The sequence below is a fragment of the Oncorhynchus tshawytscha genome, linkage group LG33 (assembly GCF_018296145.1).
Source record: "Oncorhynchus tshawytscha isolate Ot180627B linkage group LG33, Otsh_v2.0, whole genome shotgun sequence".
Classification (NCBI taxonomy): Eukaryota; Metazoa; Chordata; class Actinopteri; order Salmoniformes; family Salmonidae; genus Oncorhynchus; species Oncorhynchus tshawytscha.
In genome coordinates, this window is record NC_056461.1 from 29,096,555 (window position 1) to 29,168,643 (window position 72,089).

Consider the following 72,089-nt stretch of genomic DNA (forward strand, 5'->3'; position numbering starts at 1 on the left):
ATGAAACCAAGATTGAAATCTTTGGCCTGAATGCCAAGTGTCACGCCTGGAGGAAACCTGGCACCATCCCTACGGTGAAGCATGGTGATGGCAGCATCATGCTGTGGGGATGTTTGTCAGAGGCAGGGACTGGGAGACTAGTCAGGATTGAGGGAAAGATGAATGGAGAAAAGTACAGAGAGATCCTTGATGAAAACTGCTCCAGAACGCTCAGGACCACAGACTGGGGTGAAGGTTCACCTTCCAACAGGACAACAACCCTAAGCACACAGCCAAGATAATGCAGGAGTGTCTTCGGGACAAGTCTCTGAATGTCCTTGAGTGGCGCAGCCATAGCCCGGACTTGAACCCAATCGAACATCTTTGGAGAGATCTGAAAATAGCTGTGCAGTGACGCTCCCCATCGAACCTGACAGAGCTTGAGAGGATCTGCAGAGAAGAATTGGAGAAACTCCCCAAATACAGGTGAGCCAACCTGGTAGCGTCATACACAAGAAGACTCGAGGCTGTAATCACTGCCAAAGGTGCTTCAATAAAGTTCTGAGTAAAGGGTCTGAATCAGTTAAAATGAAAACAACATTTGCAAACATTTCTACAAACCTATTTTTGCTTTGTCATTATGGAGTATTGTGTGTATATGATGAGGGGGAAAAAACTACTTAATCCATTTTAGAATACGGCTGTAACGTAACAAAATGTGGTCAAGGGGTATGAATATTTTCCGATTGCACTGTAAGTGAGGGATGGGAAACGTATTGTTATCAAGCACAATTAAAAAGGCAAATACACTTCCTGTCATCGGTCTACTGTAAAAGCATCTGTTTGACTCCTGACCCCTACTAGTCTGAACCAGCTTCCTGTCCCACACGCTCAGGAGGAGCCTACTGGAATCTGGTTTCATCAAAGCTGTTTCCCACAGACATGAAGGACGTGGAAACATCACATGAATGGGTTGGGGAACTCCATTTCATCTAGTGGCGGCATTGAGTCTTAACTGCTTGGTTTAGGTCAATCAGACGTTGACTAACAAAGTGACAGTTACATTAAACTTACCCCCTCAGAGGGAGTGTTCCATTTGACAATTGTAAAGATAAATAAGATAACCTTGAACTCATTTGCATGTGACAACTGCATTCATATGCTGCTGTGTTTTATGGCTGGTATACTGTATATAATTGAACGTTTCAGAAAGCATTACAATAGTGGTGATCCTCACTACCAAGGCAGGAAAAAGTGTCAGATGCTGCATGCTAGATCAACCAATAAAAACAATAAGATTGTCATAATGTTGACCTGTGCCATTGAACTCTAGCTTCTCTTTGCAGCCCATCATGGGCAGTGAGACATTGGGCTAAGAAGGGGGTGACTGACGAGGATAATGGAATAGTGAGACCCTAAGTAACCAAAAAGCTTTAGTGGAGCTTTAGGGCTCATTAAACCAGACTATAATCCCCCAGACGGACGCTGTCCACATATGGCTCTATGACATCATTCCTCCACACCGCTATACATACATACACACACGCCCTATAAAGTGCTATAATGCACAAACACATCATGGAAAGATGATGAGCAAGGGATTCATAACACAGGATCCTAATCTTATAAAACATGAGTGTACTGGTATCGATGCCTTGATTCACTGGGATATACTTTATGACAAGGAAATGTGGAATGTCTGGCTGGTTTTATTCATTTATTTATTTAACCAGGTAGACCAGTTGAGAACAAGTTTTAATTTACAACTGCAACCTGGCCAAAATAAAGCAAAGCAGTGCGACAAAAAAAAACACAGAGTTACACATGGGATATATCAAAGTACAGTCAATAACACAATACAAAAATCTGTATACAGTGTGTGCAAATGAAGTAAGGAGGTAAGGTAATAAATAGGACAATAGTGGCGAAGTAATTACAATTTAGCAATTTACACTGGAGTGATATATGTGCAGATGAGGATGTGCAAGTGGAAATACTGGTGTGCAATAGAGCAGAAAAACAAAAACAAATATGGGGATGAGGTAGGTGGTTGATTGGATGGGCTATTTACAGATGGGCTGTGTACAGTCTTTTATCGATGGCGGTTATGATATTGTTTAGGACCTTGAGCGTGGCTGAGGTGCACCCGTGACCAGCTCGGAAACCAGATTGCATAGCAGAGAAGGTACGGTGGGATTTGAAATGGTCGGTGATCTGTTTGTTAACTTGGCTTTCGAAGACTTTAGAAAGGCAGGGCAGGATGGATATAGGTCTGTAACAGTCTGTCTCCCCCTTTGAAGAGGTTGGATGACCGCGGCCGCTTTCCAATCTTTAGGAATCTCAGACAATACGAAAGAGGTTGAACAGACTAGTAATAGGGGTTGCAACAATGGCAGATCATTTTAGGAAGAGAGTGTCCAGATTGTCTAGCCCAGCTGATTTGTAGAGATCCAGATTTTGCAGCTCTTTCAGAACATCTGCTGTCTGGATTTGGGTGAAGGAGAAGTGGGGTGCTGTGGGGGGTGCAGAGTTGTTGGCCAGGGTTGGGGTAGCCAGGTGGAAAGCATGGCCAGCCGTAGAGAAATGCTTGCTGAAATTCTCGATTATCGTGGATTTATCAGTGGTGAGAGTGTTTCCTAGTCTCAGTGCATTGGGCAGCTGGGAGGAGGTATTTTTGAAAAAAGCTAGCCTTTGCTTTCCTAACTAACTGTGTGTATTGGTTCCTGACTTCCCTGAAAAGTTGCATATCATTGGCGACCATTCGAAGCTAGTGCAGTACGCCACAGGGTGTTTTTGTGCTGGTCAAGGGCAGTCAAGTCTGGAGTGAACAAAGGGCTATATCTGTTCTTAGGTCTACATTTTTTTAAAGGGGGCATGCTTATTTAAGATGGTGAGGAAAGAACTTTTAAAGAAAAACCAGGCATCCCCTACTGACGGGATGAGGTCAATATTCTTCCAGGATACCCGAGCCAGGTCGATTAGAAAGGCCTGCCCACAGAAGTGTTTTAGGGAGCGTTTGACAGTGATGAGGGGAGGTTGTTTGACCACGGACCCATAACGGATGCAGGCAATGAGGCAGTGATCGCTGAGATCCTGGTTGAAAACAGCAGAGGTGCATTTAGAGGGCAAGTTGGTCAGGATGATATCTATGAGGGTGCCCATGTTTATGGATTTGGGGTTGTACCTGGTAGGTTCCTTGATCATTTGTGTGAGATTGAGGGCATCTAGCTTAGATTGTAGGACGGCAGGGGTGTTAAGCATATCCCAATTTAGATCACTTGGCAGTACGAACTCTGACGATAGATGGGGGGCAATCAATTCAAACATGGTGTCCAGGGTACAGCTGGGAGCTGAGGGGGTCTATAACAAGCAGCAACAGTGAGGGACTTATTTCTGAAGAGATGGATCTTTGAAAGTAGAAGCTCGAACCGTTTGGGCATAGACCTGGATAGTATGACAGAACTCTGCAGGCTATCTCTACAGTAGATTGCAATTCTGCCCCCTTTAGCTGTTCTGTCTTGACGGAAAATGTTGTAATTGGGGATGGACATTTCTGCATTTTTGGTGGCCTTCCTAAGCCAGGATTCAGACACGGCTAGGACATCAGGGTTGGCGGGGTGTGCTAAAGCAGTGAATAAAGGAAACTTAGGGAGGAGGCTTCTGATGTTAACATGGATGAACCCAAGGCTTTTACGGTTGCAGAAGTCAACAAATGAGAGCGCCTGGGGACACACAGGGCCTGGGTTAACCTCTACCTCACTAGAGGAACAGAGGAGGAGTAGGATGAGGGTACAGCTAAAGGCTATAAGTACAGGTTGTCTAGTGATTTGGGAACAGAGAATAAAAGGAGCAAATTTCTGGGCATGGTAGGATAGATTCAGGGCATAGTGTATAGACAAGGGTATGGTAGGGTGCGAGTACAGTGGGGGTAAACCTAAGCATTGAGTGACGATGAGAGAGGTTGCATCTCTGGAAGTGCCATTTAAGCTAAGTGCGGTCTCCACATGTGTGGGGTTGGGACAAGGGGGCTATCTAAGGCATGTTGAGCAGGACTAGGGGCTCCGCAGTAAAATTAAACAATGAGAGCTGCCCTAAACAACAATATACAAGGCATATTGACATTAGAGAAAGGCATAAAGCAATCACAGGTGTTGATTGGGAGAGCTAAGACAACAACGGGTGAGACAACATGGCGATGAATGGGCAGAGAGGGTCAGTTAGCTACAGACAGGGCCTGGGTTCGAGGCTGGAGCCGACAGGTAAATAAAATGAAGTACTGTGTTAATGAACCGTCCAGCAGGCATCCGCTGTGTAGCCGAGTGATCATAGGATCCAATGAGAAGCAATAGATGAAACAGGGAGGCGCTCGGTAGTTGAACGGATAGTGGTTACAGTGACCTACACTGTTACAGTATGTCCTGTAAGTTGGGTTGGTTCTAGAGGAATGTCTGGGTCGTTTCTTGTCCTCCACAGATCAGCTCTGATGCTATTCACTGTTCTCCAATTACACTCCCTGTAATCTGGGCCCCTGTCTGAATGTCCCTGAGAAACAGAGGAGACAGGTGGAGAGCAGAAGGACATGCATTGTTTACCCCAGTAATCAGGAGAAAGGCCAAAAGGAGACAAGAGAAACCATGCAATAGCTTCCAATGACTGGTATTCTCTGATTGTTAGACACAATGATGGTGGCTCTGAGGGCAGCTTATCAATGCCAAACACAGAGGAAAGAGAAAGAAACGTACTCCATCATCTGATCTGAAATTCATATCATCTTGTCTTCTGGCTGTCTGTGGAAGTGAGGATCCCTCTCTCCTTTCCCTTGGGGTAGAGTAAATATATATTCTCCTTCATCTCAACGGTGAACTGTTGGGACTCCCGAGTGGTGGTGTTCTAAGACACTGCATCTCAGCACAAGAGGTGTCACTGCAGTACCTGGTTTGAATCCAGGCTGCATCACATCCGACTGTGATTGGGTGTCCCATAGGGCGGTGCACAATTCGGCCGGGGTAGGCCGTTATTGTAAATAATAAAAAATAATAAACGGAAGAAGCAATCTACAGAGGCCCTAAAATGTATTATGTTAAGTTAAGTTTCAGTGCATCTATGGCAGGGAGACAGAAACATGAAAGTCCCCAAAAAATGTTTGGTACAGTATGTTTAGATGCAAATTATGTTGAAGAGAATAACCTGGCCTCAGGGCAATTAGTAGGATGTCGGACAGAGTGTGAAACAGCCTTTTCTGGTAATTATGACTGTCTAGATAAAAGCATCACAGTGAGGAACACGGCTATCCTTATTGTTTGGCCGTTGCACATTTTACAGGCCCTGCACATCCATTAACGGGTGATGGGAAATAGTTGGGGCGAGGCGTGTTGTGGGAATCTACCGTCTTTGAGATGCAAATACCGCTCAGAGCTGAAAGACCCAGAGAAACAGGTGTTCAAGGAAGTGCGTTAATGTGCGTATGTGAGGGTGGTTGGATGATTGGGGGAGTATACAGAGATCACATTACCCTCTATCCAGTCATCTTCTGTTCTGCCATCAGTATCTTTTGCACCAAATGTTTTACTATATTGAACGAGAAACAGACATAACTGATTAGTCCAAGAATATCACATTTTATTCATGTAAATGCGAGTGGCTTGGTTCATACACAGCTGGTAGATACAAGGAGATGTAGTCTAATAACAAAACTAAAATGGAGAGTGCCTTTACTATCTCTTCATCTTCACTCATGGCCATGTGGAAAGCTGATAGCTATATTCTTCTGGTTCCTCCTAAGTATAACCTAAAATGAGACCAACATAATGCCTAATTTGTTAGCATTTAGGTTCCAAACATTGACAATTCTTCTTACAGATGAAGTTCCAGCAACAGAGAATCTCCCAAATGTGCTTAATCTATAACTGTTTGCCCATACGTACCACGTTCCCCAAAAATCCATGCACACTTAAAGTGGTTGTAGAAATATGACCCAGGATCAAGACCCAGGATCATTAGCACATTTGAGTAGGATTAGACCCATGCTAGGATTTCCTGTTTAACAAAGCTCAATGTACACACCAGTATTTAAAGAGCTGAGATACCCTTCTGCACATTTCACCTTCTATTGTTGGTCAAATGTGTCAGAACTCAGGTGGATATAGATTTCCCACTAATATATACATATATATATATATATATATATATATATATATACACATATATATATATATATATATATATATATATATATATATATATATATATATATATATGTATATGTATATATATATATATATATATATGTATATATATATATATATATATATATATATATGTATATGTATATGTATATATATATATATATGTATATATATGTATATATATGTATATATATATACATATATATACATATATATATATATATATATTCGGAAAGTATTCAGACGCCTTGACTTTTTCCACATTTTGTTACGTTTCAGCCTTATTTTAAAATGGATTAAAATAGTTTCCCCCTCATCAATCTACACACAATAAATACCCCATAATGACAAAGAAAAAGTGATAAAAAAACTTGAAAAACTGAAATATCACATTTACATAAATAAGACCCTGACAGATCCTCTCAAGCTCTGTCAGGTTGGATGGGGAGCGTCGCTGCACAGCTATTTTCAGGTCTCTCCAGAGATGTTCGATCAGGTTCAAGTCCGGGCTCTGGCTGGGCCACTCAAGGACTTTGAGACTTGTCCCAAAGCCACTCTTGGCTGTGTGCTTAGGGTCATTGTCCTGTTGGAAGGTGAACCTTCGCCCAGTCTGAGGTCCTGAGCAGGTTTTCATCAAAGATATCTCTGTACTTTGCTCTGTTCATCTTTCTCTCGATCCTGACTAGTCACCCAGTCCCTGCTGCTGAAAAACATCCCCACAGCATGACACTGCCATCACCATGCTTCACCGTAGGGTTGGTGCCAGGTTTCCTCCAGACATGACGCTTCAACCGAATGGCTTGGACTTTTCTCTGACATGAACTGTCAACCGTGGGACCTTTATATAGACAGGTGTGTGCCTTTCCAAATTATATCCAATCAATTGAATTTACCACAGGTATACTCTACTCAAGTTGTAGAAACATCTCATGGATGATTAATGGAAACAGGATGCACTTGAGCTCAAATTCACGTCTCATAGCAAAGGGTCTGAATAATTGTGAATAAAGGTATGTTTTTTATTTTTAATACATTTGCAAAAAAATTGAAAAACCTGTTTTCGCTTTGTCGTTATGGAGTATTCTGTGTGAACTGATGAGAAAAAAAAACCATAATTGAATCAATTTTAGAATAAGGCTGTAACATAACAAAATGTGGAAAAATGGAAGTGCTCATAATACTTTCCAAATGCACAGTACACTAAACAAAAATATAAATGCAACTAGCGACAATTAGAAAGATTTTACTGACAGTACATAAGGAAATAAATGTATTCATTAGGCCCTAATCTATTGATTTAACATGACTGTGCAGGGGTGCAGCCATGGGTGGGATTAGGCCCACCCGCTTGGCAGCCAGTCCCAGCCAACCATTATTAGCTTTTCCCTACACAGGGGCTTTATTAGATAAAATACCCCCTCCCCCCGAGGATCCCGCAGATGAAGCCAGACGTGGAGGTCTTGGTTACACATGGTCTGTGGTTGAGGCCAGTTGGACATAGTGCCATATTCTCCAAAATGACATTGGATGCAGCTTATGGTAGAGAAATGAACATTCAATTCTATGGCAACAGCACTGGGGGACATTCCTGCAGTCAGCATGCCAATTGTACGCTCCCTCAAAACTTGACAATAGTGGCATTGTGTTGTGACAAAACTGCACATTTTAAAAGTGGCCTTTTATTGTCCCCAGCACAAGGTGTACCTGTGTAATGATCATGCGGTTTAATCAACTTCTTAATATGCCACTGTCAGGTGGACGGATTATTTTGGCAAAGGAAAAATGCTCACTAAAAGGGATGTTAGCAAATTTGTGCAAAAGAATTTGAGAGACATAAGCATTTTGTGCATATGGAAAATTTCTGGGATTTTTTATTTCAGCTCATGAAACCAACACTTTACATGCTGTGTTTACATTTTTGTTCAGTGTATATACACACACACACGGACAATTTTAGAGAAGACAAACTAAATGTTATTGTTCATTCTATTCTTAAAGGGATTGACCAGGGACAAAGTGCTTCATCTTAGACAAATATAAAATCTATAGTATATTACATTTTATACTACGCTATGTGCAAGTGTGAAAATCTACAGCAATTTTTATGGAAATCATCCTTTTACCATACAAAAATGTACAATAATTTTTTTACCCAGTTCTTCCCTTCAGAAACGTCAATTTCAGCAGGTGTAATCTTATCTACAGGAAAATATTTGACCGTGACACACATTTATGTGAAACATAGATGATTGTATACAAAGAAATTGTGCAGAGTTAATAAACAGCTATACACAAGTAGCTTATACTTCTCATCAAAACGGCTAAATGAAATCGACATGGCTGAGTATGATAGGAGTGGTCTATCGACTGGCATTCTACCATGTTTCTCCCACTGCATGACCACACACTCTGTTCTCTGGAGCTCAGGAAAGAATCAAAAACACACTCAGGAATAATTCAGACAACATGGCTCTTACAACACATACTATATGTCAAAACATCAAGCTTTGGTCTAGTGACAGGAATTGTCCAGCAAATGTTAATTTCCTTCATTTAAAACTGACGATGATATAGAGATGATTAATTTTCCCTCAACCAGTCAATCGAGTTCTTTCATTGGTCAGGGCAGGAAAATGCCCCACAGAGCCCTCTAGTGTTCATCAACATCCACTACAAACAGAGAGAAAGGATGCGCCAATGAGTGAATGACAATAGCATTCATCTTTATACAGTATGTTGGCAACCTATGGGAGTCAAAATATTCTGCTGGGATTACAATTTAATTGACATTCCCTGTGACTGAGAACTAAATCTAACAATGCTGGATTGGTGTGTGTTGGCAATGTAGTGTCTCATACTACAGTATATATTAGGTGGAATACGTAAATAGGCAGTGGTCCAGCCTCCAGATCTCTTGGCTAAGCAGACTTCATAGTTATGTCATCTGATATGGACTCAGTCTAAGACTTCTTCAGTGAGAAAAGATTGAGATAATGAACTGATATGATTACACAGCCTGCCACTGAGCTCAATCTACCCTCAGCCCAAGTGCATGTATACCCGTATGGCCAACTAAACGAAGGTTAGTGCTGCACTCTCCCAACTGATTGAATTGTCATCTCGCATATGTGTGAGGACAAACAACTACTACTTGGTCTATGCCAGAAGCTTCCAATTGTTTTAGTGTTTTGCTATGGATGTAAATGGCTATAATGGAAAGGGTCAGTCAAGAGGTGTGGGACCTGATCGTCAGGGCAGAGGTGGGGATGGGTCAGAGGGTAAAGGTATACTAGGGATATGGAGTCAGTGAGCAGTAAACAAGTGTTGACATCTACCCGCTACAGGTAGGTGTCATGGCTATCCGTACCCGCTACAGGTAGGTGTCATGGCTATCCATACCCGCTACAGGTAGGTGTCATGGCTATCCATACCCGCTACAGGTAGGTGTCATACTCTGTGCTGCTCAGGCTCTGATTGGAGCCTAGCAGGGCTGTGTCTTTGAGGAGGGGGGAGGGCTCGCTGGGTTCAAGGTAGGCTGCCACTTGGGTCGGAGAGCTGTTTTTCTTCCCATTCTTCTGCTCTTTGGTATTTTTCCTTTCCTTGTCCTCCCCATTGCTCTTGGTTGCCAGGGGCGACTCAACTATGATGGTGGGGTTCTGTCTCAAGTCTTGGCGACTGGGCGGCTCGGCAGCCATGATGGCCTTGGCGCCGTGCATTCTGGGAAGGGACTTGCAGTGCAACTCACCCCGGGTCTCCTTCCAGCGCCGCACTGATGCCAGGTGCTCCTTCTCAATGTCCAGCTCTGACACCGGCAGCTCTAGAATCTGGGACAGAGCATAAGGAGTAGTGGTTAACCAGTGGTCTTAGCAGAAATCATGACTGTAATAGTGTTTTATTAAAGTATCACTAGGTGGCAGCAGGGTTTTTTTTTTTTCAGTTTACACCACAACCCTTAGCATGCAATGTGGCCATGACAGTCTCGTCATTCTTAGCTATTCTTAAAGTGACTAAAAAAACATGACACTGAGCATTCTCCAGTAATTGATGTTTCTGTTCTACAAGTATGGCTGTGGGTGGTTGTACCTCCCGCACTAGAAACCCCTCCTGCATGTAGCGTGTATCTATGGTCTTTAGCAGCTCCATAGTCTCATACTGGCCCTGACACGTCTTCAGCTTGTCCTGGGAGCCCAGCATGCACTTCAACACCACCAGGCCCACCCGGAAGATGATCTTCACTCCTGGACGAACACACACCAGACAGCAGTGGTGTAATGTGCTTAAGTAAAAATACTTTTTAAAAAACTACTGAAGTAGTTTTAGGGTATCTGTACTTTACAATTTATATTGACGACAACTTTTACTTCACTACATTCCTGACACTCAAAAGTACTCGTTACATGTTGAATGCTTAGCAGGACAAGAAAATGGTCTAATTCACATACTTATCAAGAGAACATCCCTGGTCATTCCTACCGCGGACTCACTAAACACATGCTTAGTCTATGGGCATGTGATGAAAGAAATAAAAGCTTAAATAAATAAAATTCTCTACTATTATTCTGACATTTCACATTCTTAAAATAAAGTCCTTGATCCTAACTGACCTAAGACAGGGAATTTTTACTAGGATTAAATGTTAGGAATTGTGAAAACCTGAGTAACACTCCTGAGACAGGTGTGTGTGTTCCTTTGCATGTTTCAATGTGTCTGATGTACACTACCGTTCAAAAGATTGGGGTCACTTAGAAATGTCCTTGTTTTTGAAAGAAAAGCTATTTTTTTTGTCCATTAAAACAATAAATTGATCAGTTTGGGGTCACTTAGAAATGTCCTTGTTTTTGAAATAAAAACACTTATTTTTTTGTCCATCTTAAAATAACATCAAATTGATCAGAAATACAGTGTAGAAATTGTTAATGTTGTAAGTTACTATTGTAGCTGGAAACGGCAGATGGCAATTTCTCACATGGAATAGCCTTCATTTCTTAGAACAACAATAGACTGACAAGTTTCAGAAGAAAGTTATTTGTTTCTGGCCATTTTGAGCCTGTAATCTAACCCACAAATGCTGATGCTCCAGATACTCAACTAGTCTAAAGATGGCCAGTTTTATTACTTCTGTAAATCAGAACAGTTTTAAGCTGAGCTAACATAATTGCAAAAGGGTCTTTTAATGATGAATTAGCCTTTTAAAATGATAAACTTGGATTAGCTAACACAATGTGCCATTGGAACACAGGAGTGATGGTTGCTGATAGATGTAGATATTCCATAAAAAAATCTGCCGTTTCCAGCTACAATAGTCATTTATAACATTAACAATGTCTACACTGTATTTCTGATCAATTTGATGTTATTTTAAGATGGACAAAAAAAGAAGTGTTTTTATTTCAAAAACAAGGACATTTCTAAGTGACCCCAAACTTTTGAACGGTAGGGTATGTAATGATGAGTATGCCGTAATGTGTATGTTTCTGTCTGTCAAAAGAGCATGCCTCTCAGAGTGCACTCATGTGGACACAATTTAATGTGTGTATGTTTACTGTGTGGAATGTCTCTCTCACCCTCACAGAGGAACATGTCCCAGACGCGCAGCACGGAGACCCAGGGCAGGGTTCTGGAGAAGGCACACATGAACCACTCCGTCATGTACAGGATGGGGTCCAGCTTGTGCTTCTTCAGGTGGCGGTGAGCCAGAGGAGACACCCGCTTCAGCAGAGTAAACAGGATCTCTCCATCCAGTTGGATCGCCTCCTACAGGAGCACACAGGAACAACAGTCAGAAAGGAGAATCGACTCCTTCCTCTGTTAAATCTAATAGTTGCATTATCTGGACCACATTGTCTGGTCACCCACTCACTCAGGGTATTATGTCATTAGCATGTCACAGACAACAAGCTACAGGTATGCAATGACAGCAGCCATGCCAGCTAGAGAGCTGGCCCAATAATATGTACTGCAAGCCTGCATTTCAACATGATTGTCACTTAAAATTGTACAGCTTTTCTTTTCCGAGACACGGGTGTTCCTGACAATGATAAACATGCTGAATGAATGTTTCATTTGGTTTTAGTGACAGGTAAGTTCTTTGAGTTAACCCAATTAACTGTATCCCGTATGCCTGATCTTTAAACCCTAGTAAAAGACCTCACCCTGTCACAGCAAACAGTCAGCAAATTCTCTAAAGCACATGATCTGGGGTCATTGTATTTTTGTGTCTATGTGTTCTTTTACAGTATAAGTATGAGTGAAGGAGAGAGAATGTGTATGTAGTTTGAAGTAACGTGCATCTTACCAGCCCTGCACTGTAGTATCCGGGAAGGTACTTCTCACAGATCTGGACCAGACCCCAGAATGCATCCTGTCAATAAAGCAAAAACATAAATTAAACATGCAACATTATCAGAAAACATTGTGGTGTGAGTAACAGTATGTGTGTGTCTGTGCAGGCTCACCTCCGCAGGCATGTGCATTAGCAGCACAGCAGCAATGGGAGCCTGGGCCTGGCAGTAACCCTCCTCTGGCCGGTGCAGAGTATAGGCCTTCAGGACACGGTAGAGGTCCTGCTGCCTAAATACATAGTAAGCACAATTCAGTTTCTGAAAAATACTGAGACAAAGGCACAAGTAACACCAACAGAAACAAGACAAACAACGTCCCATTCACATTGCTTACCCATGGCCTCCTCTTGCCACAAACATCTCATGGAAGGGGAACTGTCTGTGGAGGTCCCTCTCTATCACATCCACCCACTTAGGGTCTCCTGCCTGGCTGTCCAGCTCCTTAAAAACAAACACAGCTTTTTACATGCTACACTATGTGTAAAAGTATAAGTGTGTGTGTGTGTGTGTGTGTGTGAGACAAACTGGTATTAACGGTGGACGGTAGTGAGTAACCTCAAATTTGCCCTTGTGCTGCTCCCTCTTCACCTTTCCTCCAGACAGGTAGAGCCACGCCCGGCCTCTCAGAGAGGGGGGTATGCCCTTCTGACAGCGCAGCTTCATCTGGGGATAGGGAGTTAGTGCTACGGTTACAGCCACTCATTATCATGCACGGTCAGATCAGTTTAAAAATCACAGGAATTCCATCAGTGTAATATATTAAAATATCAAGCAAGGGGGACAGGTTGTTCGAGTATGTGTTCAATGACTTTCCTTCTACAGTTCATGACCTAAGGACTTTTCTCCAGGCTGGTTTGTGTACACTGTGTGTTTAATAATAAATGAGCTGTTACACATTGCAAAACAGGTGGGCTGTGGTGACTGGAATGTGACCTGACAGGTACATACTGTAGTATCCAAAGCAGTCACTCAACAGGAGTAAAAGGGGTGACACGACAGCTTGCAAGGCTACCTTAACATGCTTCTAGAAAAGACCAACACAGGAATTTGCTGTTATTGTCAGCAATGGGATTTGTGTAGATCAGCCAGTGTTTGACTGACTTACCTTCTTGTGTCTCTTTGCCATCCACTTGTCCCAGTTGTTGAGCATGTCCAGCCATTTGGCCTCCCTCTGCCTCAGCACCTCAGGAGGGATGTTTTCAGCTCTGTGGGAGTCAGGAAGACAGACCGACCGACCCAGGGTCACACTACAGACACATACATCTGTCTCTCTAAACAAACACTCGGGATTTTATTACTTTAGACATGAAAAGAAAGGAGGTAGTCAAATGGGCAACCAGACTTTTTACATCGACCCCACACCCCTTTGTTTTACACTGCTGCTACTTGCTGTTAATTATCTATGCAGTCACTTTACCCCTACCTACATGTACAAATTAACCCGACTAACCTGTACCCCCACACACTGACACGATACCGGTACTCTCTGTATATTGCCTTGTTACTGTTATGTAATCTTGTGTTACTTTTTGATTGCATTTTTTTATATTTTGAGTAAATATTTTAACTATTTTTTTAACTGCTTTGTTGGCAAAGGGCTTGTTAGCGTTTCATGGTAAGGTTGTTGGTACCTGTTGTATTCGGCGAATGTGACAAATACAATTTGACTTGATTGTCAACACAGACAACAGTGAAACAAGAGGAGAGTGAGGGAGGGTGGGCCGGGGGCCAAACAGGAAGCGCCATCCATCACACAGGAAGTTGTCTTGGAGAAAAACAAAAATACAAGCTGCTTCCTGTTGCTTTTTAAAATCATTCGACCAGAGGAGCCTACATTGTTTCTTTCAGAAACAACCCTTTCGCTAGAAAACATGAGCCATATGATCATAGTGTCTGTTGAAACAAGAGCGGAAATTGAAGAAAATATAAAAAAGACAAGGACAATGGCTGCCATTGTAGCGCCTCTCCAGATGAAAACAAGAGACATAGGAGGAGAGCTGGGCTTGTGCTCCATCCCTTGGAAGAGAGAGAGCAGAGAATAGAGGCGAGGACAGTAGAGTCAAGGGCGGTTCAAAGGGGACCCTCAAGAGGCTGCGTGTGTTTCAGAAGGCCTCTGAGAAAGAGCATCTTTATTGCACCCAGCAACCTGGAACGACTGGTCAAATTAGCCAAGGGGGATGGAGGAAGGAGGGGTGAACTGTGTAGATGGCGCTGCAATGGCAGTCTTACGGGCTCCTGACCAATTCTGCTATTTTGTGTTTTTTTTGTAGGTAATGTTTCCACCATACCAAGCGGAAATGAAACCAGTCAGGGTGCTCTCGATGGTGCAGCTGTAGAACTTTGAGGATCTGGGACCCATGCCAAATCTTTTCAGTCTCCTGAGGTGGAAAAGGTGTTGTAGTGCCCTCTTCACAACGGTCTTGGTGTGTTTGGACCATGAGTTTGTTGGTGATGTGCACCAAGTCTGGAACCAACAGGACCCTGAACAGCTTCTACCCCAAGTAGTGATGGGAAGTTCAGCTCTTTTTACCAACCTTGATCTTTTTGGGTCGTTAGATCAAAATAATTAAATCATTCAACTACTGATTTTCAAATGAATTAAATTAATGTCTGTGACAGGGATGTCTTTGCCTATTGTGAAGTTGTATTTTTGTAGTTGAATTATCATTCTCTGTAGCCTTGGCGGGGCTGCGGCTAGTGGTTTCCTCATAATTGACTCAAGGGGCTTGTGGTCGGATTCCACAATGACTTGTCGTCCATATATGTACTGACGGAAATGTTTACATCCGAACAGAATGGCGTAGAGCTCCTTTTCGATTTGAGCGTAGTTGATTTCACAGTGAGAGATTTCGAAACGTAGCCGATGGGCTTTCCTTCTTGCAGTAGCATTGCACCTAGTCCATACTTCGACGCGTCCACTTGGAGTCTGAGCTCTTTGTCGGGGTCGTAGTAGGCAAGTATTGGTCCTGGTTCTCTCGTGATCAAGTCTTTCACATTCTGGAAAGCAATGTTGTGTTGCTTGTCCCAGAGAAACTCATTGGACTGCTTTAGCAGCTGACGCAGGGGTGCATTAGCATTGGAAAGGCTGGGTGCGAACTTGGCTAAGTAGTTGACCATGCCAAGCACCGTTTCCAGCTCTGCACGGTTCTTTGGTGGCTCCATTTCTTTTACGGCTAAGATCTTCTGTGGATCTGGCTTGATTCCAGTCGCTGTGAGAAGATGTCCGAAGTAGCTGACCTCTGTAGCGCCGACTGTGCTCTTCTCGGGGTTGAGCCGGACTCCTCTCTCGCAGGACCTTTGCAGCATCGCACTGAGGTTTCGGTCGTGCTCCTCTTTGGTTCGACCATAGACAAGGATGTCGTCCACAATTGCCACAACTCCGTCGGGGCCTTCGAACACTTCGGCGATCTTTCGCTGAAACTCGTCTTGGGCTGAGATAATCCCAAAAGGCGACGGAACCTGTAGCGTCTAAACAGTGTGTTGAATGTTGTGAGCTTAGATGACTCTGCTGTGAGCTTGATAGCCCAGTAGCCTGATCTAGCATCCATGACACTGAAGTAGTGTGCTCCCGCTAGCTTGTGTGTGATGCCATCTAGCATTGGTAAAGGGGGCATTTGATAGCCTTGTTAAAGTCTCTTGGGTCGAGACACACTCGGAGCTTGCCTGTGCGTGGTTTCGCCACCAAGACTAACGCGTTTACCCAGTCAGTCGGTTCTGTAACCTTGGTGACTATGTCAGATTGCTCCATGCTCTCCAACTCTTTCTTCAGCCGGGCACGGAGAGCAAGGGGAATCTCTCGTGGGTAAACCACGGGGTTGCGTCTGGTGGATGGTACATTCTCCTGGGAATAGTCCTATTCCTGAAAAAACATCAGCAAACTCCTCCAGTAAATTGTCTGTCTCATCTGGTGCTGTCACTGATAAAACTAGCTTGATGGGGTCCATGTCTAAACATGCTTCAAGACCAAGCACTGCAGGTGCTCTAGTGTCAACAACATAAAATTCCAACATCATGTCACTTTCCTTGTATTTGCATTTGAAAGTGCATGTGCCTTTTACTGGGAGCTGTTCACCACCATAACCTAGTCAGTCTGCACGTGGTGGGCTGTAGCTCGCACTCAGATGTCAAGCTGTGGTACTTATTCAGAGGAATAATGTTTACATGTGCACCAGTGTCTAGTTTGAACTTTAGCTCTGTGCCTTGTGTTCCGATCTCAATGTCAGCAAAGGCTTGCTCTGTCTCTGATATTTGACTTTGTGTCACTGAATCAATAAACAGTTCATCAGCGTTTGACCCTTTGATTGACATTTCATCTTCACTCACTGCGTGTACTGTTTTTGCACAGTAAGCTCTGCACACTTTTGCAAAGTGATTCCATTTACCACATTTAGTACACTGTTTGCCTTTAGCTGGGCATTTTCCTTGTTCGCCATGCATTTTGTATCCACATGTTTTGAGTCCGTGTTGCTCTGTTTTGAAGTTGTGTCTCTCTCCGTTCTAAAACGTGCTCTCTGTGCACCGGACTTGTGCTTTGATGTCTGCCTGACTGCGTGCACTGCTTGTTCACGTGATGCGCTCGTGCTGCCGCGCGAAATGGTTTTCATCAGAGCCTGTGCTAGCTCGTGAGATCTGGTAGATAGCTTTGTCCAGCGTTACCTCAGACCCAACATTCAAAAGTTTCTCATTCGCGGTGAGTATTCCAAATACAATACGGTCCCTGACCATCTCATCCTTGTTTGCATAAGCACAGTCGTTCACAAGCAGACGCAGCTCTGTCACAAACTGTTCAAAAGACTCGCTAGCTCCCTGTACTTTCTCATGGAATTTGTACCTAGCGAAAATTGTATTGGTCTTCAGCGCAACATAGGCTTCAAAACAATCGTAGTATGTTTTCAGTACCTTTGATTCAGCCACGGTAAGTGTCCATGTGTTGTAAATATCTCTCCCCTTTTCACCGATCCAGAGGAGCAGGTAGCTGCATTGTTCCTCTTCTCCTTTATCCTTCAGAGGACCCGTGAACATTAGCTCCACATGCTGTCTGTACTTACGCCAAGCATCGGGTACGTTTGTAGACTCCCACTCCATTCGAGGTGAAGGAATTCCAGAAAAATCCATCTTTTAAGACCTTTTACTCTGACCATGTCTTGTTTTGCACACTTTGTACAAAATAATAAAATGCAGTCCTACAGGATATTTCTTAATGTAGCTCTTTATTAGCTAGCTATAATTGGTATGTTCACCTATCGCCAACCAGGATCAAACAACCATGACCTAACCATTTCGGTGGTCTTAACCAATCATAGCACAGTATGATATGGCGGTAAAATGCATCCAATTACAATTCAGTATGTTTACACACATGAATATTACATCCCCTTTCTTTTAAAACAAAATAAAAATGTTTACATATTCTAAGCATTTCTTTTGAATACATGCTCTGTAGTTTGAACTCAAGGTAAGTAACCATTTATAGGTGGGGGGGGGGGAAATGAACTATATTCTGGTAATCTGACTAATTGAACATATGCGTGGTACTTAATGAATATGATGTCAGTTCGGTTGTCATCGGAGACATTCTCATCAATGATAAGATGACAAACTCTACAGTGGAAAATCTACACCTCCGAGTTATCGGACTAACATGGAATTGTTGTTCAATTTAAATGTTTGAATATGAAATTATTCGTGATGGGATGAAATGTGAGATTTGAGTTTTCATAAGACAGGGCTCTGCTCAATCAGTGGCCCGCCCCTGTGAAGGGACATGGGCTATAAAACTTTTCAAACACGCCCTCCTTCCTATATAAGCCCTCGACGACAATATAACCTCCTGTTCCGAGGACGACGGTCCGATGTCAGAATGGTTAAGATAATGACTACAGAACGAAGCCAACATCCACGTGAGCTTTGGTTGCGAATGGTATGAACTTTGAACTCTTATTCACTACAGAAGTAATACCTCCTAGCCATTGAGTTAGCGACAGCCGCTGCAAATGAGGGTTACCACACAACGACGTTACTACAACGTATTCAATTTACCAGCAGAGACATTCTTCAAAAGAACAAAGGACTCGGTTGGGCAACATGACCTTCCATCTACCACCAACCTACCGAAGCGCAGCTCAGAGTAAATATTTATTTCATTTTCCTTTTCCGAATGGGCGGTAATTTAGAATGCATAAGATACTGTATTTACGATAGCACAGCTTCGCCCTTTGTTCCTCAGTCTTCCCGCTCTTTCACTCAATCCCAGCCCCTTTTCTTTTGTGTAACAAGCTGTCATATCTGTTCTGCCCGCTAGAGACGTTTTCCTATGATGTAATTTGTAATCAAGTTATGATTTAATTATGTGTAATTAGTTAGGTATTTAGTGAATCAATAATTAAACCCAATTTTGTATTGCTGGTTCAACTTGTTAGCCAGGGTTCGTGCAGATAACCAAGAATTTACAACTTTCAGATGAGACTGAATTAAGATGACGATTAATATTGACTGCTATTGGTGTAAAATATTACTTGGTCTTTAAGAGTTTATTCGGAAGATAACAGCTCTATAAATATTATTTTATGGTGCCCGACTCTAGTTAATTACATTTACATGATTAGCTCAATCCGGTAATATTATTTATGGAGAAATTCTTTTATAGAATAGCATGTCATATCACTTAATCCGGCATAGCCAAAGACACAACACTAATCACTTTACCCCTAACTATATGTACATATCTACCTCAATTACCTCCTACCCCTGCACATCTACTCTGTACTGGTACTCCCTGTATATAGCCATGTTTGATTGTTATTCACTGTGTATTTATTCCTTGTGTCTCTATTTTTATATACTTTTTATCTTTATCTCTGCATTCTTGGAAAATGACTCTTAAGTAAGAATTTCACTGTTACACCTGTGGTTTACAAAGCATGTGACAAATAAAATTAGATTTGGAATTATACTGTGTCATTGTTCTCATTATATGTAGCCTCTCCTTTTTCCTCAGCGATGAATGAAAATAACTCCCTGTTCACCCACGACTGCATGGCCAGGCACGACTCCAACACCATCATTAAGTTTGCTGACGACAACAGTGGTAGGCCTGATCACTGACAAGACAGCCTTTAGGGAGGGTCAGAGACCTGGCCGGGTGGTGCCAGAATAACAACCTATCCCTCAACGTAACCAAGACTAAGGAGATGATTGTGGACTACAGGAAAAGGAGCACCGAGCACGTCCCCATTCTCATCGACAGGGCTGTAGTGGAGCAGGTTGAGAGCTTCAAATTCCTTGGTGTCCACATCAACAACAAATTAGAATGGTCCAAACACACCAAGACAGTCATGAAGAGGGCACGACAAAGACCATTCCCCCTCAGGAATCTAAAAAGATTTGGCATGGGTCCTGAGACCCCTCAAAAGGTTCTACAGCTGCAACATCGAGAGCATCCTGACCGGTTGCATCACTGCCTGGTACAGCAATTGCTCGGCCTCCGGACGCAAGGCACTTCAGAGGGTAGTGCGTACGGCCCAGTACATCACTGGGGCAAAGCTGCCTGCCAACCAGGACCTCTACACCAGGCGGTGTCAGAGGAAGGCCCTAAAAATTGTCAAAGACCCCAGCCACAGACTGTTCTCTCTACTACCGCATGGAAAGTGGAACCAGAGTGCCAAGTCTAGGACAAAAAGGCTTCTCAACAGTTTTCACCCCCAAGCCATAAGACTCCTGAACAGGTAACCAAATGGACTATTTGCATTGTGTGCCGCCCCCCCAAACCCCTCTTTTACGCTGCTGCTATTCTTTGTTTCTTATATGCAGTCACTTTAAGTATACATTCACGTACATACCACCTAAATTGGCCAAACCAGCCAGTGCTCCCACACATTGGCTAACCGGGCTATCTGCATCGTGTCCCACCACCCGCCAACCCCTCTTTTTACACTTCTGCTACTCTCTGTTCATCATATATGCATAGTCACTTTAATGATACCTACATGTACATACTACCTCAATAAGCCTGACTAACAGGTGTCTGTATATAGCCTTGCTACTCTTTTTTTCAAATGTCTTTTTATTTTATTTCTTTACACACACACCTTTTTTCCCCCGCACCATTGGTTAGAGCCTGTAAGTAAGCATTTCACTGTAAGGTGTACACCCGTTGTATTCGGTGCACGTGACAAATAAACTTGGATTTGTAATAAGTTGTGTGTTGTAGGCTACATAAATAAAATAAAACCTAAGGGGAGGCACAGACCTCAGACTTATCAAGCATACAAGGCAATAGAACATACACAGATCTATGAACACACATACCACTGTTCTGTCACAGTGGCAGCAACTGTGGTAGCCGTAGCATCATTAGTCAAAGAACAACATGCCCTTCCCCTGGAGCAAACCAAAACAGCCAGAAAAGCCTGGTGCAGAATGCACAACAAAAATACTTAACAATAATAATAAAAAGACAGTTTGGAGAGGCTAAAACTAACAAACTCTTCGCTTAAGATGCTCTGACAAGTCTGCTTTGTTTAGACTTTTTACATTCATTCTAGGGACTGCCTCGCAGTCATTAGTCTACATCCAACAAAATGGGCCGAACACTTAGGCCTGCATTCTCTTTCAAACTCCAGCAGGTCATATGACATGACAGACTCTAGGAGATAAAAACCCCAGATTGAAAGACAAGGGGTCACTCATGCCGTGCAAAGAGCAGTGCCTCACACAAGCACCTGCTTTACAAGGTAGACAAATACCAGGTAGTACAAAGGGCTGAGTGCAGCACAGACAGACAGTGATTGGCATTAGCCTGGCTGAATTAGTGCAGACTATCAGATTACAGTCATCCCGGGTCGAGGGTGACCTCAGGAAGCTCTAGGTAAACAGGGACAGGTGTAGTCCATATACTAGCATTTTGAGCAATCGCTCTCAAATACAAAATACCATACACAGTTCAGAGTGCTGGGATGTGGCAGCCTGTGAAGGACACAGAAAACAGGAAGCTCTGAGAACATTCCCCTAGTTCTGCCCACCACCCACTCCTACTCCTGGTGCTTGTCAACCACTCACAGGGGGCCTAAACACAAGAGAAATGCACATCACAATAGGTTGTATGTAGAGTCAGAAGATGTTTGTTTGGACCAAGTGGTGACACATCAGGCGGTATTCTGATTTGCAGGGAACCAGCGGCACGTTGAACTCAGTGGCTAAAAGCCATAGTAGTGTAGAAAAGAACATTTCTGTGTCCGAATACCCATACTTGTGTTCTAAATAGTAGGCTTCTTGGGCATGCAGGAATTTTAATCTGATCCTAAAGTCTTCTTAGACTCAACAACTCAATTATCAGCAGACAAATAATTATCAATAAACACAGAGACATTGTTAAAAGATTAATGCGGAGGAAAAACACCAGGAAAGGACGGCTTTCCCATAGAATTCATTTAACATTTTGGGACAAAGTAGCGCCCCTATTTACACAAATGACAATACACGTCACTCAATTCAGTGCTTCCTAGTTACATGTATTAAAACGAGGAAAATCTGGAGAGTCCTCTACTGATTACAGATCCATAACTTCAATAAATTGTGACAAAATAATAAAGCTCATAAGCAATGAGAACGGCAAAAGTATTACCCAGACTTGATACATATCAAAACAGGACATATTAAAAATAGACAAACAAATACAATAACATTTCATTTTAATAGAATATGCTAAAAACAAAAAGGTATAGATTTATCAATAATGGCTGGTGATGTCAAAAAGGGTTTCGACTCTATTGAATGGCCTTTTCTATTCGAAACATAGAACATTTTATATACATTTCAAAAATGTAGTATGCTTTAAAGGGTAACTCTCGACCCCAAATTTCAGCCTTTACCCAACCCCTTCAAGTAAAATAAAAAATGCATTCAGGTGAGAAGTTGTGGGTGGGGGGAGACTGCTCATAAATGTTAAGTTTAAGGGTGGGTAAACAGTTGTACCTGATCCCAACACTTTCTCACTAAATCATACCAGAAGTCCACTGGCACCCTCTGATAAATCAAATTATGTGCATCGTGAGCAAATTCAGCTTTGGACAGTAACCGCACATCTATTGCCACTTGTGGTAAAAGTTCAAATTCTTGAAAATGTGGACTCGCATGTATTGGGGAATTGTGTTTGGAAAATAAGTGCAATCATCACCTTGAAAATTAAGATTAGTGTCTCAAATCAATCCAACCCACATTTCAGTACACAGTAGCTATTTTTCCAATGGTCAAAGGAACTCAGACTGATCTTGGGCACTGTTAAAAACTTTTTTTTTCTTCAAAATACTACCAGGGTTACCCCTCTCGCAGGTATGACTTCACTTTTCATAATTAAAAGTGTTTGGGCACGGGATGAATACTGTAAATAATGGGATTACAACTCACAACTATTGAATTAGTGGACTGCGCCACCAGTCTGGAAAAACATAAAACAAGTAAACATGACCACCACTGTCATCCATTTCTTTTTACGATGGATGTAGCTACCACAGGAGGTTGGTGGCACCTTAATTGGGGAGAACGGGCTTGTGGTAATGACTGGAATAGAATCGGTGGATCGGTATCAAATACATCAAAAAGCATGGTTTCCATGTGTTTGATGCCATTCCATTTGCATCGTTCCGGACATTATTATGACCCGCTGTTCTTCCCTCAGCAGCCTTCACTGGTACCTACGACTATAAACATATAATCCTCATAGCCTTCAGATGTGCATGAAGTGGTAAGCAAGAACTGTGAATTTGGCCTTTTGAATTTTGCATCAAGCAAAATATATTGGCACAGTCCACTTACCAAGTCCATTGCCAAATAAAGCACACTGCTTTTATAGAAAGACTTGAGGTGGTACCACCCAGCACATCTAGAAGAGAGTGCATTTCATACTGAACCCATCCCTTGAGATGACATAAGTGTTCCTACATTACCATTTCAAATGGTTAAGAGTTGAAGCGCTAGGGGCAAAAAGAGCTAGGTTTACTACTAAAAGTTCAAAATATATCACTTTTGAAATGAACTGTCCAAATGATGCCCAGAATTTGTGTGTTTCACTATAACTAAGCCTAAAACATGTGGTTTTCTATGTTGTTTCTTTGCATGAAAGTTATTTAAAGGCCCAGCGCAGTCAAATACCTTTTTAATGTAAGAGCTGTTTTGAAAAGAACACCTGAAATTTCAGGCTTTTTTGGTGGGATGGAGCTTTGGCATACCCGATGACACCACCAGGCAGTAAAGGAGTTAATAGACCAATAAGAGAGTTCAAAATCAAATAAAATGTTATCGGTCACATGCACCGAACAGGTGTAGATATTACCATGTAATGCTTACTTACGAGCCGATTTCCAACAATGGAGCTTTAAAATGTAAGAAAAATATTTGCAAAGTAAAAAAAGATAATAGCAATACAATAAAAGGCTATACACAAGGAGTACAAAGACGAGTCAATGTGCAGGTGTACGAGGAAGTTGAAGTAATACAGTATTGTACATGTAGGTAGGGGTAAAAGTGACATGGCAATCAGGATATATACTAGAGTATAAGCAGTGTATCTGAGGAGTGTGAAAGTGTGTTTATGTGCAAGTCTCTGTGTGTGTGGCATCAATATGCATGTGTGTGAGCATATGTAGTCTGTCTGTTGGAGTGTCAGATCTAGGATCCAGGTGTTCAGTCTCAGGCTCCTTAGCGTAGTGATGAGCTTGAGGACCCTATGGTGGTGAACACTGAGCTGTAGTCAATGAACAGCATTGTCACATAAGTGTTCCTTTTGTCCAGATGGGAAAAGACAGTGTGGAGTGCAATAGAGATTGTGTCATCTGTAGATCTGTTGGGGCGGTATGCAAATTAGAGTGGGTCTAGGGTTTCTGGGGTGGTGTTGATGTGAGTTATGACCAGTCTTTCAAAGCATTTAATGGCTACAGATGTGAGTGCTACAGGGCTTTAGTCAATTAGACAGAATACCTTGGCGTTCTTGGGCACAGGGACTTTGATGGTTTGCTTGAAAGATGTAGGTGACATGTCAGTGTATGCTTTGAGTACACAACTGGTAATCCGTCTGGCCCCACGGCTTTGTAAATGTTGAACGGTTTAAAGGTCTTGCTCACATCGGCCACAGAGAGCGTGATTACAGAGTCATCCAGATCACATGGTACTCTCATGCATGCTTCAGTGTTGCTTGCCTCGACGCGAGCATAAAAGGCATTTAGCTTGTCTGGTAGGCTTGTGTCACTGGGCAGCTCACGGCTGGTTTTCCCTTTGTAGTCCGTAATAGTTTTCAAACCCTGCCACATCTGACGAGTGTCAGAGCTTCACTAAGAAGCTATTTTTGTTCATTTACATTTTTAAACAAAAATGTCTTTCAGCCACCAGTAAATATAAGTTTCAAAATAGTTTTCCCTCAATCAATCTTAAAAGAATATATGTTTTGTTGTTGAATGGAATGGACTACCTACATGTGTATTTATCCTACTGTATTTACCAAAACCATCCCGAGCCCACCTGGTCGTGCTGCTGATCCAGTTTCTGCCATTCTGCCTGCAGCTATGGAACCTTGACCTGTTCACTGGTCGTGCTACCCTGTCCCGGACCTGCTGTTTCGACCCTCTCTCTCCCCCTATGAAAAGCCAACTGACATTTACTACTGAGTTGCTGACCTGTTGCACCCTCTATAACCACTGTGATTAATATTTGACTCTGCTGGTCATCTTTGAACGTTAGAACATCCTGAAGAACCATCTGGCCTTAATGGCCATATACTCCTATAATCTCCACCCGGCACAGTCAGAAAAGGACTGGCCACGCCTCAGAGCCTGGTTCCTCTCTTGGTTTCTTCCTAGGTTCCACCCTTTCTAGGGAGTTTTTCCAGAGCCACCGTGCTTCTACATCTGCATTGCTTGCTATTTGGGTTTTTAGGATAGGTTTCTATATAAGCACTGGCAATTGCTGATGTAAAAACAGCTTTATAGATATATTTTTCTATTAAAATCAAATGCTCTATGAAATGTAACAGTAAGGTACTTAATTGTTACCCAGAAATTATTTGATATTGAGATGAAAACAGCTGCATATGGCCTTTCAATGCCAGGATGTTCTACTAACTTCGACTTTTCATAAAGTAGAATTCGCTGCACGCTACTGAGGTAGAGAATTGTCTTTTCACAAACATATTTGACAACAGTTGAAAATCCGATGAACAAGCTTGATTGCGCATTAGATGCCTTCTCAGTGTGGATGAGCATTATGTTCATATTTGTTCCTTACTACATTAGGCTGTTTTTACTAAACAGTACATTCTAGATAGTACACAGTGGGCAATGTCATTTTAGTAAGTAGTAGGCAAGAAAGATTTCAGTCATCGCCACTTAGAATTTTAATAAATCAAAAGCACTTTAAAATAGGAGGTCAGGCGATTGTTTTTCAACGCCGAAACCGATTATTGGCGGAAACAAAAAAAGCTGATACCGATTAATTGGCCAATTTTTTTGGTATTGATTGATATATTACAACAATACTGAAGGAACAATGAACACCTATTTTAACTTAATATGAATCAAATCTAAATTAGTCTCAAATAAAATATGCCCAATTTGGTTTAAATAATGCAAAAACACAGTGGAGAAGAAAGTAAAAGTGCAATATGTGCCATGTATAAAAGCTAAAGTTCCTTGCTCAGAACATATGAAAGCTGGTGGTTCAATATTCCCAGTTAAGAAGTTATGTTGTAGTTATTATAGGAATTATGGTGTGTCGACTATTTCTCTCTATACCATTTGTATTTCATATACCTTTGACTAACGGATGTTCTGATAGGCACTTTAGTATTGCCAGCATAATCTCAGGAGTTGATAGGCTTGAAATCATAAACAGCGCTGTAAATCAAGCATTGCTAAGAGCTGCTGGCAAACGCAGTAAAGTTTGAATGAATGCTTACGAGCCTGCTGCTGCCTACCACCGATCAGTCAGACTGCTCTATCAAATCATAGAGTTAATTATAATAAAACCCATAAATTGGAGCCTTTGGTCATTAATATGGTCAAATCCGTCAATTATAATTTCAAAAACAAAACATTTATTCTTTCAATGAAATACGGAACCCTTTCATATTTTATCAAACGGGTGACAACCCTAAGTCTAAATATTGCTGTTACACAACCTTCAATGTCATAATTACGTAAAATTCTGGCAAACTAGTTCGCAACGAGCCAGACGGCCCAAACTGTTGTATATACCCTGACTCTGCGTGTGTAACAGTATGGACTTTATGTCCGTCCCCTCGAACCAGGGACGCTCTGCACACAGACACTCACCCTCGTTACCCATCGCTCCACAAAAGCCACAGCCCTTGCAGAGCAAGGGGAACCACTACTTCAAGGTCTCAGAGCGACGTCACCGATTGAAACGCTACCAGCGCGCACCACCGCTAACTAGCTAGCCATTCCGCATCGGCTACACGTGCAATAAACGCAAGAGAAGTGACAATTTCCCTAGTTAATATTGCCTGCTAACATGAATTTATTTTAACTAAATATGCAGGTTTAAAAATATATATCTCTGTGTATTGATTTTAAGAAAGGCATTGATGTTTATAGTTTGGTACATTCGTGCAACGATTGTGCTTTTTTTTCGCGAATTAGCTTTTGTTAAATCATCACCCGTTTGGCGAAGTAGGCTGTGATTCGATGATAAATTAACAGGCACCACACAACAAGCTAGTTAACCTAGTAATATCATCAACCACGTGTAGTTAACTAGTGATTTTGTGAAGATTAATTGTTTAAGATAAGTTTAATGCTAGCTAGCAATTTACCTTGGCTCCTTGCTGAACTCGCATAACAAGTTGTCAGCCTACCACAGTTCTCGTGGAATGCAATGTAATCGGCGGCTAAAAATGACGATTACGGTTGTTATGAAAACTTGAAATTGGCCCTAATTAATCAGCGATTCTGATTAATCGGTTGACCTCTACTTTACAAGGCAGCAGTACCCAGCAGAACATAACACACATTGGTAAACAAAATGAGAAAGGGAAAATGCCATACAACACAAAGGCTGTCAAGTCTCCATGGAAGCAGATTATGTACAATATGTTACAAATTCCAATGTGTTGTGGCTAACGTTAGCTTGGCGGCTAACGCTAACTAGCTCTAGGAGCTAGGGGTTAAGGTTAAGATTAGGAGTTGGGTTAAAGGGTTTAGGTTAGGGAAAATCTTAGCTAAAAAGGTCAAGGTTATGGGATGGGTTCGCTAACATGCTAAGTTGTTGCAAAGTAGTAAATTGTTGTGAATTAGCTAAAATGCTAAAGTTGTCCGTGATGAGATTCGAACACGCAACCTTTGGGTTACTAGACGTTCGCGTTAAGTCTTAAATATGTAACCATACCAAAGATAATACATTTACGTTATGTTACGTCTAGTCTATGAGACCAAGTAACACTGAGCAAGAGGAAGAAATGTTTATGTTGGACTCCAGGGATAACAAATAACAGGCTACTGATTAAAATGTGGATTGCATATTAGAAAGTAAACAGTAAAGTGGTGTGTGAAGTCAGATGACAAGGGGTCAATCAAGTGACTAATCTGTAAGAAACTTCTTATGACAACGTCTTGACAATTTAGAACAGTCATGTCTGTCATCCACAGACGAACGAGCAAGCGACGTCATTTTTTTATGGAAAATTCTAAATAGATGGGTCATACTTACGATTGTTCTGAATATTGTTGTGCACCCCCAATAAATCCATATTTATCCGTCTGTCTCTCACTGGTATAGACATTTAGTTCCGAGTCCGAGCCGAAGAGGTTGCCTTCTCCATCTGTCAGTGCCAGACTTTCTGTCGTGCCCCGCAAACTTTTGCGGGACTCTGCTGACTTAAGTCCATTGCCTGGTTCTATTTTTGCCATTTAAACCACTAGCTCCCTCTAGCTTACTTCTTCAAATACAATTAGTCAACTAAACCTCCCATTATTTAATTGTAACTTTAGCTAGGTAGCTAGATTTTGGTTGTCCAACATCTTGTCATAAACTGACCATAGCATCGTCGCAGTTAAATCAGTAACCTTGCTAGCTAGCCTTAATCAAAGCAACTAGCTAGTTATCTCGAATAACTAGTACGCTAATAAACGTTAGCTCGCCAACCAGTTAACGAAAATAAAAACAGAAAGTCAGAATCAATGAATGGCAACTAGATAGCTAGCTGGCTATGTTAGCCAACCGCTAGCACTGCCAGTGAGAAGCATGCCACTAACGTTAGCTGTTTAACAACAACAGCACCGCAAGTCAAAATACAAAAACCGGTATACTTCTAATGACGGTTCAGCCCGATAAAACCATTGAAATCAAATGACAATCAATCTCTCACAGGACTGGCACGTCTAAAGAGTTTATGCACAGACAGAAATGATAACCCAGATATGTCACAGGTCTTCTTCTTCTTCGGTGGGGTTTATCAGCGGTTGGCATCCAACGTTATGGTGCATTACCGCCACCAACTGCTTGAGTGTGGCCCCAAGACAGGGAGATAATAAATCCTACCTGACAGCCCTGTTGCTTTAAAAAAAGACAACAACATATTTGAGACTATAGCTAAGGAAGTTCTACTCAATAAATGCTTTAAACTAATTCCCTGTATCTCCATCTTCCTCATACGAGATATCATCCTCTCTCTTTCCCTCTGATACTGCCCACACTGTAGCAACACATGCTCCACGGTCTCTGTTTCCTGGCAATAATAACACTTTCCTGTTGGATACTTTCCTATCACAATTTAAAGTCTTATTCAACCGGCTGTGTCCCACCCTTAATCTTGTAAAAATAGTCTCCTCTCTTCTGTACTTGAAATAAATGCCTGCCCTTAGTATCTCTACTCCACTGCTCCTGCCATCTCTGCACCATCACTGTCCATATCAGGCTTTAAGCCTCTGCCTTGCTCATTAAAACTACTAAATGCTTGTTTAGCCAGTACATCAACTGCCTCGTTCCCCTCCACCCCCACATGGGCTGGGACCCAATCAATCTTATCTGTATACCCATTTGTCTAATCCTGCCATGGGTTTGTTGTACCTCATAAAGCAGGTCTTGTCTGCTACGTGTGCTAAAGGACAGCAGACTCATCAACACTGCACATGAATCAGAGCAAATAACTACTCTCTCTGGTTTGACTTGGTAAAGTCAATTGATTGGACATTTTTTGGAACGGCACACACCTGTCTATATAAGGTCCCACAGTTGACAGTGCATGTCAGAGCGAAAATCAAGGCATGAGGTCGAGGGAATTGTCTCTAGAGTGATTGTGAATAATGATGCGCGAAGGAGATGGCCGCCGTTTTATGATCCCATAACCAATTGTGCTATTGTTTATGTTTTTTCAGGTTATTTGTAACTTATTTTGTACTTAATATTTCTGACACTGTGTCTTATGATCGAAAAGAGCTTCTTGATATCAGGAAAGCGATTACTCACCCCATACTGAAAGAATTCTTCTTCTTCAATGAGTCGGATGGGAAGGATTTACTCCAGACACCCGACTAGGCCCTCATCCCCGTCATTCACAGGAGGAAAAGATGGAGATATCGTGGGTGACGGTCCGGGTGCATTGTTAGGATCCGGCGTCTAGAGGGTAATCTACCTTCACCATCAATCCTATTAGCCAAAGTACAATCAATCGCTAATAAAAAAAGCACGTATATATCCTACCATCGGGACATTAAAAACTGTAATATCTTATGTTTCACAGAGTCGGGATTGAACGACAACATGATTTATATACAGCTGGAGGGTTTTAAGCTTTTTCAGCAGGATAGAACAGCGGCCTGTGGTAAGATAAGGGGTGGTGGCCTGTGTATATGTGTAAACAACCGCTGGTGCACGAAATCTAAAGAAGTCTCAAGGTTTTGCTCGCCTGAGGTAGGGTATCTCATGATAAGCTGTAGACCACACTATTTACCAAGAGAGTTTACATCTATATTTTTCGTAGCTGTCTATATACCACCGCAGACCGATGCTGGCACCAAGACCACACTCAATGAGCTGTATACGGCCATAAGCAAACAAGAAAACGCTCATCCAGAGGCGATGCTCCTAGTGGCCGGGGACTTTGATGCAGGGACACTTAAATCACTTTTACCTCATTTCTATCAGCATGTTAAATGTGCAACCAGAGGGAAAAAAACTCTGGACCACCTATACTCCACACACAGAGACGCATACAAAGCTCTCCCTCACCCTACATTTGGAAAATCTGACCATAATTCTATCCTCCTGATTCCTGCTTACAAGCAAAAACTAAAGCAGGAAGCACCAGTGACTCGGTCAATAAGAAAGTGGTCAGATGAAGCAGATGCTAAGCTACAGGACTGTTTTGCTAGCACAGACTGGAATATGTTCCGGGATTCTTCCGATGGCATTGAGGAGCAGACCACATAAGTCACTGGCTTCATCAATAACTGCATCGATGACGTCGTCCCTACAGTGACTGTGCGTACATTCCACAACCAAAAGCCATGGATTACAGGCAACATCCTCACTGAGCTTTCAAGGAGCGGGACTCTAACTCAGAAGCTTATAAGAAATCCCGCTATGCCCTCCGACGATCCATCCAACAGGCAAAGCATCAATACAGGACTAAGATCGAATGGAGTACACTGGCTCCGACGCTCGTCGGAGGTGGCAGGGCTTGCAAACTATTATAGACTACAAAGGGAAAAACAGCTACGAGCTGCCCAGCGACACGAACCTACCAGACGAGCTAAATTACTTCTACGCTCGCTTCGAGGCAAGTAACACTGAAACATGCATGAGAGCACCAGCTATTCCGGATGACTGTGTGATCACGCTCTCCGTAGCCCATATGAGTAAAACCTTTAAACATGCCAACATTCACAAGGCCGCAGGGCCAGACGGATTACCAGGATGTGTACTCCAAGCATGCACTGACCAACTGGCAAGTGTCTTCACTGACATTTTCAACCTGTCCCTGACTGTGTCTGTAATACCAACATGTTTCAAGCAGACCCCCATAGTCCCTGTGACGAAGAACACTAAGGTAATCTGCCTAAATAACTACCAACCCGTAGCACTCACATCTGTAGCCATGAAGTGCTTTGAAAGGCTGGTCATGGCTCACATCAACATCATTATCCCAGAAACCTTAGACCCATGCCAATTTGAATACCGTCTCAACAGAGCCAAAGATGATTCAATCTCTATTGCACTCAATACTACACATTCCCACCTGGACAAAAGGAACACCTATGTGAGAATGTTATTCATTCACTACAGCTAAGCTAAGGACCCTGGGACTAAACACCTCCCTCTGCAACTGGATCCTGGACTTCCTGACGAGCCGCTCCCAGGTGGTAAAGGTAGGGAACAACCCATCTGCCACGCTGATCCTCAACAGGGGCCCCTCAGGGATGCATGCTCAGTCCCCTCCTGTACTCCCTGTTCACTCATGACTGCATGGTCAGGCATGACTCCAACTCCATCATCAAGTTCACCGATGACACAACAGCCTGATCACGGACAACGATGAGACAGCCTGTGGGGAGGAGGTCAAAGACCTGGCCACGTTGTGCCAGGACAACAACCTCTCCCTCAACATATCAAGACAAAGGAGATGATTGTGGACTACAGGAAATGGAGGACCGAGCACGCCCCCATTCCCATCTACGGGGCAGGTTGTGGAACAGGTTGAGAGCTTCAAGTTCCTTGGTGTCCACATCATCAACAAACTATTATGGTCCAAACACACTAAGACAGTCGTGAAGGGGGAACGACAAAGCCTATTCCTCCTCAGGAGACTCAAAAGATTTGTCATGGGTCCTCAGATCCTCAAAAGGTTCTACATCTGCACCATCGAGAGCATCCTGTCTGGTTGCATCACTGCCTGGTATGGCAACTGCTCGGCCTCCGACCTCAAGGCACTACAGAGGGTAGTGCGTACGGCCCAGTACATCACTGGGGCCAAGTCGAGGTCCAAAAGGCTTCTTCTTGCCATATGACTCCTGAACAGCTAATCAAAGGGCTACCCAGACCAATCTTTTACTCTGCTGATACTCTCTGTTTATAATCTTTGCATAGTCACTTTAACTCCACCTACATGTATATATTACCACAATTACCTTAACTAACCGGTGCCCCTGCACATTGACTCTGTACCAGTACCTCTTGTATATAGCCTTGCTTGTTATTTTACTACTGCTGTTTAATGATTTGTTACTTTTATTTTCTATTTTCTACCTATCTATTTTTTACTTAACACTTTAAAAAAATCTTAACTTCTTAAGCATTGTTGGTCAAGGGCTTAAAGTAAGCATTGCAATGTAAGGTAGTTCGGCGTGTGTGACAAATACAATTTGATTTGATAGAGCTCCAAGACAGGATTGTGTCGAGGCACAGATGTGGGGAAGTGTACAAAACATTTCTGCAGCATTGAAGGTCCCCAAGAACACAGTGGCCTCCATCATTCTTAAATGGAAGAAGTTTGGAACCACCAAGACTCTTCCTAGAGCTGGCCGCCCGGCCGAACTGAGAAATCGAGGGAGAGGGGCCTTGGTCAGGGATGTAACCAAGAACCCGATGGTCACTCTGACAGAGCTCTAGAGTTCCTCTTTGGAGATGGGAGAACCTTCAAGAAGGACAACCATCTCTGCAGCACTCCACAGTAAGAGGCACATGGAGTTTGCCAAAAGGCACCTAAAGACTCTCAGATCATGAGAAACAAGATTCTCTGGGCTGATGAAACCAATATTGAACTCTTTGGCCTCAATTCCAAGCATCACATCTGGAGGAAACTTGGCACCTTCCCTACGGTGAAGCATGGTAGTGGCAGCATCATGCTGTGGGGATGTTTTTCAGCGGCAGGGACTGGGAGACTAGTCAGGATAGAGGAAAAGATAACGGAGCAAAGTCCAGAGAGGTCCTTGATAAAAACCTGCTCCAGAGCGTTCAGGATCTCAGACTGGGGTGACGGTTTACCTTCCAACAGGACAATGACCCTAAGCACACAGTCAAGTCAACGCAGGAGTGGCTTCGGGACGAGTCTCTGAATGTCCTTGAGTGGCCCAGCCAGACCCCGGACTTAAACACGATCGAACATCTCTGGAGAGACCTGAAATAGCTGTGCAGCAACGCTCTCCATCCAACCTGACAGAGCTTGAGAGGATCTACAGAGAAGAATTTGAGAAACTACCCAAACACAGGTGTGCCAAGTTTGTAGCCTCATACCCAAGAAGACTCGAGGGCTGCCAAAGGTGCTTCAACAAAGTACTGATGTGGACACCAAGGGTCTGAATACTTATGGAAATGTGATAATTCAGTTTAGTATTTGTTATAAATTAGCAAACATTTCTAAAAACCTGTTTTTGCCCTGTCATTATGGGGTATTGTGTGTAGATTGATGAGGGTAAAAAACAGTTTAATAAATGTTTGAATAAGCCTGTACCCTAACCAAATGTGGAATAAGTCACTTTTGGTTAGGGTACAATAAGTCACATTCCTGCACTACAAATGCTGACCCTGTGCATCCTGTCCTTGGATCTTTTGAACCATCTGTGTAAATGGCCACAAAATCCTGATACACAGTATCCATACATCTCTTAAACAAATCAGATGGATCAACACCCTTCCTATCTGTCTGTAGTCTCTCCAACACTTCTAGATCAACTACTGGAGGCGGTAGAAGCCATGGTGGATTCATAGGAATAGCTACCGTTGGACTAAACTCCCTTCCATACAGTCCCATCTTCTTCACCTAAGTATTACCCACCCACCCATAGCTTGTGTTCTGTCCTCGCTGATGTTCCCGGCATGCTTGTAAAATCCCTTTCGCAGGATGAGACACCCCATGTCCCTGTAGGTTGACCCAATATTTCATGCCAGCTGCTGTCTCTTAGTATGCAATGGCATATATCCCCCATCTGCACCTGTAGTTCAGCCACTGGGGAGGTCTGAAATGACCCACTACATATAATGAGTCCTTGTCCCTGTATGACATCTAGCCTTTCCAATGAGATGCGGGCTGCCGAACCATACACTATACTGCCATAGTCTATTACAGATTGGATCAATACAACATACATGGTCCTCAATGAGGAAGGCCCAGCTCCCCACTCCTTTCCCCGTCAGACAGAGCAACACATTTAGCACCTTCATACACTTTCCCACCACGCTCTCAATGTGTTCTGCCCAGGTCAGTCTGGTGTCAAAGTATACCCCAAGGATCCTGAAGGACCCCACCCTCTCCAAGTTTCTCCCATATAACCTCAAGCATACCTCATCTCCCACCTTCCTCCTGGGAAAGGACACTGTCTGAGAATTCTCGACAGAGAATCTAAATTCCCACATTAATGCCCACATGGTCCCATCTCTTAACACTTCAGCATTGACAACTTCCCCAATCAACTCTTTTATCACAGCCAGCAACCTTATAGGACTCATCGCCCCAACTCGCCTTCCTCCCTGAACTTCAGAATCACTTTATGCACCTCCTCACCTTGGTGCTCCCCTCGCAACTTATCTCGCACTTCCTCTGCACTCTCTACCCCCGAACTGCAGCTAGCGTTTGGAAACTATGTTTCTCTCCTCAAACTTAATTTTCTGTCTTCTCTCTGCCTTCCATAAAGCCCTTTCTCTCCTGCTCTCTTTTTCTCTTTCCTACTCCACCTTTTATTTGTACCGCTATGCTCCATACTTGATTCACTTTCTTCTCCATCACTATCTCCTACCATCTCATACCACAGCCTTGCCGAACCACCTCCACACCGAGTAAAGTTAGCTTGTTTGTTTATCAATGATTGATACTGGAGCTCTGATCAACCCAAGTCAACAATCATCGCCAGCAATTCACCTGTGTACCAGAAAGTGTCACAGGGCTATAAAGCTGAAGCATCCTTTTAGAACATCTTCTCACCACCAAATATGGTAGTCAGAAGAAGTCCAGTCGCAGATAGTGGGAGAGGATTGAACTAGGTGAAACTGGGCTGACATTCTGCTCATATTCTCATCGATGAAACATCTGATCTCAATACCTTTTTCTGTTCCAAAAACTAAAATCTGTTACAAACACAGTGTAGTAAGTTTACAGACTTAACGCGTTGCAAAAGTTTTTAAAAATGGCATTGTTTAGAAGGAGTGCAAGGTTGAATTGTTTAGCCGGACAGGCTAAACACTTGTCCTGAGGTTGTGCGATCTTCTGCACAGCTAGACTAAAACAAAGATCACCCGAAACGTGCCCATAAATCTCAACTGCTGCGTCAGCTGTTTTGTTCTTTAACTACCATGCTCTTAACTTATATTTGTTGCCACCTACCAATGCATTTAGCTAGCTACATGTCCCAAAGTACTGCTCCAAGAGATGGGCTAAAAGTAAAATACTATACTTAATTGAGTGCACTGGGGTAAATGGTTCCACAGAAATGTAATTATAACAAACTCATTGGATTACTCTCAATTGTGGTCTGGCTTCAATTCTTCCAAAATGACTGGTGCAGGTGGTAGGGGAAACTGTTTAGCCCAGGTTTGCCAAAGTATATGTCATCTCCCTTACGCAAAAAAAATGTAAATAATGCTGTGGTCATTTGGTTAATTGTTCAGCAGTCTTATGACTTGGGGGTAGAAGCTGTTAAGGAGCCTTTTGGTCCTAGACTTCGCACACCTGTACCGCTTGCTGTGCGGTAGCAGAGAAAACAGTCTGACTTGGGTGACTGGAGTCTTTGACAGGTGCGTCAATAGACTCTAAAGAATTTTTAAACCTCTTCTGTGCATGTGCAAATAGCTGACCTGATATCAACTAAAGCCCTCTTGGGCAAATATGGGATACTCCTTCAAGGTTAATTATTGCAAAAATGTATTTGATAATGCCTGATGGAATAAAATAATGAAAATTTGTTTTATTCATAAATAAAGCTAATAATAGATCAATAATATTAATAAATCACTCCTAGTGCTCATGGCTGTCTGGCTAGAACATCACTAATCATCCTGGACACTGTGCCAGTTTAGATTATACACATCTCACTTATGAGATTGGCTCTATTTTGAGAAGTCTGTCTTTAGTAGTGTGCAGGAGAGAAACCCCATGAGTACATGTCCATCTTGTGGTTTAAGGGCACTCCTTTCATGCTCAGCCTCCACTGGCAGCAATGTTCATTATGTGGGTGGATATGGAAATAGGTTTGGCATCTATATTCAATACATAGCCTGCAGATATGGGTTTTGGTGGTGACACACTAGTGTGTTCCAAGGTCACACAGGCTCATATGCCATATTGTCTGACACGTGTGGAAAAAGAGAGCGAGAGTGAGTGAAAGAGAGAGGAAGATAGAGATTAACTGAGAAAGAGAAGGACATGGTAGAAAATAGGATTACAAAAAAGGTCTGCGCAAGACAATGACAGAGAGGGGATAGTGGATGGTCATTCTTGCAATTATGTGACAAAATAAGAAACAAAAATAAAATTGTGACTAATCTGGACCAGTGGCTTTGGTAGGCCGTCTTCCACGTAAAGGGAGATCGTCACACAACTGAGGGTCAGGTTAGCTCTTACATTATGCCAAAATCCTTTGATGAATGCTTAGGAGGTATTCCAGGATATTGCAAGGGGTTGCCAGCATTCAACCCATTGGGGCTAGCAAGGGGGACCAGCATTTCGCCATGACAGTAAGGCAAACTCATTAAGCCCTTACCAATCAAGACAGGTCTAAAATAGCTCAGCCACATAGAGCTGACCTCACGAGTAGAGGTTAATCTGCAGGCTGGGCACTGTTTCACACTGCCAGTGACATTTGTTACAGGCAATGCCATCACATGGAATGCTGCAATCAACAGCAGTGCACAATCTCATGATTGTCTCATACTGGTAAACACAGGGAACGTGCGCCTGTATAAAAACTAGGTTTTGTGGGAAACTGGTTTTAGCATCTACTCATAAGGCATACTCACAAACATGTATTTTAGTACAAATACTAGATTCTTTATTTGAATATTTTACAACTTTGAAAACACATTTACAGAAACTAGTTCTGCATTATTACACTTAACACACATGTAGCTTTCATACTGAAACATTGCTTGCTAGAGAACAAAATAAATAAATAAATAAACTTGTCTTGACTGCAGAAGCGTCATCAAAAAACTGAGCATGGACAGAAAAAGCGGGACATAATTGAACACTGAGCAACATAGAAGTCGAAACGAGACTGGCTTGCACTACCAGACAAGGCCTCTTGATAGGACGGTAAAATATCCATTTGTTAAGGCGGAATCGGTCCTCACCATTATCAATAAACAGCACTACAACTAGCCCCGCAATTCCTGGTTCAGCACATGTAAGAGAAAAGTGTCCTTAAACCATAGAGAACTTCATCTCAAAATCAGATATTAAGCTAATTATTCATTAACACATAATGATCCCTCACTGTCAGAAAGAGTAAAAAAACAAGTTGTGTTGGGTTACTAAAATTGCATGTTTAAGTGTTTGAAAGACAACTTTTAAATAAAGGTGAGCAAATCAGTTAGACATTTGGAGGCGAGGCAAGCTGTGTGAGACATGAGCACATTTGCAGGTAAGCAAATTCCAATAGTATAAATAGCTTGGACAAAGACAGCTTGTCATGCAAAGACAGAATGCATAGGACAGATGAAATAAAGTCTACCGAAAAAATAGTTTAAACAAATTTAAATAGTATTTACTCCACAAATGTAACAATTGATGTTCTTTTCAATTATTTGTATGCTGAAATAAGCAAGATCAATAGTGACAACATTGGTCTCCATTACACTGTTAGCCTGACTGAAGGGTTTAGATAAGAAGCTGTACCCTGGTCATGCTTGTGAAGCTATGGCTTTCCATCTTTGGTTTCTTTAAGGATTCAAAAACCTGCATTGTTGTTTGTTTCTCATATACTACCCTTCACATAAATAGAGCCACACACACACGATCAAACCCGTTCTGGTCACATTGAATTTTAGGCACAACTAAAAAGACACCTAAGTGGTCTTCTGACTGTTTTGCACCAACAATTACGAGTGGCCATCGTTCTCCACAAGCAGAATGACTGTTTAACTGTCAAACTGATATGCTCTCTATTTTAAAATACATTTTATGTTACAGTATAGGTGCAGATATTTCTCCAAACCCAAATGAAAACATGAAAGAAAATAAGTTTTCCTCTTTGGTGCGCTGGCTTCATAACATTGGCGAACAATGCAGACAGGTGTGTGTATTCTGCTATTATGAAGAAGAAACAAAAGCATGCTAAGAACAGAACAGAATGATCAACTTCTAGCCTTCATGAAATAATGAAATTGCACACATACACATAAATACAGTACAGTATTAAACATTTAATTGACAAAATAAAAGCAGCAGGTAAATTGTTATTGGGAGACAGAACAAAAACAATTTTGAGATGACACCCACCACACCAAGACTGATTCTTGTTTAAAGTAAGATGGCATGATTCTCATTTGCCATCCATGGAGCAAAAATATAGCTTCACAAAAGAATCACAGGGTAAATCCATATGTTGGATGATATTTCAACTGTCACATCAATGGCTATCAAACTAATAACATTAAGTTATAAAAATAAAACTGTGTTTAATAATTCATACCTGACCTAGTGTTTCGGTTGAAAGCATTCCTAGATGCTACCATTAGCATTGCAAGTTAACACATATCAACAACAGACATTCAAACATGAACCTACACCCACTTTTTACACACAATCATTTCATGGCCCTGACACGCTACTACCGAGTCAAACATGATCATGGTATGAACACGTCAACATCGTGGAAGGGAGGGATTGAGAGTATTTACTTCAAGGTTCAACCCTTTATAGATTGTGAATGCTTGTGTACACATCTGGCACAACAGCAAAATAACCATCCTCAGTGACAAAGTGAAGACACTCTCTGCCTTGTTTACATGACACACAATATTTACAAACCCATGAGGATGTGCGCACCAGCAGAACAGTTCAGACTAGCCTATAGGTGGCACTCCGGAGAGATCTCTGCTAGTGGAGCTAGTACATTATACTGGCCAGCTACCCCTTTATCCTAATCCAAGACTCTGACGCGCTGATCTACATCCTTTCTGATCACAAGTCACTGTAACCTCTCTAAACCCCGCAACAACCCAGCCCCTCTCAATTCCACAGTCTTAGAATTCATCCACACACACAGACGACATGGAACAGATAGTCACACAGCTACAACACAGACAGACAATCAAAATGTATAGGCAACACAACCACATCTCCCCAACAACTCCAAAGCATGGCTTATTTGATTTATAACACCACTGCTTGTTTCAGGGCTACCGACCACAACTCCCTGTAAAAGCAAACTTGCCTACACTCAGGACTGCCATTCAGTCGTAGTCTGAATGTGGGGAACCAACATGCCGTTCTGCATCACGATCAACATGAGAAAGTCCTTACAGCCTGCCTCCTCACTACAGTCCCAAAACAAAACGGAAGAATAGAGATGGAGTCCAATTCTGTGGTGAGGAGTGTGTGTTCTATTTTGTGGCTGTGAGATAGAAAGGTCAGTGAAGGAATGGGGGGGCTCCCCAGTCTGTCCGACAGGAAGCAATGCATTTGAGAAGGAGCCAGGTGGAAGACTGAGAGGGAAGGAAGTGAACAGTTCCAATAAACATCACACACACTTAGTCTGTGTATTCTGCCACAATGGACAGCAGCACCGTGATGTCATCAGGCTTCCCCCCTGCAGGACACAAGACAAAAGAGAACGTATTAAATCGGCTTTCCAGAGGTCAAAGTCAACGTTGAATGGCCCAATCTTCAAACTGACAGTGGACATAAAATAGTGGTGCTGGAGGTGTTATTAGGGACGTAAAGGACTTCCCAAGAACCTGATACGTACCTCTTACATTCAGACCATTGTCACAGGCAAACTGAGCGAAAGGGGACATGTAGTTGGGGTCATAGGCCAGTTCATGGGCTTGCTTTGCAATGCTCTGTGCGGTCTGCTGGATACTGTCATAGTTGGTACTCTGAGAAATACAAACATTAGCATTAGGACCGGAGAAATGTGTGCAGGTATTTACTAAAGTGAATGTGTAGATATAAGAGTGTGTGCCAGCAGTTATGAGGTACTGTGATGTGTTACCTTGAGCTTTTTGAGCGCTTGCAGGATCATGTAGTCGGGCATGTTGTCGAAGAGGCCATCCGAGGCAGTCAGGATGATGTCACCCAGCTGGACGTCGAAGGAGGAGCTGTCAGCAGCCTCAGGGCTGGTGAAGAAAATAAACAGGACAGGACTGTCAGTGTGGACCAGCTAGAGTGCACTAGAAAGCTGCTACGAGACAGTAATAGTGCTCCTCACAAACAGAAATAGGATCAGGAGGAAGCAGGTCAAAAGTGACTGTGCGCCAGAGGGACAGCTGGGTAATAAGACACTCGATTCCGCCTGGAACACAGTGGAAACGTCACTGCTCCAGCCGCACCCCCCCTCCCAGCATGCTCACTTGCTTCTAGTAAGGTTATCAGGTATATTTCGTGGGAGCTGGCGGTACCCTCTGATTCCACCAAGACTGTCGTTTTACTATAACCGTCTCAGCTGACCTGGCCATCCTGGGACTTGGCGTCAATGAGGACAGTTTGATTCAACAGGCTGCCTGGAAAATTCTAACTCAATGACCTGAACATTTTATTTGACCGGATGAGACTATAACAACGCTTCGTCAGTCAGATACTGTATCTCCTCCTGAAATAACAGTTTCACCCTATTAAACCCCCTCCATGCCAGAAAGAGTGAATGTGAGTCGGTGTGTGTGAGTTTGCCGAGTTGTATGCATGGGAGCATGAATAGTGACAACGTGTAAGTGTGCGTGTTAATGCAAAGTGCGGACTGCAATATAAAACATGAAAGGTCTCCTTTAAAATTGAGAAAGATGGAGGAGCTCAAAAGTGCCTCTTCCGAGATTCTTGGAGAGAGAAAAAGAGCAAGCCCAGTGGAAAGGGGTCTGGCGACTAGGGCTGTGACTCATGGAATTTTGGATGACTGTTATTGGTCAGCCAAATGACCCTGGTCACCGTAATAACCGTTCAAATATAACATTTTAAAAAACACAAGTCAAATGTGGCTGTATTTTTGACACCCCTGGTTTAAAGACAGTTTTCTCAACAGAAATGTTCATTTGAGACACGGTGGAGGGTCAGAGAAGTGAGGGCAGTGGACTGACCTGTCACTGAGCACCACTCCCTCTGCCCCTGGGGGAGCGATGGACAGCTGAAAAGGGGTGTTGAAGTAGTGCTGCTGTTCGTCCGAGCGGTGCACCACTTCTCCCCCTCGTACCACCAAGAAACCAGAGTCACCTAGATTACACGTGTGCAGTTGATGGCTCCGTCGGTCCAAAACCACAATACAGGCTGTGCTGCTCCCTGGGGAAGAGAGGGGAGAAGAGAGAGAGGGAATATAAAAACATATGATGGTTGGCCATCACTTGATATCCTTTCTCCTTGTGAGCAAGGAGTACGTGAGATCATGTTGGATCAGTCAGCCTGGCATAGAGACTAAAAACAAATCATGTTCCCCCTGCTTCAGCTCCTAGACTGCCCCTGATCTTGAAGGGACAGTCAAACACAGACCTTTAGCTGCTCTCCACCTATCCCAAAATAAGAAGCGGGTCACTGTTGATAGACAAACATTGTGTGACTTGGTGGATAGTGGTGGCTCTGTGCAGGTAGCCTTGCCTGTGGTGTTGGGTCTCAGTTCAAATGTGTCCTCAGTCTGGCACATGCCAGTGCCTTAAAAAAACATGTGGACCCATGAGCAGTGTCTGTTACTGCTCCTTCCAATGACCTTTTAGGTGCTCTGTAAAGGGGTGAAATGGTCACGTGGAGGAGGATGAGGGAGTAGGGACTTGGCCAAATGTTTGTCCCAATGACTTCTGTGGAGCTGGACCTTGGTGGTTGCAGACTGAAGGACAGCACCATTTCAATTATATGACTATTACATCACTGTTATTTGGATATAATATGGCATATCACCACATTTTATTGTACTCAAGATTTTTTCAATTTTTATTATTGGTAGTGATGGGGGGAGGAATCCATACAGTCACATATCGCAATATAATTTTGGATGATATTATATTGATACTGACTCAAAGTATTGATTCGTAAAAAAAATATATACACATAAAAAACACATTCACCCCCCAGTCAAAAGTTTTAGAACACCTAGTAATTGAATGAGTATGTGTGTCTAACCTTTGACTGGTACTGTATGTGTGAGATATATATATATATATATATACACACACACACATACACACAGTGGGGAGAACAAGTATTTGATAACCTGCAAAATCAGCAGTGTTTTCTACTTACAAAGCATGTAGAGGTCTAATTTTTATCATATGTACACTTTAACTGTGAGAGACGGAATCTAAAACAAAAATCCAGAAAATCACATTGTATGATTTTTAAGTAATTAATTTGCATTTTATTGCATGACATAAGTATTTGATACATCAGAAAAGCAGAACTTAATATGTTGGTACAGAAACCTTGGTTTGCAATTACAGATATCATAGGTTTCCTGTAGTTCTTGACCAGGTTTGCACACACTGCAGCAGGGATTTTGGCCCACTCCTCCATACAGACCTTCTCCAGATCCTTCAGGTTTCGAGGCTGTCGCTGGGCAATACAGACTTTCAGCTCCCTCCAAAGATTTTCTATTGGGTTCAGGTCTAGAGACTGGCTAGGCCACTCCAGGACCTTGATATGCTTCTTGCGGAGCCACTCCTTAGTTGCCCTGGCTGTGTGTTTCAGGTCGTTGTCATGCTGGAAGACCCAGCCACGACCCATCTTCAATACTCTTACGGAAGGAGGTTGTTGGCCAAGATCTCACGATATATGGCCCCATCCACACTTCCCTCAATACGGTGCAGTCATCCGGTCCCCTTTGCATCCCAAAGCATTCCCAAAGAATGATGTTTCCACCTCCATGCTTCACGGTTGGGATGGTGTTCTTGGGGTTGTACTCATCCTTCTTCCTCCAAACACGGCGAGTGGAGTTTAGACCAAAAAGCTCTATTTTTGTCTCATCAGACCACATGACCTTCTCCCATTCCTCCCTCTGGATCATCCAGATGGTCATTGGCAAACTTCAGACGGGCCTGGACATGCGCTGGATTGGGCAGGGGGGCCTTGCATGCGCTGCAGGATTTTAATCCATGACAGCGTAGTGTGTTACTAATGGTTTTCTTTGAGACTGTGGTCCCAGCTCTCTTCAGGTCATTGACCAGGTCCTGCCGTGTAGTTCTGGGCTGATCCCTCACCTTCCTCGTGATCATTGACGCCCCACGAGGTGAGATCTTGCATAGAGCCCCAGACCAAGGGTGATTGACCGTCATCTTGAACTTCTTTCATTTTCTAATAATTGTGCCAACAGTTGTTGCCTTCTCACCAAGCTGCTTGCCTATTGTCCTGTAGCCCATCCCAGCCTTGTGCAGGTCTACAATTTAATCCTGATGTCCTTACACAGCTCTCTGGTCTTGGCCATTGTGGAGAGGTTGGAGTCTGTTTGATTGTGTGTGTGTGGACAGGTGTCTTTTATACAGGTAACGAGTTCAAACAGGTGAAGTTAATACAGGTAATGAGTGGAGAACAGGAGGGCTTCTTAAAAAGAAAAACGAACAGATCTGTGAGATCCGGAATTCTTACTGGTTGGTAGGTGATCAAATACTTATGTCATGCAATAAAATCCAAATTAATTACTTAAAAATCATACAATGTGATTTTCTGGATTTTTGTTTTAGATTCCGTCTCTCACAGTTGAAGTGTACCTATGATAAAAATTGTACCTATGATAAAAATTAGACCTCTACATGCCTTGTAAGTAGGAAAACCTGCAAAATCAGCAGTGTATCAAATACTCGTTCTCCCCACTGTGTGTGTGTGTGTGTGTAAAATAAAAACATATGCCTTTTGCTAGGTAGCATTAACTAGCGCTAATTGGCTGTACCTGTGCCAAAACTTCTCATCCTATAGCTTATTCTCAATCTTTTTAAAATTATGAGCCAACATGTTTTCAGCACTTATGTCCATGACTGATCAAAACTAATTTTCTCATATGCTCTCGTCTCTCTGCCGCAGACATATAGGTAACAATATATGTTTGGAACAACAAACCGCTATATAAAAAAAACAATTGAGATAAAAAAAGCAGTACATATAGAATGGTAAGAATGGCAGCACATTATCACTAAAGTATTGTGATAATACCGTGTTGTAAGATCCCTGGAAATTCCCAGCCCTAATGCTTAGGATGGAAGGCATTTCAGCTTTGTATCATTATATTTTTGGATGGATTGATGGAGTGCAGCCGAGTGGGCAGGGATACCCACAGGCAACAGATAAACACTCATGCAGCAGATACTGTATGACCCCCCCATGCATTATTGTGTCTGTGTGTCAGTGAGTGAGTGAGAGCGCGTGTTTGCTCACCTAGCAGGGGTACTTTGTTCTGTAGGAGCTCGTAGTAGCCTGACGTGAGGATCCCCACAGGGCTGCTGGGGGTGAAACGGCCCTCCTTCACCAGCCGCTCACACGTCCTCATCAGGGTGGCAGAGAACTGGGACGGGTCCACCCCGTAGTCCCTCCATCCACCTACACCATCTGCCACACCTGAGACACACAGAAGAGAAAAGTGTATAAGGATCAGAACAGTGAATGATTATCGTTGTCATATTCTACCATCAACGTTGCCAACCCCACGCAAAGGGGTTGGAGGGCAAACCCCACACAAAGGGGTTGGAGGGCTACCCCACCTTCACGCTCTCTTTCACACACCCTGGCTGTCTGGCTGGGCATTGCGGTTTGTCATTGTAAATTGCAGCTGTTCACTGTTCCGTCGCATGGCGACAAGAGACCAGACATCTCTGGTTACCACTGACCAGCCAAACTACTCATCAACTCACATCACTGTCTGTGTGTGAACCCTTTGGACTACAGCAAGAAAGATAAATAAGCATCAAACACCACCAAGTAATAGTACAAAACAAGCCATGAGCTGATCATTGCAGATTATCCAAAAAGGTACACGAGCGACACAAAATTACCAAATCAAATTAAACCACTCGATTCAAATAGAAAATTATGGACCTGCAGTTGTTAACTCACTGACAAAGGAGGAGCGTACGAGTTCAGAGTGAGAGATGGACGTGAAATCAGGGGCCCTCTTGCCTTGATTTACAGCTGTGTGACCCCCGTGATAATATGCAGGCAATTCCACAGTAACAGAATGATGCAGAGACTAAGATTTTGCACTTTAAAATGTATGCCAAACAAAAACCAATGATTCAGTAGTTAAAAAAGGTCTAATGCAGCTTTATTTTTATTTTTTATCTCAACATGAAATAATTTCTGGGTAACAAGTACCGTACTAGGATTTCAATTCAAATGGTTAAAAAAATAAATAAAGTAGCTTCTTGGCCAAGAGCATTTTCTAATGCAACATTTTGGGAGAGGAAAACTGGGAAAGGAAAACTAGCTGTTATTGGCAGAGGTTTCAAACTTTCTTATTGGTCTATTAACTATTTTAATCGCCTGGTGATGCCACCAGACACGTCAAAAATTCCATCCCAACAAAATAGGCTGAAATCAATGTACAATTACACAGTATTATTCCAACCTCAGTGTGGAAATATGTATAAAACACAGGAAGATAAAGTTTTTGATTGCGCTGGGCCCTCGTAGAGAATGTAGATTTCTGCCTAAATAGACATACCCATTAGCCATTGCAAAAGCAGCAGCTACTCTTCCTGGTGTCCACACAAAACATCAGACAAGAACAGAACTACATACATTTATAAAAAAAGGCACACACAGCCCATATATATATATATATATATATATATATCAATGCATATACACAAACCATCTAGGTCAAATAGGAGAGGCATTGTGCCACGAGGTGTTGCTTTATCTGTTTTTTTAAAACCAGGTTTGCTGTTTATTTGAGCAATTATAAGATGGAAGGAAGTTCCATCTATATAATACTGTTCGTTTTCTTGAATTTCTTCTGGATTTGGGGAATATGAGAAGACCCCTGGTGGCATGTCTGGTGGGATAAGTATGTGTGTCAGAGCTGTGTGGAAGTTTACTATGCAAACCATTTGGGATTTTCAACACATGAAGTGATGCAGTTAGGCTCTCCTCGACTCTTAGCCAAGAGAGACTAGCATGAATAATATTAGCCCTCTGATTACAATTAAGAGCAAAACGTGCTGCTCTGTTCTGGGCCAGCTGCAGCTTAACTAGGTTTTTCCTTGCAGCACTGGACCACATGACTGGAGAATAATCAAGAATAGACAAAACTAGAGCCTGCAGATCTTGCTCTGCTTTTTTGACATCACACTCTGAAAAGCATCTTTATTACGGCTAGACCCCTCCCCATCTTTGCAACCACTGAATCTATACTTTAAGAGGTCGACCGATTATGATTTTTCAACGCTGATACCGATTATTGGAGGACCAAAAAAGCCGATACCGATTAATCGGACGATTTAAAAAAAATAATTTGTAATAATGACAATTACAACGATACTGAATTAACACTTATTTTAACTTGATAATAATACATCAATAAAATCAATTTAGCCTCAAGTAGATAATGAAACATGTTCAATTTGGTTTAAATAATGCAAAAACAAGTGTTGGAGAAGTTCCTTGCTCAGAACATGAGAACATATGAAAGCTGGTGGTTCCTTTAAACATGAGTCTTCAATATTCCCAGGTAAGAAGTTTTAGGTTGTAATTATTATAGGACTATTTCCCTCTATACCATTTGTATTTCATTAACCTTTGACTATTGGATGTTCTTATAGGCACTTTAGTATTGCCAGTGTAACAGTATAGCTTCCGTCCCTCTCCTCGCTGGGCTTGAACCAGCAACACAACGACAACAGCCACCACATCGAAGCAGCTTTACCCATGCTGAGCAAGGGAAACAACCACCCCAAGGCTCAGAGCGAGTGAAGTTTGAAATGCTATTAACACGCGCTAAGTAGCCAGCCATTTCACTTCGGTCACACCAGCCTCATCTCGGGAGTTGTTAGGTTTGAAGTCATAAACAGCGCAACGCACAACTAAGAGCTGCTGGCAAAACGCACGAAAGTGCTGTTTGAATGAATGTTTACGTGCCTGCTTCTGCCTACCACCGCTCAGTCAGATATTTAGATACGTGTATGCTCAGTCAGATTATATGGAACACAGGACACGCTAGATAATATCAACCATGTGTAGTTAACTAGTGATTATGATTGATTGTTTTTTTACAAGATAAGTTTAATGCTAGCTAGCATTGGCTTACTGCATTCGCGTAACAGGCAGTCTCCTTGTGGAGTGCAACGAGAGAGAGGCAGGTCGTTATTGCGTTGGACTAGTTAACTGTAAGGTTGCAAGATTGGATCCCCGAGCTGACACGGTGAAAATCTGTCTTTCTGCCCCTGAACAAGGCAGTTAACCCACCATTCCTAGGCCGTCATGGAAAATAAGAATGTGTTAACCAACTTGCCTAGTTAAATAAAGATTAAATAAAAAGGTGTAATTTTTTATTTTATTTATTTAAATTGGGCGCCCAAAAACACAGATTTCCGATTGTTATGAAAACTTGAATCGGCTCGAATTAAAAATCAGCCATTCCGATTAAATCAGTCGACCTCTAATATGTTTTGACCATGACAGTTTACAATCTAAGGTTACGGTAAGTAATTTAGTCTCCTCAACTTGTTCAACCGCCACACCATTCATTCCCAGATTCAGCTGAGGTCTAGTACTTAAAACCTCTTAAGGCTAAGCGAGATGTTAACGTCTCATCTAGCCTCTAGCCCAGGGAAATGCGTAGCGCCAAATCATATAGTACTCGTTAAAACTCAAACGTTCATTAAATCACACATGCAGGGTACTCAATTAAAGCTACACTCGTTGTGAATCGAGCCAACATGTCAGATTTGTAAAATTATTTTCGGCGAAAGCATGAGAAGCTATTATCTGATAGCATGCACCCCCCCGAAATACCTGAAGGGGACGTAAACAAAATAATTAGTGTAGCCGGCGCTACACAAAACGCAGAAATAAAATATAAAACATTCATTACCTTTGACGGGCTTCTTTGTTGGCACTCCAATATGTCCCATAAACATCACAATTGGGTCTTTTTTTCCGATTAAATCCGTCCATGTATACCCAAAATGTCCATTTATGAAGCCCGTCTGATCCAGGAAAAAACAGCTTTCCAAAACACAACGTCATTTTTTTAAATTAAAAAAAGTTGCCTATAAACTTTGCCAAAACACTTCAAACTACTTTTGTAATCCAACTTTAGGTATTTGTAAACGTTAATAAATCGATCAAATTGATCACGGGGCGATCTGTATTCAATAGCAGCAAGTCTTGAAATCATGGTCCATATTCTCTCTTTCATAACTTCCCCCGGTGTACTCGATGACAGGAAGTGCCTATTTCTCATTTCACCAAGGATTAACTTCAACCCAATTGCCAAGACTGGCGACATCATGTGGAAGCTGTAGGAACTGTAAACTGGGCGCTATCTATTTTCCCTTGCCATAGACAATACAGAGACTGGCGGAGGGATACTTTTTTTTTTTGGTGAACAGTTTTGTCTTGGGGTTTTGCCTGCTACACACGTTCTGTTATAGTCACAGACATGATTTAACCCATTTTAGAAACTTCAGAGTGTTTTCTATCCACACATACTAATCATATGCATATACTATATTCCTGGCATGAGTAGCAGGACGTTGAAATTTTACGCGATTTTTTACAAAATGTTGAAAAAAATTCACCCGAGCTTTAAAAAGTTTTAAGGAATGATTTGTACCAAATAAAAACTGGTCCTGAACATCTCTGAAACAAAGAGCACTGTATCACTGGCCAACCATTCCAAAACAGACTGCAACTCTTTGTTAAGGGTTTCAGGTGACTTCCTTAGCTGTGGTTGGTGATGCATATATGGTTGAATCATCAGCATACATGGACACACATGCTTTGTTTAATGCCAGTGGCAGATCATTGGTGAAAAGAGTAGGGGGCCCAGAGAGCTGCCATGCGGTACACATCACTTTACACGTTTGACAGACGCTTCCATTAAAGTAACCCCTTTATCCATCTATGAGAACTCAACCTGCTGTTGAAAACTTAAGCACTGTGGTCAGTAATATCAAAGGCTGCACTGAAATGCAACAGTACAGCTCCCACAATCTTCTTATTATCAATTTCTTTCAACCAATCATCAGTCATTTTTGTCAGTACAGTACATGTGGAGTGCCCTTCTCTATAAGCATGCTGAAAGTCTTGTTTATTTGTTTAGAGAAACAGCATTGTATTTGGTCAAACACCATTTTCCCCAACAGTTTGCTAAGAGTTGTCAGCAAGCTTATATGTCTGCTGTTAGAACCAGTAAAGGCCGCTTTACCACTCTTGGGTAGCGGAATTGCCTTGGCTTCCCTCCAGGCCTGAGGACAAAGACTTTCCTCTAGGCTTAGATTAAAAATATGACAGATAGGAGTGGCTATGGTCAGCCACCACCCTCAGTAGCTTTCCATCTAAGTTGTCAATGCCAGGAAGTTTGTCATTATTGATCGTTAACAATAATTTCCCCACCTCTCCCACACTAACTTTACAAATTCAAACTTGCACTGGTTTTCATTATTTGTTTTTTTGATGAATGAATATAATTCACTGTTTGTCGTAGGCATTTAATGCCTAAGTTTGCCCACTTTGCCAATGAAATAATCAATAAAATTGGCAACATCAAATGGTTGTGATGATTAAGCCATCTGATTCGATGAAAGATGGAATCGAACTGTTCTTTCTGCCCATAATTTCATTTAAAGTACTCCAAAGTTTTTTTCCCATTATTCTTTATACACTGCTCAAAAAAATAAAGGGAACACTTAAACAACACAATGTAACTCCAAGTCAATCACACTTCTGTGAAATCAAACTGTCCACTTAGGAAGCAACACAGATTGACAAATTTCACATGCTATTGTGCAAATGGAATTGACAACAGGTGGAAATTATAGGCAATTAGCAAGACACCCCCAATAAAGGAGTAGTTCTGCAGGTGGGGACCACAGACCACTTCTCAGTTCCTATGCTTGCTGGCTGATGTTTTGGTCACTCTTGAATGCTGGCGGTGCTTTCACTCTAGTGGTAGCATGAGACGGAGTCTACAACCCACACAAGTGGCTCAGGTAGTGCAGCTCATCCAGGATGGCACATCAATGAGAGCTGTGGCAAGAAGGTTTGCTGTGTCTGTCAGCGTAGTGTCCAGAGCATGGAGGCGCTACCAGGAGACAGGCCAGTACATCAGGAGACGTGGAGGAGGCCGTAGGAGGGCAACAACCCAGCAGCAGGACCGCTACCTCCTCCTTTGAGGAGGAGCACTGCCAGAGCCCTGCAAAATGACCTCCAGCAGGCCACAAATGTGCATGTGTCTGCTCAAACAGTCAGAAACAGACTCCATGAGGGTGGTATGAGGGCCCGACATTCACAGGTGGGGGTTGTGCTTACAGCCCAACACCATGCAGGATGTTTTGCATTTGCCAGAGAACACCAAGATTGGCAAATTCGCCACTGGCGCCCTGTGCTCTTCACAGATGAAAGCAGGTTCACACTGAGCACGTGACAGAGTCTGGAGACGCCGTGGAGAACGTTCTGCTGCCTGCAACATCCTCCAGCATGACCGGTTTGGCAGTGGGTCGGTCATGGTGTGGGGTGGCATTTCTTTGGGGGGCCGCACAGCCCTCCATGTGCTCGCCAGAGGTAGTCTGACTGCCATTAGGTACCGAGATAAGATCCTCAGACCCCTTGTGAGACCATATGCTGGTGCGGTTGGCCCTGGGTTCCTCCTAATACAAGACATGTGGCTGGAGTGTGTCAGCAGTTCCTGCAAGAGGAAGGCATTGATGCTATGGACTGGCCCGCCCGTTCCACAGACCTGAATCCAATTGAGCACATCTGGGACATCATGTCTCGCTCTATCCACCAACGCCACGTTGCACCACAGACTGTTCAGGAATTGGCGGATGCTTTAGTCCAGGTCTGGGAGATCACTCAGGAGACAATCCGCCACCTCATCAGGAGCATACCCAGGCGTTGTAGGGAGGTCATACAGGCATGTGGAGGCCACACACACTACTGAGCCTCATTTCGACTTGTTTTAAGGACATTACATCGAGTTGGATCAGCCTGTAGTGTGGTTTTACACTTTAATTTTGAGTGTGACTCCAAATCCAGACCTCCATGGGTTGATCAATTTGATTTCCATTGATCATTTTTGTGTGATTTTGTTGTCAGCACATTCAACTAGGTAAAGAAAAGTATTTAATAAGAATATTTAATTCATTCAGATCTAGGATGTTTTATTTTAGTGTTACCTTTATTTTTTTGAGCAGTGTATAATTGATCTTGGCTTCATAATAAATGTTATTATTCTTTTTGTTGAGTTTTGTCATACTTACTGCAAATTGAGAAATTAAACCAGTCAGATGTACAGCCAGACTTATTAGCTACTCCTTTTGCCCCATCTCTTTCAACCATTCCGTTTTTCAATTCCTCATCAATCCATGGAGCCTTAACAGTTCTAACAGTCAGTTTCTTAACAGGTGCATGTTTATAAATAATTGGAAGAAGCAATTTCTTAAATTCATCAAGTGCAGTGCCTGGATGCACCTCAATCACCACAGACCAACAAATATTTTTAACATCATCCACATAAGAGTCACAGCAAAATGTTTTGTATCATCTCTTATACACTATTTTAGGCCCAGTTGTTAGAACTTTGGCTTTCCTGGATATAGCCACTATATTGTTATCACTGCATCCAATGGGTTCAGATACAGCTTTTTACCAAAGTTCTACAGCATTAGTAAAGATGTCCCTGTAGTGTTTGAAAACACCCTGGTAGGTTGATTAATAACCTGAACCAGATTACAGGCACTGGTTACAGTAAGAAGCTTCCTCTTGAGCGGACAGCTTGATGAAAACCGGTCAATATTCAGGTCCCCAAGAAAGTAGACCTCACTGTTACAAACTCTATCAATAGTTTCACAAACTCGGCAAAAAAAACAAAAAAAACAGCCCTTTTTCAGGACCCTGTCATTCATAGATATTTGTATTTTTATGAATTAACTCCATTTTAAAGGGTTTAAACACCGTTTCCCATGCTTGTTCAATGAACCGTAAACAATTAATGAGCATGCACCTGTGGAACGGTCGTGAAGACACCAACAGCTTACAGACGGCAGGCAATTAAGGTCACAGCTATGAAAACTTAGGACACTAAAGAGGCCTTTCTACCGACTCTGAAAAACACCAAAAGAAAGATGCCCAGGGTACCTGCTCATCTACGTGAACGTGCCTTAGGCCTGCTGCAAGGAGGCATGAGGACTGCAGATGTGGCCAGGGCAATAAATTACAATGTCCATACTGTGAGGCCCAGCTGTTGGAACTAAGACAGCACTACATGGAGACAGGACGGAGAGCTGATCATCCTCGCAGTGGCAGACCACGTGTAACACCGCCTGCACAGGATCGGTACATCCGAACATCACACCTGCGGGACAGGTGCAGGATGGCAACAACAACTGCCCGAGTTAAACCAGGAGCGCACAATCCCTCCATCAGTGCTCAGACTGTCCGCAAAAGGCTGAGAGAGGCTGGACTGAGGGCTTGTAGGCCTGTTGTAAGACAGGTCCTCATCAGACATCACCAGCAACAATGGTGCCTATGGGCACAAACCCACTGTCGCTAGACCAGATAGGACTGGCATAAAGTGCCCTTCAATGACGAGTCGTGGTTGTGTCTCATCAGGGGTGGTGGTCGGATTCGCGTTTATCGCCACTGGAATGAGCGTAACAACGAGGCCTGTACTCTGGAGCAGGATCGATTTGGAGGTGGAGGGTACGCCATGGTCTGGGGCGGTGTGTCACAGCATCATTGGACTGAGCTTGTCGTCACAATCTAAACTCTGTGCGTTACAGGGAACACATCCTCCTCCCTCATGTGGTATCCTTCCTGCAGGCTCATCCTGACATGCCCTTCTAGCTTGAAAACACCACCAGCCATACTGCTCGTTCTGTGCGTGATTTCCTGCAAGACAGGAATGTCAGTGTTCTGCCATGGTCAGCAAAAGAATCCAGATCTCAATCCCATTGAGCACGTCTGGAACCTGTTGGATCGGGGGGTGAGGGCTAGTGCCATTCCCCCCCAGAAATGTCCGGGAACTTGCAGGTGCCTTGGTGGAAGAGTCGGGTAACATCTCACAGCAAGAACTGGCAAATCTGGTGTAGTCCATGAGGGGATGCGCTGTAGTACTTAATGCAGCTAGTGCCCACACCAAATACTGACTGTTACTTTTGACCCCCCTCTTTGTTCAGGGACATATCATTCCATTTCTGTTTGTCACATGTCTGTGGAACTTGTTCAGTTTGTCTCAGTTGTTGAATCTTATGTTCATACAAATATTTACACATGTTAAGTTTGCTGAAAATAAACGCAGTTGTCAGTGAGAGGACGTTTCTTTTTTTGCTGAGTTTATTATTTAGATATGGACAGTTAGCACTTGGTGGCCTATAGCAACACCCCAAAAGAAAAGGCTTTAGATGGGCCAAGTGAACCTGCAACCTCAACACTTCAATAACACTAGACATAAGATCTTCTCTAAGCATTACAGGGATATGGCTCTGAATATATACAGCACCCCCATAAGCATTTGTCTCTTCAAAAATGTTATATCCTTGTATTGCTACTGCTGTATCATCAAATTAATGATCTAAGTGAGTCACAGAAATAGCTAATATATGAATGTTATCACGTAATTCATTCATTAACCTTATTTCTAAGGCTACATATATTAATATGGGCTATTTTCAGCACTTTCCTGGGTAGCTTATCAGAGGTAGACATATTGAAAAGAGCAGACAAATCAAGAGAAAAAAAACCCTTCAGCAATAGGTCTCTTTTTTTAACCCCCTGTAGCATTTCGCTACACTCGCATTAACATCTGCTAACCATGTGTATGTGACAAATAAAATTTGATTTGATTTGAATCAATTGGTGTGTGTGTGCGGGGTTGAGGCTATGAGACCACAGGCTTGGCTCGCTCATCCCTTCCAGGCTTCTGGGAGGGAGGGTGGACAATGAGCCTGTCATAGCGGATGTACACAATGTCCTCATGCGCTCTGGCAGCTTTCATGGCTGGGATCAGTTCTTTCCTCTTCTGGCGCACAGCTTCAGGATTGTCCTCGTTGAGGAAGATATATGCTCCTCTCAAGTTCTTGGCTCTTTCCAGAACAGCTACCTTGTCCTTGAATCTCAGGAACTTAACCACTATCAGGCTGGGCCTATCACCTGGGCCGGTGGGGGGGTTCCAGTCCGGTGGGCACGCTCCACCTCAATCTTCCTGTGGTCCATCTTCAATTTCTCAGAGATAATTTCCCTTACTTTGTCCTTCCGTCCACAACCATGTTGTTTCGCCTTGATTGTCCCTCAAAATAGTCTGATGTGGGTCATTGTTACCATAGATTCACACACAGAACTGATGTCCTCTCTCAATGACTTACAGATTGCTGTCATCTTGCCATTCTCCTGTTTCAACTTGTCAAGCTGACCCTGGGAGAACTGTTCTTCAGGTCCTGGACCTCTCTGGTCAGGTCGTCCATTCTTTTATTAGTAGAATCCACGAGTATTTGGACAAAACACCTAATTATTTTCTTGTTGTTGTAACAACTGCTTATAGGTCTCTTTTTTTAACCCCCTTTTCTTCCCAATTTCGTGGTATCAAATTGTTAGTAATTACTATATCTTGTCTCATCGCTACAACTCCCGTACGGGCTCGGGAGAGGCGAAGGTCGAAAGCCATGCGTCCTCCGAAACACAACCCAACCAGGCCGCACTGCTTCTTAACACAGCGCACATCCAACCCGGAAGCCTGCCGCACCAATGTGTCACAATCCCGGGACAATCAGTGTCCAGCTAGCTGTGACACCAAATAGCCCCTCAGACCCATCCTTGGTCAGCAGGATCACTGGAAAGATGGAAAGCTTTCGGTGTGAATCAATGTATTCCGTGTTTATTGCATTTATGGTTCACAACTCTAACCGGAATGTAGGTAGCAGCCATCGGCTCAGCCTGACCTTATACATTCGTATTATACATTCGTATGCCCATATATGGTTGTAAGTCACACCTAAGATTTTAATGCACAGATTAATAAGCCAAGATACTCATACCAAACTGAATTGAATAAAAAATATCAAATATTGGGACTGTACATTTAAGAGGTTTTTAAACAAACCATGCAAGGAGGACTTACAAAACACATTTACTTGAACAGTGTCGATGCAAAATTTGGTAATGACGACATTCTGTTACCAAACTTTGCATCTACACAACCTCTGATAGCTTAGCAACGCTCTTTGTTGGTGCCTAAAACAAACACTTCCATATACTGTACACACTCACAGATGCATGTCCTACACCTCCTTCCACAGCGGCACATAAGTACCTTAATTTAACTAGGCAAGTCAGTTAAGAACAAATTCTTATTTACAATGACGGCCTACCGGGGAACAGTGGGTTCCAAGCGGGAGCAGAACGACAGGTTTTTACCTTGTCAGCTCGAGGATTCAATCCAGCAACCCTTTGGTTACATGCCCAACGCTCTAACCACTAGGCTACCCTCCACCCCATATAGTACAGGCCCAAAGCTACTCTCGCCATGGCAAAAAAGGCATTTCCAAGAGATGAAAAACTTAATTGACATTAAAACTACACTGGGTATAGGGATGCCTGTCTATAATGCTCAGCAGAGGCCAGGATAGAATCCTTCTCGCCAACAGATTGTGTTAGCCAAACAGAAGCTATATAGCACCCAGGTGGGACACAGTATACATAAGCCCAGAGCCAGCAGTCTCTGTGGGTGTTTGATCTTGTCTCCATAACCAGTTAATTAGCCACAGAGGAAAGCAGCCCAGCCTCAGCCTCTGACCCGATCATGAGAAATCAGTAGACAATGTGAGCACCACTGTATTTCCCTAAAGCATGAGCAGACTAAAGCTATCCATGTAAAAACTACCGACCATGTCATCACTAGACACAATGAGCATACTGAAGGGCTCTGCTGCAGTAATGTTTCAGGTCCAAGGTTCCAGCTGGTAGAGAAAGTCAGTAGGCTACACTCGACATCCAACCATTTCATTTTAGTTCGGCACGACTTGTTGCAATGACTCATCCTGCGCTTTTACCACAGTCAAATAGGGCAAATTTTTGAAAGGCATCTCATTCACTGCCTTAACATGATGCAGAGTTAGGCCTACACCCTATCAAGAAAACAAGGCAACTTAAACCAAGCCAAAATTATGAACTAGCCTAACGCTAACTATATTCAATGAGGTACAACACAGTATTACAGATAGAAAAGTATTCCATAAAACTGCCAGTTATTTGTTACACATGATAGGATGTTGTGTAATTCTGCACATTCTGAACAGGGCAGTTGATTAAACTTATTTCGGTGGTCTTTTTCTCCAATTACTGTTCAAACAAGCTTTTCGGGATGTTAAAAGCAGGGTTAGTTAGCTTTGGCTGATAATTGTGACGTACATTCCATGCAACAGTATCTGTTCACGCTAACATTTTACATTTAGATTGTTGATTAAGACATGGAAGTAAGAAAAAAAAATGGCAACCAAGCATATCCAAAAGGTTTATACAATGATTAGAAGTCCCCCCCGAGTGGCGCAGCAGTCTTAGGCACTGTATCGCAGTACTGGAGGCGTCACTACAGACCCAGGTTCGTTCCCAAGCTGTTTCACACCCGGCCGTGAACTGGAGTCCCATGGGCGGCGCACAAATGACCTAGCGTCGTCCTAGTTAGGGGAGTGTTTGGCCGGGGGGGCTTTACTTGGCTCATCGCGCTCTAGGTTCATCAGTTGAACTGAGTTTTCTCCGACACATTGGTGCAGCTGGCTTCTGGGTTAAGCGGGTGGGTGTCAAGAAGCGCGATTTGGCGGGCCATGTTTCTGAGGACACATGACTCTACCTTCCCCTCTCCCAAACCCACTGGGGAGTTTCAGCGATGAGACAAGACCATAATTGAATTGCAATTAGATATCACAAAATTGGGAAGTATTTTTTAAATTTTTATAATGAGTAAAAAAATAACCTGACAACAGCTGTATTATGAATAAAGTAAGCAATTTAGCAACAGGAGTAAAGGCTGTACCCTACTCGGGGGCGTGGTCACATTAAGCCCTGCCTTCTTTGTGTATCTATTGAGGGGGATTTGATAAATCCCACCAGGGAGCCCATGTAGGCATGTTTGGCAATTGAAATTCAAACACTTATTTTACAGAAAATAGATGTTTCTGGATGATGTACCATGCAGCCTTGTTGACAAAATGACCGAGCCACATAAATTATTGCTAGATTTGAGAATGGCCCTCCTCCCTCTCACCCATTTTCTTAACGGGCCATAGTCGAGTGCTCTCTGGCTTAGCATAATCGAATCCGCCCTATGTGATATCGGTCCGTGTAAACCGGATGCAACCCGGATATAGACGGTCCATGAATCGGCGTATGCGAACGTGAGTAGATTACCTTGAAAACAACGGTCGGACATCTTGGACGTATTCTCCAGGTCTTATTATATCTCAGTGGTGCAAACCTGCTTTAGGCACCGCTCTGAATGTGTGACATCTGGTAAATAAGAACTTGATAATGATATGGGCGTATATTTTCTATGAACTAGTAAAACGACAATGCACTTCCCCCTCATGAGTCTGTAAAACGTGAATTGGTCCTGGAAACATGGCTGCCTCCATGTTCAACCATTCTGACCTTTAGAAAACACCGGCCAGTGAGTTCCCCTAAGCGTGTGTGAAATGTGTGTAAAATCCACAACAAAGTCGGCTAATGAATATGAAGCTATAGGCGGTCATAAAATAATTATACATTTTGTTGAACTCCAACGAACCCCATTGTTCTTAGCATCGAATGGCGGAACAATTCATAAGCTAACAATTTATAGCCACAATCAACGTGCGACTTCCACATTTGTCACGCTATGAAATAGCTGTGTATACATTGTATACCTGTTCACACTATCGCCACTAGTAGCGCTGGTAAGAGGGCTTGTCCATACGTCTAGGTGAAAAGTCTTTACAATTACTCTTCAACAAAGTATACATTTTTTGTAAACCCAGGCACAATGTTTCTCGGTGGCTTATAGGCCTACAGACCACAGCTGTAGTCTACCGTAGTAGGCAAACATCGGAAAACACCGTGACAACTTAAGACGAGGTTAAATCAGGTAAGGGGTAACGGTAGGGAATATCCTCTCGTTTTTGTGACATGGGTAGGCGACACGTGCTAGGCTACACATTGAAGGTTAAATGTGGAAAATGCTATAGACCTATTAAACCCCAAAATACCTTGCACATTTCACGGTGGCTTTTGTTTTCTTATAATGAACGACTAGACTACTTTAACGATGTCTTTACCGAACAGATAATTGGAATATTAAAGTGAGACTTACCCAATACATCGGCGGACCTATGCCGGGCAATGAAACACGCGTCATCCCCGTAGCACATCCCTTTCTTCAATATCCCCTTACGAAAGTCTTTACCAAACCCACAACTAGCTGTGACCAGGCTGTAGTCCCGACCATCAGTTTGAGAGAGTCCGCCAAGGACAGCCCTCGCAACCAGTCTTCCATAGGAGAGTACGGATAACATTCCTCAAAAGCGAGCGCTCGTCTCTACCTGCCGAGCCCTTCACTCTCCACCCCTCTTGGCCTAGCCTACTTCGAGACTCTATTCGACTTCCACCATTCGTTTTGGATACTTCTACCACTGAATAGGCTAAAACGCGAGTCAGCGAGGTAAACACACAAGTGGAAAGGGGTCCTGGACTATGTCAAATTCTTTTAAATCGTGAAATTGCTCTGGTTCTTCAGGTTTTGGTAGATTTCATTGATCTTCCGGTGTGCACAATCCTTGCCGACATGTTTCCAGTCACACACAAATGCACGCCGACAGCGCAAACCGTGTCCTCCAGTCTTGGGATTCGTTGGCTCGACGTCAAAGCTGCGCACGCAAAATGCAGGCTCTCCTACACTTCATCAAAGATGACCTATTATAATTGACAAGATGGTCGACTAACCGCTCTAACAATGGAAATTACATGTCTGCAAAGGCGAGATCAGGAGGGAACGGTCTAGTTAATTATATTTTATAGAAACATACCAATACATTTGTAACAACCTAAGCATTATTCAGCTTCGATCAAATATGTATTCTCTATCAAATGGCAATTCCCTTTTATATTGATCAAATGTAACACTCTCCTATTGCCCCCATTAAAAAACAACAACCCCTTACTTGGTCTGCTTATCCTGCGCGGACAGATTTTTGGCGGAGTCGACCCTGTCACTTCTTCTTCGATGAGGTTTAACGGAGGTTGGCATCCAATATAATATATGTTGCATTACCGCCACCTACTATACTGGAGTACAACTCCCTTATACTTTGCTTGAAAAAAATAAAGAAACAAATCCCTTCTGTCTAACACTACACACACACACACACACACACACACACACACACAAAAGAACACCACCCTACTCCATTATTTAAATCTATTTAGTCCTACCTCAGGCCAACAACCTGAAAGGATGGGACATCACCACCCTGTAACTCTTCTGATGTCAAGTCTCGCACACCCAAATACCTCTGCAGCTGCCACCACAATTATTCTTGATCTCTCTTTTGACGAACATATTTAGACTTAAAAAAATAAATAATTCTACTGTGTTATTGACTATGTTTGTTTATTCCATATGTAACTCCGTGTTGTTGTATGTGTCGAACTGCTTTGCTTTATCTTGTCCAGGTCGCAGTTGCAAATGAGAACTTGTTCTCAACTAGCTTACTTGGTTAAATAAAGGTGAAATAAAAATAAATAAAATATCAAGACTGTTTTAAGGATAGCTTTTTTCATCTATGTAAACATTGCAAAAATCAGAAACTTTCTGTCCAAAAATGATGCAGAAAATGTAATCCATGCTTTTGTCACTTTGTCACTGCTTTTGACTACTGCAATGCTCTACTTTCCGGCTACTCGGATAAAGCAATAAATAAACTTAAGTTGGTGCTTAACATGGCTGCTAGAATCTTGACTAGAACCAAAAAAATTGATCATATTACTCCAGTGCTAGCCTCTCTACACTGGCTTCCTGTTAAGGCAAGGGCTGATTTCAAGGTTTTACTGCTAACCTACAAAGTATTACATGGGCTTGCTCCTACCTATCTTTACAATTTGGTCCTGCTGTACATACCTCAGTCATGGCCAAAAGTTTTGAGAATGGCACAAATATTACATTTCACAAAGTATGCTGCCTCAATTTGTATGATGGCAATTTGCATATACTCCAAAATGTTAGATTAATTGCAAAGTCCCTCTTTGCCAGGCAAATGAACTGAATCCCCTAAAAATATTCTACTGCATTTCAGCCCTGCCACAAAAGGACCAGTGACATCATGTCAGTGATTTTCTCGTTAACACAGGTGTGAGTGTTGACGAGGACAAGGCTAGAGATCACTGTGTCATGCTGATTGAGTTCGAATAACAGACTGAAAGTATCAAAAGGAGGGTGGTGCTTGGAATCATTGTTCTTCCTCTGTCAAACATGGTTACCTGCAAGGAAACACGTGCTGTCACCATTGCTTTGCACAAAAAGGGCTTCACAGGCAAGGATATTGCTGCCAGTGAGATTGCACCTAAATCAACCATTTATCGGATCATCAAGAACTTCAAGAAGAGCTGTTCAATTGTTGTGAAGAAGGCTTCAGGGCGACCAAGAAAGTCCAGCAAGCGCCAGGACCGTCTCCTAACATTGATTCAGCTGCTGGATCGGGGCACCACCAGAACAGAGCTTGCTCAGGAATGGCAGCAGGTAGGTGTGAGTGCATCTGCATGCACATTGAGGCGAAGACTTTTGGAGGATGGCCTGGTGTCAAGAAGGGCGGCAAAGAAGCCACTTCTCTCCAGGAAAAACATCAGGGACAGACTGATATTCTGCAAAAGGTACAGGGATTGGACTGCTGAGGACTGGGGTAAAGTCATTTTCTCTGATGAATCCCCTTTCCGATTGTTTGGGGCATCTGGAAAAAAGCTTGTCCGGAGAAGACAAGGTGAGCGCTACCATCAGTCCTGTGTCCTGCCAACAGTAAAGCATCCTGAGACCATTCATGTGTGGGGTTGCTTCTCAGAGTGGGCTCGCTCACAATTTTGCCTAAGAACACAGCCATGAATAAAGAATGGTGCCAACACATCCTCAGAGAGAAACTTCTCCCAACCATCCAGGAACAGTTTGGTGATGAACAATGCCTTTTCCAGCATGATGGAGCACCTTGCCATAAGGCAAAAGTGATAATTAAGTGGCTTGGGGAACAAAACATTGATATTTTGGGTCCATGGCCAGGATACTCCCCAGACCTTAAACCCATTGAGAACTTGTGGTCAATCCTCAAGAGGCGGGTGGACAAACAAAACCCCACAAATTCTGATAAACTATATGCATTGATTATGCATCAGTCAGGATGTGGCCCAGAAGTTAATTGACAGCATGCCAGGGTGGATTGTAAAGGTCTTGAGAAAGAAGGTTTAACACTGCAAATATTGACTCTTTACATCAACTTCATGTAATTGTCAATAAAAGGCTTTGGCACTTATGAAATGCTTGTAATTATACTTCAGTATTCTATAGTAACATCTGAAAAAAAATATCTAAAGACACTGAAGCAGCAAACTTTGTGGAAATTAATATTTGTGTCATTCTGAAAACTTTTGGCCACAACTGTACATGTATGCTACAGTCACAAAACACAGGCCTCCTTATTGTCCCTAGAATTTCTAAGCAAACAGCTGGAGGCAGGGCTTTCTCCTATAGAGCTCAATTTTTATGGAATGGTCTGCCTACCCATGTGAGAGACGCAGACTCGGTCTCAACCTTTAAGTCTTTTTTGAAGACTCATCTATTCAGTAGGTCCTATGATTGAGTGTAGTCTGGCCCAGGAGTGTGAAGTTGAAAGGAAAGGCACTGGAGCAACGAACCGCCCTTGCTGTCTCTGCCTGGCCGGTTCCCCTCTCTCCACTGGGATTCTCTGCCTCAAACCCTATTACAGGGGCTGTGTCACTGGCTTACTTGTGCTCTTCCATGCCATCCCTAGGAGGGGTGCGTCACTTGAGTGGGTTGAGTCACTGGCGTGATCTTCCTATCCGGGTTGGCGCACCCTCATGGGGGAGATCTTCGTGGGCTATACTTAGCCTTGTCTCAGGCTGGTAACTTGATGGTTGGAGATATCCCTCTAGTGGTGTGCTTTGGCAAAGTGGGTGGGGTTATATCCTGCCTTTTTGTCCCTGTCCAGGGGATTGTCGGACGGGTCCACAGTGTCTCCCGACCCCTTCTGTCTCAGCCTCCAGTATTTTTGCTGCAATAGTTAATGTGTCGGGGGCTAGGGTCAGTCTGTTATATCTGGAGTATTTCTCCTGTCTTATCCAGTGTTGTGTGAATTTAAGTATCTTTCTTTCTTTCTTTCTTTCTTTCTTTCTTTCTTACACATCCAGTTCTTTCTCCATTTGTAACTCACCCACCAAAAATCACAATATGCTGTTTTACATGTGTTTTTTGTGCTGGTCTAATTCCTAAAATGGAAAAGCAGAAGAATCTGTGTGCTCTTCGATAGCAATTAATAGTTCATATGGTGCTCTTCAATGTCCCAGGTTTGTGGCATTGATGAATACATTGAAATCTGGCCATGGAGCCCCTTCCAGTACCCCCCTGGGGGTCCACGGACCCCACATTGGGAACCCCTGCTCTAGTCTACACATCAGTACTTCATCCACAGCCTACAGATATGGAAAAATGCTCTTTCAACTGACTGCATAAATCTCGCTCTATGCTTATTTCACTGTTTTGCATGATTCATTTTAGGCCTAACTACTTCACAGAGTAGTTTGGATTGCAAAATATAACAAAAGGCCTCATTGTCTTATCAGGCACAAAATACACACTTCAAGCGACTTCTGTCAATATGTTTGTACAGTTCATCAAAACATTTTTATTTCCCCAACTCCATGTATGACCTGGGAATAATTCATCGAGCACAAAAAGTATGCATTATATATCCATTTGTCGCCATCTGGTGTCCACAACCTAGACAATGAGGCCACAGAAAGAACCATACGCAGTTGTATTGGGTTCTACTGTGAATGAATAAATTACATTTTATTTCCGTGTCAAATCGCCAGTTGGCAACCCACCCCTTACGTGTTTAATTGACACATAAACAAACGTTACAATAATTCACTGTGATAATTCAGTGATAATTATCCCGTTCTGTTCAGTGCGCATCACATAAACAGTGAAAAGTAAATCAATACATAATAGTAAATAAGGTTATCCAAGCAATTATATCCCAAAGCAGTTGAAAATTATGATTTTCCATTACTTCAGGTTGTATGACACACATACACGATACAGTTAAATCCATTGGATTTGAGCTGAATCATCCATTGGAAGTGAATGGGATTTGCGCATAAATTCCCATTACAAGCGTTCAATTTCAAATCGATTGATTAGCCTAGCCTAAATTTGGACAAAATAAAGTATTAATGAAATAGCTTATTAAAGGGACAGAATGTGTTATATACAGAATGCGTTATCCTGTATAGCCTATCTATGACTTACTTACTTTCTCGTGTTCTTATTTCTATCTCGTGTGTTTTTGTTCTAATTGACTTGTTTATTTATATTTTATAGTAACGTTAGTACTGAATTGCTGAGAAAGAGCAAGCAAGAAAGGCATTTCACTGTAGACTACGAGTACACGTGACAAAAAACGTGAAAAAATATTATATGATTAACAAACCAATACAAAAGTAAATAGGGGAACACAAGTATATACAAAGGACAATTGGGCTAGGGGGTACAATATCACATTACACAAGGACTTTATGGGACATACACATTTGTAATTATAACAGCTTTTTTGTTGGTAGAGTATTTAATTGTCTTAAAATATAGTTCAATTTATTTTTGTAAGGTAAGAAAATGTGTTGTTTTAGCTAGGATTGCTATGATGAGAGGCTAGCCTGGCTACGTCACTCATGTTCGGTGATCCATGATAAATAGGAACCCCTCCCCTCCGATTGAAAGCAGTGAGCGAACGACACAGAACCATAACAGTGAAACGGATGAAAAATACAACCTTTCTACAGGAACAAAATCGTCTCGAATCTCCAACGGTAGGTTATTTTACGATATTCACATTAGTTGTAAAGGGGTATCAGGTGGCCATACAGCCCGGGCTGTTCTGCGTGAGAGTGCTAGAGCGCCATTTTATTGAATAAGACCATTACATTTATGCGAATAACGGGTCCGGTTCTGAAAAATAGAACTGCGCATATAGCCTAATTTGCCTTCACGTCTAGTTATATGTAGCCTTTTATTTTTCATAAAACATCCAAGCTGCCCCTGGATATGTGTTGTCTTTTATTCCACCGTGGTAGCCTATTTTCTTTATTATGTTTAGTTTACTGATTGGCCGAAATAAAAGCTACAAAATATAGGACTAACTGCTGGAATTTTCTGGAATTCTATACAGCGTATTGAACATTCAGGGAAAATCTTATCCCTAATAATATTATGTTACATGTATTTTCTGTTAGGCTACTTTTAAGGATAATCTTCCAGAACATAATATGGTAGGCGTTGGCTTATACTTGATATCCAGAAAACGAATTAAGCAAATAAATTCTACAGTCCGTGACAGGAGTGTCAGTGACATGAGAGGGTTAGCTCAGATTTAAGTAAACAGGAATAATTAGATGAGGCTTCAGAAAAACGATTGGACCAAGTCCAAGTACTTACTGTTAATGACATCACCATATTTTCCCCCCAGGGCAGTCATCATGGGAAAGCTGTGTGAGCTGGCCCTGGTGTCTCTTGTCCTCCTGGTTCTGCTTCATACTGACTCTACATGGGCCAAGAGAAGTGGCAGCAGCAGCAGCAAAAAGACATCATCCAGCAACAGGGGCTCAGAAAAAAAGCCGTCGAAAACATCAAACACACAGACGGGAAGCTACCCTAGACAACCCCAAAGCCCCAATAGGAACCCCAACCCGTACCCAGCAGGAGGTAGTTATCCAGGGAGAGGTACCAATCAGAACCCAGCTGGTGGATACCCTGCAGCAGGTGGAAACCCCAACCAGCAGTATCCAGGCCGGGGAACCAACCAAGGAGGATATCCTAACCAAAACCCTGCTGCTGGTGGCTATCCTGCTGCAGGTGGCTACCCCAACCAGCAGTATCCAGGCAGAGCCAATCCTGGGGGATATCCAAACCAGAATCCTGCAGCTGGAGGTTACCCAGCCGCTGGTGGCTATCCTGCAGCAGGTGGTTATCCCAACCAGCAATATCCAGGCAGAGCCAATCCTGGGGGATATCCAAACCAGAACCCTGCAGCTGGTGGTTACCCAGCCGCTGGTGGCTATCCTGCAGCAGGTGGCTATCCCAACCAGCAGTATCCAGGCCGGGCAAATCCTGGGGGATATCCTAACCAGAACCCAGCAGCTGGAGGTTACCCCGCCGCGGGTGGTTATCCTGCAGCAGGAGGCTACCCCAATCAGAACCCAGGGAGAGGAGGAGTCAATCCGGGATACCCAGCCGGAGGTTACCCTGCTGGAGGTTACCCAGTAAGAGGGGGAAATACTGGCTGGGGGCAGGCAGGGGGCCACCCTGGTGGAGGGATGGGAGGAGGTTACCAACCCAACTGGAACCCAAACAATAAGATCCTCAGTCCCCGCTATGGTGGAGGCTATGGTTATGGAGGTGGGCACGGAGGTATGGGAGGTGGCTCTCCCTTCTCACGTTCAGTTCAGGGAATGGGGCAGTACCCCTCTACTCAGTCCAAGGGGTTTGCTAAGAAGGCTTTTATGGCTGCAGGGGTTGGGGCCGTGGCAGGGATGGCGATTGGCTATGGCCTTGGGCGTTTCCCTCGTCCAAACTTCAACTTCCGCAACCCTCAGGAAGAGCAGTCCTACAACAACTACATGTACAGAAAATATGGCGAACGCTCCACAGACGAAAACGACTATGGCCGGGACTACACCTACAAAGTACCTCCACGGGCAGAGTCCTACGACAGCTTCATGGATACCTGCATGAAGAGGAATGACCTTCTGCAGGACCAGGGCAGAGACTCCCAGGCCACACCTAACAACCAGAAGAACAACCCTCAGGGAGCCAACAGCCAGAGCATGCCCATCACTCCTGAGGTGGGGAACAGCAGTCCAGCTAGCAACCAGGAGGGAACAGACAAAGTGAAGCCTCTCACCCCTGCCCCTGGCGAGATAGCTGGAGAGGGTAAGGAAGAGGCTGATGGCCCCACAGTGAGCATTGAAGAGATTGGTTACCCTGCATTGGTGGAGCAGCTGAAGAACCGGAAGTGTGTGGAGCTGTACATAAACCACTCAGAGCGCTTCCTAGAGAAGCAGACAGCCGAACGCAGCAGCGGCAACAACAACAACAACAACAAAAATCTGAACAGTCGCAGCAACCCCCTCGGTCAGGGGCTGCTACAGCTGATAACCAGTCTCCTCATGGTCCTGAGCAGCACTCTTCTACTACACTGAGACATATAGTAGGTGTGTCCCAGTTGTCTGGAATAGCTTAATTTCATAGTCCCCCTTTCTCATCATGCCACTGATATCTTGTACGGATACGTTAATTAAGTAAGGTGGAGATATAACCAGTACTTTCACTTATCAGTGGTCATGATGGTAAGGAAGCAAGTGGAAAATAACTTCCAGGGACACGGGTGCACGATAAGGTCCATTTCCTCCACATTTTATGGTACCATTTGAGCTTAAACATAGTTTTACTGTTTGTATATTGGCCCATCTCATTTGTGTCTCTAACATTTGCACTGATCTGTCAATTTGGATCTTCGCTGTAGTACTTCTAGACTTCGTTTCTATTGCAATTAGTTTTTCATTGCATTTTTTTTAGAGCAGTTTCTGGTAGAATACTCTGTTGATCACTGTATTTTGTTCTGCAAAACACTAATTTGTTCAGGTCATGGCAAATGCATGATGCTTTAATATTGTATCTCTGCATCTATTACGATATCTCTGTATAAAACACTAACACACAAACACTACAAGTACATACAGTATAAAGCTTAATATTGACTCTGGATATCTATCAGGTTGTACGTAGGCACTAACCAATTTAAATTTTAGCCAATTGTAAAGGCATGTGTTATTATGTGATGAGGCAACTATCATCTGACTCTGGGTATTCAGTGTCTTTTTGCCAGTGTGGTTCCACATGAAGTACATAAAGCATTGTCGCCTGTATGCCAGATATTAGCTGGAAATCAATTTGCTCAGAATATTTTTTGGTGAACTAAACAGTACATTATACTCCTGTGATATTTATATGTGTACTGTAAAGAGTCCATCTTATGTGGTCTTCAGCATTTGGTTTTAAAAGTTGCCTGTTCCTATTTTTCTTTAGTTCTCTCTTGTCCCATACCTCTCTACCTCCCCATCTAGTCTCCCTCTCCGTTTCCTCCTGTCCCCTGGTTATCAGAAGTGCACTTATTTATCTTGCCGAATGGATATAAACGACTCTTCTTTTCCTTTTTTCCCAAGCATGTATTTAGTGATGAACATAAAACATGCATTGGTTTAATGTGTTTTGGAAATTTAAAATAACCCCTTTGCCATGCTAGAACTAAATGGTGAATATTACTTGGCATTTAAATATCGCAAAAGTCTTCTTCCATTTTCAAGGTACAGAATGAATAAAAACAAAATATATCACATGATCGGCCATTCTCTCTTTTAGAAAACATGAGGGCAGTTACAGTGACAATCTCACAGAGCACATTGAAGCTTTTAGAGACACATCTGTTGCTAGGAGTCTAATTGCCTCAAGGGAAATTGTTACAGAACAGTCACTACAGTGTGAGAAAATCGAACAGACAGGGTTTCTGCCTGCAAGTTGGCAGCATTACAATTCCCGTTACTGTCTATTAAATGATCCTTAAGCTATCTTTACAACAGAACACAAAGATCTCAACTCATCTCATACACAAAAACATGTATTTTTTTGTGAACTAGGGCCCTATTATTAAATCAAAACCAGTTTTTGTGTTTCTGGGATACTTTTAAAATAAAATCATGTTTTCTCTTCGCAGAAGCCTTGTACACAAGGCTTATATTTGAAAGTACTATGTTGTGAGTTTTCCTTACATTCTTTTATTATTTCTTTGAATCCAAATGTAGAGGGGAAACACTTTTTATTTCATATTTACTGCTCCCCTTTACTTATCCATGTTGTCTCTTTACTTATCCATGGTCCTGAACGTAACTACTGTCACATGCATCATAATGAACGTAATAAAGCAACACACACTGTCACGATCGTCGTATGGAATGGACCAAGGTGCAGCGTGGTGAGTGTACATTTTTCTTTATTTTGCAAATGTCAAATGTCAATGTCAAACAAAACAATAATACAACAAAAAACGACTGTGAAGTTCCTTAAGGCTTTACATGCACAAATGAAGACAACTACCCACAACCACCAAAAGGAAAAAAGGCTGCCTAAGTATGATTACCAATCAGAGACAACGATAGACATTTGTCCCTGATTGAGAACCATACCCGGCCAAAACATAGAAACAAACAACATAGAATGCCCACCCCAAATCGCACCCTGACCTAACCAAATAGAGAAATAAAACGTCTCTCTAAGGTCAGGGCGTGACACACACACACACAAATATATATTTTATTAGTGGACCAGAGTAGGTAAGCAAGTATTATGAAGAATCCCATATTACCAAATCCATAGAAAATAATATTCAATTGGTTGATATTACTTTAATATGGGTTACAAAAACAAATGTTTGCTATTTGCAGATATAAAAGCTAGTGAATAATCACACATTTATTGCCATGGCCAAATATGAGTAATAACATTAGCAAAATCACAGCAAAGTAGATGTTAATAGGAACATGTATTGTTTGCAGCCTCCTACCTTAGTTCATCCAGTTATTACAGTGGATGAAGCTGAAAAAGGATCTAGCACAGTCCATTTTGACAGTAACAAGTGACACATGATTTTACAACACAATAAGATAGGAGCCCCCATCCGTAATGACGTTCCAATGAGTATAGCTTTGTAAAGGTGGTGGTGGGCCTATGCCAAAGGACAACAAGATCAGGACTTATTTAAAATAGTTTTGAAGTCCACTCACTGGTCTTTTGGACCAGTAATTCAGATAAATAATTTCCTAGGAAGTAGATTCTATGACCAGATTCCCCTTATCCAGTCCCCAAAAAATGAATGGTACCATTGATCCCAGTGTGAGGAGGATGTTACTCATGGGGCCATGTCCGGGGCCAGCAGCGTTTCTGTAGCGGCGCCAGGATTGTAGAATCTCTGGTCCTCCTCAGATGAGAATGCGTCGTAGCCATACCCACACCCCCCGTTGCCATGTCTTGGTTTACCGAGTGACCCCAGCCCGTATTCAATGGCAGCTTCACCCAGTGCCCCGGCGGCTGCTGCCCCTGCCATCTTCAGCCCCTGTCTGGAGGAGCCACCGCTCTTGGAGGTGGGCGCTTTGCCTCATGTTTTGCTACCATGTTGTGCTGCTGATGTTGTTGTCTTAGCTCTCTCTTTATGTAGAGTTGTGTTGTCTCTCTTGTCGTGATCTGTGTTTTGTCCTATATTTTAATGACATGTATTTTTAATCCCAGTCCACGTCCCCGCAGGAGGCCTTCTGCCTTTTGGTAGCCCGTCATTGAAAATAAGAATTTGTTCTTAACTGACCTGCCGAGTTAAATAAAGGTATAAAATAAAATCCCTGTACATTCTTTCCCCAGCCCCTGAATCCACCTCAAGTTTGCATAGGGCACCTGGGTACAGCGCTGCCACCAGCAATGTCCATGCCCACAGGAGGAGAAGCTGCTGCTGGCCAATCATGACTTGAGATTCCTGCAAAGACAAAATACACTGGTAAAATGTTATGTAAGCAAATATGAGCACAGTGTATTGTTCAAGTGTTAGAAAATCATCCCAGGTAAACATTCTAATATACTGTATTTCTTTTGGAGTTTTGTCTATTGTATCTTCTGAATGAGATGAAGGCACAGGAACAGTAGTAATGCACAGCTCAATTCAATGTACTATAGCTGTTGGGAACCAAAACAAACTCAGCACCACAGAGACCATCCATCAAGTCCATTGTAATCTATGTTAATCAGACAGGCATTAAAGCCGAGGATTAACACACCCCAACAAACAAGCAAGACAATAAATGGCACTTCATCCAATGTGAGGTCTAGAACATGCCCTATGTTCTGCCAACACCAACACTACTATACAAGTGACCTCTTTGCCCAGTTCCAATCAACAGGTTAGGAAAGAGTATTTTGACTAATGAAAAATGTAGAGGTAAGTACACACACTAAGTAAAGACAGATAAGATGCTCAACTCTAAATCCTCTTGTATAAACAAGTAATGTGGGTGCTTGGAACAATTGTATCGATCATATAAAAAATGGCAAAAGGCCAGAACTCATTTGAACATGATTTTCAATTGAAGCTTCTATTGCCAATCATATTCAATAGAAGCTTCAATTGCAAATCATATTCATGTGCGTGCTGACCTTTTTTAATTTGTAAGTGCACACACTAATCCTAGTCATGCTAACGTTTAAAATATATTAAGTCTGTTTTGAGTTTCCATCACAATGTGTGTATTAAAAACACAACATTTTGTGCTCTACAAAGGTTTTTCAGCCCACAGCTTTGACCTACTACAGTAGCTATGTTGGTCTATTACTTCAAACAATGTGCATGCAGGTTTCTTAGGATTCAAACCTTCTCAAACATTTGTACCCCAGACAAGTTAGAGTATTGGATTCTTCATACCTGACACTAATCCCATTCCACTACCCTTTCAAGTTTTTTTTTGTTATCTGAAAACAAGCCACCATGCTTGATTGAGCGAGCTGTTTTGTCTTGTAGTAATGTGATGCCTGTATGTATTTACTTAAACCTTTTTTATTTAGCAATACATCTCTTTGAGATTTTTTTTCTTTCATAAAATCATTTTTTTGGGTTAGTAGGTGTCCAAATTCCTCTCTTTTCCGGCTTCAGACCAGTGCCTACTTCTCACTTAAAACGTAGTTTTACACCGGAAGGTGATTATGCAAAATTATTCTGCAACATTATTATACAGTATAACACAGTAATACAAGTAAAGTAAAAATACACAATAATGACAAATGGCAACAGAAAATTCATGAGCGTTCCAGTGCAGTAGGTGGCGGTAATGCGCTATAATGTTGGATGCCAACATCCCATGTGGCTCAGTTGGTAGAGCATGGTGCTTGCAACACCAGGGTTGTGGGTTTGATTACAACGA

The 72,089-nt window shown here is 42.7% G+C and overlaps 3 protein-coding genes across 5 annotated transcripts; 1 reads left to right on the forward strand and 2 right to left on the reverse strand.

Moving 5' to 3' along the window:
- Positions 1-8,015: 8,015 nt before the first annotated feature.
- LOC112231104 (TBC1 domain family member 10A) lies at positions 8,016-28,977 on the reverse strand. 2 transcript variants are annotated; one of them, XM_024397660.2, is made up of 10 exons: positions 28,217-28,977; positions 13,611-13,710; positions 13,061-13,168; positions 12,840-12,946; positions 12,620-12,734; positions 12,460-12,525; positions 11,729-11,918; positions 10,248-10,402; positions 9,910-9,988; positions 8,016-8,834 (listed from the first exon to the last, which is right to left on the reverse strand). In XM_024397660.2, exons 1-10 carry the CDS (start codon positions 28,414-28,416, stop codon positions 8,815-8,817), a joined length of 1,140 nt encoding a protein of 379 aa, XP_024253428.1. In that variant the 5' UTR covers positions 28,417-28,977; the 3' UTR covers positions 8,016-8,814. The 2 variants fall into 2 exon arrangements, with proteins under 2 accessions (XP_024253428.1, XP_024253427.1); XM_024397659.2 differs by having other exon boundaries at positions 8,016-9,988; positions 28,217-28,975.
- An 8,481-nt stretch (positions 28,978-37,458) lies between these two features.
- LOC112231105 (protein phosphatase PTC7 homolog) lies at positions 37,459-59,922 on the reverse strand. Its single transcript, XM_024397661.2, has 6 exons — positions 59,116-59,922; positions 44,997-45,176; positions 41,726-41,924; positions 40,651-40,774; positions 40,405-40,534; positions 37,459-40,245 (listed from the first exon to the last, which is right to left on the reverse strand). Exons 1-6 carry the CDS (start codon positions 59,315-59,317, stop codon positions 40,187-40,189), a joined length of 894 nt encoding a protein of 297 aa, XP_024253429.1. The 5' UTR covers positions 59,318-59,922; the 3' UTR covers positions 37,459-40,186.
- A 4,828-nt stretch (positions 59,923-64,750) lies between these two features.
- On the forward strand, positions 64,751-68,473 carry prnpb (prion protein b). Of its 2 annotated transcripts, none has more exons than XM_024397662.2 (2): positions 64,751-64,889; positions 65,551-68,473. In XM_024397662.2, exons 1-2 carry the CDS (start codon positions 64,766-64,768, stop codon positions 67,275-67,277), a joined length of 1,851 nt encoding a protein of 616 aa, XP_024253430.1. In that variant the 5' UTR covers positions 64,751-64,765; the 3' UTR covers positions 67,278-68,473. The 2 variants fall into 2 exon arrangements, with proteins under 2 accessions (XP_024253430.1, XP_024253431.1); XM_024397663.2 differs by having other exon boundaries at positions 64,754-64,889; positions 65,546-68,473.
- Positions 68,474-72,089: the final 3,616 nt, after the last annotated feature.

Bases quoted from the DNA above. Each gene is read 5' to 3' on its own strand.
- LOC112231104 (XM_024397659.2), bottom strand. From the start codon at position 28,416: ATGGCAAAAATAGAACCAGGCAATGGACTTAAGTCAGCAGAGTCCCGC. The intron at 13,169-13,610 runs GTAAGTCAGTCA...CCCTATCCCCAG, and splicing joins TGGCAAAGAGACACAAGAAG to ATGAAGCTGCGCTGTCAGAA. The intron at 12,947-13,060 runs GTTACTCACTAC...TTTGTTTTTAAG, and splicing joins AGCACAAGGGCAAATTTGAG to GAGCTGGACAGCCAGGCAGG.
- prnpb (XM_024397662.2), top strand. From the start codon at position 64,766: ATGATAAATAGGAACCCCTCCCCTCCGATTGAAAGCAGTGAGCGAACG. The intron at 64,890-65,550 runs GTAGGTTATTTT...CCCCCAGGGCAG, and splicing joins ATCGTCTCGAATCTCCAACG to TCATCATGGGAAAGCTGTGT.
- LOC112231105 (XM_024397661.2), bottom strand. From the start codon at position 59,317: ATGTTATCCGTACTCTCCTATGGAAGACTGGTTGCGAGGGCTGTCCTT. The intron at 41,925-44,996 runs GTGAGCAAACAC...TCTCTTCCCCAG, and splicing joins GAACAAAGTACCCCTGCTAG to GGAGCAGCACAGCCTGTATT. The intron at 40,775-41,725 runs GTCAGTCCACTG...TTTCTTCACCAG, and splicing joins GGAGTGGTGCTCAGTGACAG to CCCTGAGGCTGCTGACAGCT.